General features: G+C 35.0%; 6 protein-coding genes across 6 annotated transcripts; 4 read left to right on the top strand and 2 right to left on the bottom strand.

Moving 5' to 3' along the window:
• Positions 1 to 4,504: 4,504 nt before the first annotated feature.
• On the top strand, positions 4,505 to 10,342 carry LOC114804366 (uncharacterized). Its single transcript, XM_054231751.1, has 3 exons — positions 4,505 to 4,986; positions 9,792 to 10,089; positions 10,231 to 10,342. Exons 1-3 carry the CDS (start codon positions 4,761 to 4,763, stop codon positions 10,340 to 10,342), a joined length of 636 nt encoding a protein of 211 aa, XP_054087726.1. The 5' UTR covers positions 4,505 to 4,760.
• Positions 10,343 to 11,303: 961 nt separating this feature from the next.
• Positions 11,304 to 12,906, top strand: LOC114804367 (uncharacterized). Its single transcript, XM_054231542.1, has 5 exons — positions 11,304 to 11,602; positions 11,674 to 11,861; positions 11,941 to 12,092; positions 12,151 to 12,479; positions 12,535 to 12,906. Exons 2-5 carry the CDS (start codon positions 11,677 to 11,679, stop codon positions 12,643 to 12,645), a joined length of 777 nt encoding a protein of 258 aa, XP_054087517.1. The 5' UTR covers positions 11,304 to 11,602; positions 11,674 to 11,676; the 3' UTR covers positions 12,646 to 12,906.
• Positions 12,907 to 20,141: 7,235 nt separating this feature from the next.
• LOC105215386 (nose resistant to fluoxetine protein 6) lies at positions 20,142 to 45,306 on the top strand. The gene is made up of 7 exons (XM_011189274.3): positions 20,142 to 21,678; positions 39,960 to 40,219; positions 42,400 to 42,578; positions 43,055 to 43,774; positions 43,829 to 43,994; positions 44,071 to 44,694; positions 44,762 to 45,306. The coding sequence occupies exons 1-7, from the start codon at positions 21,273 to 21,275 to the stop codon at positions 44,888 to 44,890; spliced, it is 2,484 nt and encodes an 827-aa protein (XP_011187576.2). The 5' UTR covers positions 20,142 to 21,272; the 3' UTR covers positions 44,891 to 45,306.
• Positions 45,307 to 46,102: 796 nt separating this feature from the next.
• LOC105215387 (lipid scramblase CLPTM1L) lies at positions 46,103 to 48,345 on the bottom strand. Its single transcript, XM_011189275.3, has 4 exons — positions 47,861 to 48,345; positions 47,666 to 47,800; positions 47,122 to 47,589; positions 46,103 to 47,064 (listed from the first exon to the last, which is right to left on the bottom strand). Exons 1-4 carry the CDS (start codon positions 48,167 to 48,169, stop codon positions 46,306 to 46,308), a joined length of 1,671 nt encoding a protein of 556 aa, XP_011187577.1. The 5' UTR covers positions 48,170 to 48,345; the 3' UTR covers positions 46,103 to 46,305.
• A 1,726-nt stretch (positions 48,346 to 50,071) lies between these two features.
• LOC105215388 (brahma-associated protein of 60 kDa) lies at positions 50,072 to 51,898 on the bottom strand. Its single transcript, XM_011189276.3, has 3 exons — positions 51,674 to 51,898; positions 50,377 to 51,603; positions 50,072 to 50,315 (listed from the first exon to the last, which is right to left on the bottom strand). Exons 1-3 carry the CDS (start codon positions 51,794 to 51,796, stop codon positions 50,160 to 50,162), a joined length of 1,506 nt encoding a protein of 501 aa, XP_011187578.1. The 5' UTR covers positions 51,797 to 51,898; the 3' UTR covers positions 50,072 to 50,159.
• A 1,224-nt stretch (positions 51,899 to 53,122) lies between these two features.
• Positions 53,123 to 55,087, top strand: Psmd5_1 (26S proteasome non-ATPase regulatory subunit 5). Its single transcript, XM_011189278.3, has 3 exons — positions 53,123 to 54,371; positions 54,448 to 54,628; positions 54,685 to 55,087. Exons 1-3 carry the CDS (start codon positions 53,417 to 53,419, stop codon positions 55,043 to 55,045), a joined length of 1,497 nt encoding a protein of 498 aa, XP_011187580.1. The 5' UTR covers positions 53,123 to 53,416; the 3' UTR covers positions 55,046 to 55,087.
• The last annotated feature ends 13,543 nt before the right edge of the window (positions 55,088 to 68,630 follow it).

The following is a 68,630-nucleotide window of genomic DNA, read 5'->3' as shown; positions in this document are numbered from 1 at the left end:
TGGCAGTGGCTATGGCAGAAAATGAATCGCAACTTCACTATCAGTTGAGAAGTTGAAAGCTCAGAGTGAGTACCCAAAGTTAATTTCAAAACTTGTTGATCGTTAAAGTTGACAATATCGAGACTATTTGAAAGAGTTCAAAATGAAGTGGTCCGTGTCAGTCAGAATTTGCTTTATTTTGCTAATGTTTGAATGGGGTCATGTGAGCGCTACAGTGGTCACCAGTGTCAATTACATATTTGAAGGTTTCAGCCCATATTCAACATTGCGGTTCTTTGAATTCAACGATAAAGGCTGGAACATAAGTGAGAACTGCATACGGGACATGTACAACTTTTTGGAGGGCCTACGGCGTGGCTCGCTTTGGGCTGTGAAGTGTGAGTGGGCAGCAAGCCAATGATTTTTGTCAGCTGATTTTAACAATTGTTTTTATACTCTCGCAACAAAAGTTGCTAAGAGCGTATTATAGTTTTGTTCACATAACGGTTGTTTGTAAGTCATAAAACTAAACGAGTTAGATATAGGGTTATATATATCAAAATGATCAGGGTGACGAGACGAGTCAAAATCCGAATGTCTGTCTGTCTGAGTAAAATTGAGATATCTTGATGAAACTTGGAACACACGTTCCTTGGGGCCGTGAGAGGGTTGCTTTCGAAAATGGGCAAAATCGGACCACTGCCACGCCCACAAAATATATAAACCAAACTTTCTACAGTTAGTTCTCTTACGTACCCCACCACACACCATGAAATTAGTTGAAATCGGATAATAACCACGCCCACCTCCCATACAAAGGTTAGGTTGAAAATTACTAAAAGTGAGTTAACGCAGTAACGAAAAACGCCAGAAACACTAAATTTCATATAAGAAATGGCAGATGGAAGCTGCACTCAGATTTTTTTACAAAATGGAAAATGAGCGTGGCGTCGCCCACTTATGGGTCAAAAACCATATCTCAGGAACTACTTGACCGATTTCAATGAAACTTGGTTTGTAATAGTTTCCTTACATCCCAATTATATGTTGTGAAAATAGGCCAAATCGCTTCAAAATCACGCCTACTTCCTATATACCAGAACTTTGAAGACGATCTAAATCGTTAACTTTACAATATACATATAAAGTAAGCACTAGTGAAGATATCGATGCAGAACTTTGCATAAATACTACCTTTATAGTGTGGCAGCCCCATTCTAAAAATCGCCGAAATCGGACCATACGTTTTCAAGGCTCCATTAATCGAACATGAGGACCTCGGTGCCTCTAACCTAATATTATGGTTTCAAACTTTCAATTGACTTTATACAGTATATATCACGAATATGTGGGTCAAATTTTGTGTTATACTAATAAAGTTAAATAAATAAATTGCGAGAGTATAAAATGTTCGGTTACACCCGAACTTAGCCCTTCCTTACTTGTTTTTTTTTTTTGCATACGATTAATGAAGTATATGATGCTACGGCTTACTACGCCGGTGGCGCTTTGGGCGGTGCAGCAAATGTGCGTATCCACAATCCGAGCATCTGTCGCTCTTTGCTGTATCAGTACAAGGATCAGGTACAACACGCTTCGTGGAGTTTTCTCGCCAATGAGACTATTGTACCATTCGCCGTACAAGTTATTGTGGGTCATTACATGCTGGAGATGGTCTACGAAGATGGTTTCAAGGTAAAATTGTGCAATTCCCAATTGAAATTGTTTTCATCAAAAATCTATTTTACATTATTCTTATCTATTTATAAAACAGTTTGAGAAAATAGAACAGCTAATTTGTTTTCCATCGTCCTGTGTTGCCGAGGACTTGCAACAGATCCTAGATGTGTATCTCTTCCAAAGCAATCATGTTGTACGCAATAGTACTTATTTGTGGCATCGAGTCCTTAGCGATGTCTACAGTATTCGAAACGACACGGATTCTTACATTTTGATGTAAGTGTAAATACATACATACATATATAATTGAGTTAATCTTTTATACTATGTAAGTACATCACTATGCATATATAAACGTGATCCATTTCGAGGTTTCCTACTTTTTTAAAGAAAAAACAAGTAAGGAAGGGCTAAGTTCGGGTGCAACCGAACATTTTATACTCTCGAAATTTATTGCTATATTTTTATTAAGATAACACACAATTTGAGCTATATATTCAGCATAAAGCCCAATAGGAAAATGAAAATCATCATATATAGTATATATGCTGCGGTAATTCCTGGACCGATTTCACTCATTTCACCACCAACATACATTATGTCCAAGATTATATGCTCATTTAATTTGGCTAAGATATTTCACATATTAACCGATTTTTAAGCTATTAAGCCCATCGTATTTTTGAAAATCCTAGGTATGAATGTAGTAGGTATCAGAGAGCAGCTTCGGGTATGTTCGAGTGTGTTCAATCACACTAGCTTAAATTCGGTACGAGTGTGTCGTAACACTCTTCAAACACGTGTTCGATCGAGTTTGGAACCCGAAGCGAAAATAACGCAAACAAACAATCACGACGGTCCTATCTTCGAGTGCAAGCAGAAAACTCGGATTTTATGTATATTATATTTTCGGGCGTGTCGTGCACGTGTTGATTGTGATCGACACACTCGAGTGGCACTCGAAGACCAAAAAATAATAGATAAACATACGTACACACATATGTATGTATGTTGGCGTCGGGATGACGCGTTCTGTCTCAGCTTTTTTGGTTGAATAATTTGAATATTAGACGTACATAGTACATATTATAAAAGAATAATTCAATTTAAGAATAGAATTCACTCAAAACTTATTTTATTTATTAATTCATAAATCATAAATAAAAACATTTCATTGCACTTAAATATTTTAATTTTTTTTAAATCACAAATTTCAGGTGTAGACCAGATAAGGTGTTTGTGCCATTGGAAATGTCTCACAACCCGAATTTTCTATCGTTGTCATTATGAATTATAAAAAGTAAACAAAACAAACAAAACCAATAATCGTTGACAATCACTACGCAATAATAGCATGACTGCCAATTACATACATACATATTCTGAAATTTTGTGCACACTCGTGTGTGACTCGATCACATTCAATACGATCGGGTTAGAGTGCCAGCTCGTTCACAAACGAGTGTCAACTCAGCACTCTGTTAAAACAAGCATATATGCTTGTGTTTCGAGTGTCGCGAAAGGCTCGTTCGTTTTGAACATGTCTCCAAGCGATCAATACGTGTATTCATACCGAAAAGTTTGATCAAACAAAATCAGAGTGGACATTCGAGTGTGCACGAAAATGATATACCCATTGCAGCTCTCTGGTAGGTATATGAGGGCTAGGGGAAGTTATGACCCGATTTTAACCAATTCTGGTACAGAGACACATTATTAGAAGAATGAGATTTCCTCTGAATTAAATTAAGATATCTGAGACATTTACCGATATTTTCGGTGAAAAATTACCCTAAGGCAATAAGTTCTTCATATTCAATATCAGGGGCATTAAAAAGTTATAGTCCGATTTCGACAATTTTTTCACAAGTGATGCCACAGATCATATACAGTATTTGTGTAAAATTTTATTCCGCTATCCTTATTGGTTTTTGACCCATAAGTGGGTGATGCTCCTATTTCCTATTTTGTAAACAAATCTGAGTTCAGCTTCTTTCTGCTATTTCTTCTATAAAATTTAGTGTTTCTGACTTTTTTCGTTAGTGAGTTAACGCTTTAGCAACTTTTGTTGCGAGAGTATAAAAACGCAGAAAATTCAAATTTAAATGGTCTGAATCGTAGCAGGATTGTCCGCATTGACTTTGGACTTGACATATCCCCACAGAAAAAAAGTCACACGATCTTGGTGGCCAATCGACCGGCCCAAAACGTGAAATTAACTACCCACCGAAGTGTTCTCTCAATAAATCCATTGATGGATGTGGCGTAGTTGTCGGTTATCATGGCGAGGTTAACGGTCGTTATTGACGGTTACATTTTTACCGTCATCATTTTTGAAGAAATATGGACCGATGGAATGTGCATTTATTTGGAATCACCGGCCAACAAACCACACCAAATCGTTGTTTTTTCTGCATGAAATAAGAGCTTTTTAATCTCGTCAGGTTGCTCTACGTCCCAAATGCGAAAATTTTGCTTGTTTTCTTACCCATTGAGCCAGAAATGGGCATCATCGCGGAACAGAATTTGACGCGAAAACGTCGGATCTTCTTGAAACTTTTGAAGCTGTATTTTGTACACTTTCAATTTAAGATCTCTATGTAAAATGCGCCAAGTCATTCCTTCCATCAGTCCGAGTTGCTGCGAACGACGCCGAATCGTCCACGGTTTTCGCGTAAACTCTCACGGGCGCTATATTTTCTTTACTACGTGCTGGACGTGGTCTGTTCGGTCGAATATTCTTTACAGAACGTGAATGTTCATAATAAAGTTGAACAATTTGTAAACCTTGTTCAGGCGTAAGTCTCTCCATGAGGAAAAGCCAAACAATACTGAACAAAAATAACATGACAGATTGCCACGAATATTGAAAAAAGTACCTCTACTTGGATTTCCCGATATATAAACTATACAGTCCCTTTGTTGAAGAAACTAGAAAGATACAAAGTTAGTTAGTTGGAAAACCCCATCATGATATGATACTCGAGAGATTTAGAATAAGTTGAAAAAAGGTTTTATATTCCTGCACTCTTAATAGTTCGACTATTCGGTCTTGTCCGAATTTAATCAGCCCTTATTTACTTTTTTATTTTTGTATTCTGATGTTTAATTTCAGCACATTCATCTGCAGTTCCTTCTTCGTTTATGCCTTGTTCTTTGTTATGCGCAGTTATCACTCAATTATCAACAACTCTGAATCCAACAATGATGCGTTTGGAAATAATTTCGGATTCGTAGTTGATTACAAAAACTCTCTTTTAAGAAATATGAAACGCTTTGCGCGAAAAACTACCACGAACACTGGAACTGTGGACATTAAATTCGGAGGTGAGTTCTTTAAACATATTTATCTTTATATATTGCTCGGTTAACATATCTAACATTGCTTCTGTTTATCTTCCAATTCATTTGGACTAACTAATGATGATCATTCCAAATACTTAAGGAGTTCTCAGCTGTATCAGAACTATCAGAAGAGTTCATGTCCATCCCTTTGGCTTTTCCAATAGCATTATCCTTATTATTTATGGAGGTACAAAACAATACTGTGTTTGAACCATCTAAAACCTTTTTAATTTTTCATAAAACGGTTTCTAATTCTTGGAATCCTAATGCTGATTTTGCAACTAAATTTAACGTGTATGCAAAACACAGAATGTGGTATTTTTTTCCAAAGTCTGAGGTTACTGCTTTTATAACATTGGTAGCATTATCAGTAACAAATGCTAATATTTTAGTTTCATTAATACCCCAATCTTCGAATGTCTTCAAAATTTGTTCGCTTCTATATTCAGATGTATGCCTTTAGACTGGTTCAAATTCACCAATAGTTAAAGATTTGTGTTTCGGACTATTTTTGATTACTTGCGTTCGATGTTTCCCATGAGTTTCCATATATGTATATTGTAGAGTATCGTATCCGTCAAAAGTCACGAGTATAAATATCACTTTAGTAGGAGAATTTGTTCGTCTCAAAGCTACATTATCAGGCATGTTATGCAATTCGTGCGATTTCATTTCAATTCGAATTTCATTTCGAAACAGCTGATTTCATTGTGACAGTTTTTTTTATTGAAACGTAAATAGATATATTTTTACATTTCATATAATTGCAACTAGTGAAACAAAACAAAATTGTACTAACAAGCAATATTTTTCTAATTTTAAAAGATAAATACAATATAAGCGTTTTTTTTTCAGAAACTAAATATTACGTATAATATACATTATAACCGATTTATAATTTATAAAGCCCACCGTATTTTTGAAGAATCTATAATTTCTAATATTTTCAACTATTTTTGGTGCAGAAGCACACTATTTCAAGCAAAAGCAATCTTTTCTCTGAATTATATTACAATATCTGATAGATTTACCGAAATTTTCGTTGAAAAATTACCCTTAGGCACGCAGTTCTCCATGTTCGATATCCAAGGCATTGAAAAGTTATAGACCGATTTCGACAATTGTTATGTGAGTGATGCCACCCCATAACACACTTTTAGTAATTTTCAAAATAATCTTTGTATGGGAGTGGGCGTGTTTATTATCCGATTTCACCTATTTTCATGGTGTGTGATGAGCTACGTAAGGGAAATGACTGCAGAATGTTTGGTTTATATAGCTTTAGTGGTTTGCGATTTATATATAACACAAAAAACCTATTTTATGGCATGGTCACGACCACTAAAAAAATTACTTACAAATATGCCCCTGCTTACTGCGACCCTTTGTATCAAATTTCACTTTAATAACTTTATTTATGGCTTAGTTATAGCTCTTTATAGGTTTTCGGTAATCGCCATTGGCATTTGCTACTGCATTAGATTCGAGATCCAAATTACTGCGCATTTTAATGATGCTATGGTTAAGAGAAAAACTAATCTCTAAATTGTTTCATAGAATATGCAAAGATTGGCGCTGATATGACAGAATCTTCGCATGAGTATAAAACAGAACACTTGTTTGACAATGGAGCCATCATAAACGTTTGGTCCACCAAACCATGAAATAGAAGCTGTCAAATTTATCTATTATATAATTACAACGGAAGGTTGAAGAACAAATGTATCTTGAATCAGCTGTTACTCCTAATCCAATAGAATTGTGGGTTGGTATGAAAAGTGCGTTTCCGGCTTCTCAATATTTACATATAGTGGCCACTTCAGTCTCGAGTGAACGACTGTTTTCTAAAGTCAGAGCAACTATCACGCAGAAGAAAAACCTCTTGACAATGAAAAAAAAAAACTTTCCGAGTTGTTGTATTTAAATTATGTTATTTATTGAGAAAAAACTTTAACAGACAGGCTAAGACAGACATAAGGCTAAGTGAAATGAAATGTATCAACTTAAGACGTACTTACTACTATATTTTATTTATTTAAGCTTCTGCTTCTAAAATTGCCTTTTTTATATTAACTTCTTCTTCTTAACTGGCGTAGAAACCGCTTACGCGGTTATAGCCGAGTCCACAACAGTGCGCCACGCATCTCTCCTTTTGGCGGTTTGGCGCCAATTGGTAATACCAAGTGAAGACAGGTCCTTCTCCACCTGGTCCTTCCACCGGAGTGGAGGTCTCCCTCTTCCTCGGCTTCCACCAGCGGGTACTGCATCGAAAACTTTCAGAGCTGGGGCACTTTCATCCATTCGAACAACATGACCCAGCCAGCGTAGCCGCTGTCTTTTTATTCGCTGGACTATGTCTATGTCGTCGAACAACACATACAGCTCATCATTCCATCTTCTGCGGTATTCGCCGTTGCCAATGTTTAAGGGACCGTAAATCTTCCGCAAAACCTTTCTCTCGAAAACTCCTAGTGCCGTCTCATCGGATGTTGACACCGTCCACTCTTCTGCACCATAAAGTAGGACGGGAATGATGAGGGACTTGTAGAGTTTAGTTTTTGTTCGTCGAGAGAGGACTTTACTTTTCAATTGCCTACTCAGTCCATAGTAGCACCTGTTGGCAAGAGTGATTCTGCGTTGGATTTCAAGGCTGACATTATTATCGGTGTTAATGTTGGTTCCTAGGTATACGAAATTATCTACAACTTCAAAGTTATGACTGTCAACAGTGACGTGGGAGCCAAGACGCGAATGCGCTGACTGTTTGTTTGATGACAGGAGATATTTCGTCTTGTCCTCGTTCACCACCAGACCCATTCGCTTCGCTTCCTTATCCAGGCGGGAAAAAGCAGAACTAACGGCGCGGGTGTTGTTTCCGATGATATCAATATCATCGGCGTACGCCAGGAGCTGTACACTCTTGTAGAAGATTGTACCTTCTCTATTTAGCTCTGCAGCTCTTATAATTTTCTCCAGCATCAAGTTAAAGAAGTCGCACGATAGCGAGTCACCTTGTCTGAAACCTCGTTTGGTATCGAACGGCTCGGAGAGGTCCTTCCCGATCCTGACGGAGCTTTTGGTGTTGCTCAACGTCAACTTACACAGCCGTATTAGTTTTGCGGGGATACCAAATTCAGACATCGCGGCATAAAGGCAGCTCCTTTTCGTGCTGTCGAAAGCAGCTTTAAAGTCGACAAATAGATGGTGTGTGTCGATCCTTTTTTCACGGGTCTTCTCCAAGATTTGGCGCATGGTGAATATCTGGTCAGTTGTTGATTTTCCAGGTCTAAAGCCACACTGATAAGGTCCAATCAGTTTGTTGACGGTGGGCTTTAGTCTTTCACACAGTACGCTCGATAGAACCTTATAAGCGATGTTAAGGAGGCTTATCCCACGATAGTTGGCGCAGATTGTGGGGTCTCCCTTTTTGTGGATTGGGCAGAGTACACTGAGATTCCAATCGTCGGGCATACTTTCTTCCGACCATATTTCGCAAAGAAGCTGATGCATGCACCATATCAGCTCTTCGCCGCCGTATTTGAATAGCTCGGCCGGCAATCCATCGGCCCCCGCCGCCTTGTTGTTCTTCAAGCGGGTAATTGCTATTCTAATTTCTTCACGGTCGGGCAATGGAACATCTGTTCCATCGTCGTCGATTAACTATTATATTAAAATACGTTTAACGTGATGTGGTGATTTAATGACCGATGTTCATTCCAACCAAAAAGGTACTCACCTACACCCACGCATAACGGACCATAAATCATTCGAAGGACTTGTCTCTCAAACGCTGTGACGGTGTGCTCATCTTTGTTGGTCAGCGTTACTTAGGGTTTGCGAGAGGGGGCTTTGTTTTTTAGTTGCCTACTGAGCCCGTGATAGCACCGTAAAGTGCGTAAAGGCAGCAATCACAGCTCTATAATTATATCTCCTATCGCGCGATTCCAACTGCACCAGCAGATTTCATATTCATTATGTTTATCAGATTGTAAATAGATTTGTGGCAGTAAATATTGGTCAAATCTTATAAAAAATGTAGTGTGATTATTTGTTTTTTCTATTTTATTTTATTATTAAGAACATATGTGTATTTTATATCTCATAATTTTCTTTTTATTCTTCCCGTTTAAACCGTTATATTTCAACATTATATTCACCTATTATATACTTATACAGTAATTTTCCGAAATAACGAATATTCGTTTTAACGAAAACCGCTTATAACGAACAAGCAAATTTGTTACATTGGGTACCTTAAATAACGAACATCGGTGATTTTTAAGTACTCGGTTTAACGAACACAATGAAGAAAGAGAAAAAATCAAATAACATCGAACCAGAATTAAAAATAAAACTTGAAAAAATTCAAAAGAAATGTGCAAATTGAAAAAATGTTGCATTTTATAAAAAAGCTTAAAATTATTGATCAGCACCAAATATATGTCTGTATAAGTGTCAGAATTGGTCCATTTTGGAAGAATTTAGCTGATTTGAGTTGTTTTGTTATGGTTTTTCATTTTTTAACAAATAAGTAATAAAAGAATTTATTAAACTTCAATTTACGGATATTTAACTCGTTTTTTATTGAAAAATATACATCTAAGTGAGTACTCGAATTAACGAAAAATTCGATGTAACCAACAGGCCTGACAATTAATTTGTTCGTTATTTCGGAAAACCACTGTACATATATATGTATATATATCTGTAAAGCATAAAACGAATTTTCCATCAACACAATTTATTAATTGCTTGATTTTTCATTTCATTCTAAAAATTCTCCACAGTGGACATGCCGAAAATTTCGATCAAGCCACGCTCGTATAAAGTAGACGAAATTCTAAACGCCATTTCGCCGCATAATGTTCTTTATAACGCTTTCGTTGGTGAGATAACACCACTGACACTTATCTATATAGTCTTCAACTTACTTATAATTTATGAATATTTGGACACACAAATAAAAGCTGTTTCCAGCAATATTGAGCCCAAGAATGGAAAGGAATTGCTAACAGTGCCCGCTCTGCAGTACTCCAGCTTTTTGATTGACATCTATTTCTTTGTAAAGTTGAGTCAGCTTATAAGGTTCAATGGATGAAATGATCCTTGGGAATTACCAGAGACTAATTTCCAGTTCATTTCACATATTGACCATTATTATTGTTCACTCCTATGTGTGTAAAACGTGAGTGTAATAATACTAAACATTTCTTTTTCATTGAATAGTGGTTCAAAATTGGCTGCCGAATTTCTACAAAAATTTCCCAGCGAGAAATATCAAGTCTCGCAGCAAATGTTTTTTGTTCTGAAGCAAACTCTACAGAAGGCTCTGTCGTAAGTATTAAATAAAATAATATTACTATATTATATATATATACATACATACACATTTATAACAAAGTCGGGTTAGTTACATCACTTGTAATTTAAGTTCGACAGGACCGATTTTAATGTTCTATGATGTAAATAATACAATAATAATTATTTAAATGTTGAGGAAATTCCCTCCAAAATAAATATCTCAATACTGCTCAGAATTGAATACAATACAACGTTGACGGGTCTGAAAGCGTAGTAAAACTTAGAAGGTTTTTACAAGAAAGTATAAAATCCCTTCATGGCGGAGCTAAATTAAACATCTAGCTCTGCAGTGGAACAGTGCTGCTAAAGGATTACAAGTATCTTGGAATAGTCTTGGACAGTAAACAGTTGTGGGAGCACAATGTAGACAGATGCTCGGGACTACTTGGGGGCTCTCTCTCTCATGCACTGGTGCTACACAGCACAAGTTTGGAGTTAAGTTTTAAACTGACGAACCACTTCAGTAAAGGATCTAAGGGATGTAATCCGTGAATATCATGTGTAAAGCGGCTGATCAGAAATACCCGAAATTCCTACTGGCGCTCTTATTGATCACAGTCTAGTGTAGAATGGAGCTGACAGATCGTCAAAAATGCAAAAAATATCAAGAGCACAGGATTGGGGATGTGTAAAGCGTGGACTACGTGCCGGTACTATATCTGGTATCGCTATGGAGATACCATTTGTAATTGTTGTGTATGAAAATAAATACAATTATAGAACGTTAAACGAAAATTAAACCTGAAATTTTGATGAACTTGAATTTAGAGTAAAAATAATTATTAATATATACTTTCGCAAGAAGGTCATATTTTAAAGTTACAAATAATTTTCTGACTTCATTGATAACTTTGAAAGTTTATTTAATTTAATTTAAAGCGAGAACCTGTATTTTACGTTCTCTATTTGTATTCAACAAAAAAATGGTAAATGTTAGGTTATTATTTTGCCGCTAGATGTCGCTATACAACGTTGGCTTTGGTTGATGACTTTGATAAACTGAAAATAAGAACGTACATAACCAGAGACGTTAAAACAGGGTATTTAATAGTCACATATATTTACTAATTTCAGCGTAACTCCTTCATTTGCATTTTGCACCTTCGCTGAGCATCTGCTGGATAAGCATTTTTACAACAACATCGCACTAGAAATACCATCGTTAGACTACAAAACATGCAACAAGAAATTGAGCAACGTGCTCTATGTGGACACCTTCTATCCATTGGAGCAACGGGTAGGAAAAAAATTCCTTCGATTTTTATTTTAAATTTCCCTAAATACGTGTTCAATTCTATCACTCCCCAGTGCATGCCTTGGACCTGGTTTCTTTCGCTGGAAATGCAGTTCTTTATAGTGGCCTCCTTGGTGCTACTCCTCGCCGAGATCCACTCCGCTTATGCCACGATAATTGGTGTGGCCACCTTTGTGATCTCGATATTAGCTTCTGTGGTTTGGGAGTCAGATCCAGTCACACACACGGAATTCTCGATTGGGTAGGATGCACAACAACAATAACAAAACAATTTACTGAAATTTTTAACACCTCAAGCAATGCCTCCGCTTTTCTCGTAGGACATATATGCAAAATGAACTAGCCGATTTCAATTTGGTCTTCGACAATATTTGTCTACGTATTTCACCGTATATAATGGGCATCTGTGTTGGGTACATTCTGCAACGGACGCAATCTAACTTGAAAATGAATTTGGTGGTGCTAATATGTGGTAAGCATGCATGAAATTTCGGCACTCACTCACGATCTCACAAAATAATATACAACAGGTTGGCTTGCCTATCTGCTAATGGCGGGCCTATTTATATTTGGTTACAAATACGGCTACGACAAACTGCTGCCTAATGTAACATATGGCCGCTGGTGTCAGGCAACACTCTTCACTATTTCGCATGTCATGTGGTCATTGATGCTGCTCTGGACAACACTCACAGCCGAAAACTATCAGGCCTGGCGACCGCTTAGTTTTCTGCTTGATGGCAGATACTTGTATGTTTTGGAGCGTCTCTCTCCGGTTTGCCTGCTTGTGGGTCCGATCATAATTCGGCTGCTGGTATTCACAGCAGACACACCCATCTATAATTCTGCGGGACAAACAGTGAGTAGGGAAATTTCAATATTCAATTATTTGATTTCATTTTACAAAATTTCAGTTTTCAATATTTGTGGGATGCTTGCTGGTGACTTATTTGAGCGCGCTCTTGCTTCACGTTCTATTCGATGGACCGCTTTGTGCGCTTCTTCAGGAAGCAATTCTAAAATAACAGATACATGTGAACAAATCTTAATTAGTTATTACTGATATTGACTATTAGAAATTGTGAAAGAAGAAAATTTAAAAGAATATTGCATACAATGAGAACCTATAATTAACTAGCTGACCCGGCAGTCGTTGCACTGAGTGAAATTATTTGTTTTGAAAACAAAGTTGAATTTGTATAGTGTTGGAAAACATTTATTTGCGATTTTTCTAAATTTTTTTTTTTCAATGTAACGCAGCTTAATAAACAACATTATTTGTTTTCTGTTCCGGTGAGTAAATGTACAGAGAAGATGATTTTTCAACTCGTGAATGAAATTTATGCCACACACCTCCAGCGACTGTCTTTGAGACCTGTTGATTGTCATCCCAAATGCAAGTCTCATTGGAAACTGAATACGTTTGAACTGAAATGGCAAATCGTTGGAAGTCAAAGAAATTCGTGGAATCAAGCATTCTGCCCTTTGTAAGTCCCTTTAAAAAATTCTTGCAACTATTACATTATTCGATAGCTGCTTGAAGATTGCTAAAGCATTATAATGACAAAGAATTTAGAAATTTCACTGGATAATTCACAGCTTCGTCTTCATTTTCAACATGATCGATCGATGTGTATGAACACAAATATCCCGGAAGTTGACTTTAAGTCGTATAGATTAAGTCATCGACATCGGTATTTTTGACAGTTAAAAATCTGCGTGCACTCAACCAATCGCAGTTACGATAAATTTGGCTAATGTTCGGATTGATATCAAACCATTAGAAGTATTAACCGGAATTTGCCCAGTTCTTTGCAGATCTTCTGCGGTGCTATCCTGTTGCAGGAACACACGCATATTCATGGTCAATCATATGGTTTTCGCGTGCCGCCACAAGTACCATGACTTGAGACATGCGTTCAATTCCTCCGCCGCTGTTGATTTCGAAATAACAAAATGTATTTGTCAATAACAGTATCATTACGCCACCAAAGCGATGATTATTATTCCACAGATCTTTCATTGTTCTGTCAAGTGCTTCTAGAAAATTGCGCTCATCTCATATGTTTCATAGATTTGCATGTTTAACTGAAGCTACAGTGTCGTATGTGCCGTTCTTCCAACTTCAAGTAGCGTTGCTGCAATTCCAGTAGATGCGAGAGCCAACGTAATGCCATTTTGAGATCGAATTATTGCCAAAATCCCGTTTTTTACACATTTACCACTGTTTCTTCGCTCCTATTGGTCGATTGATGCTGTATAGCCTATAGCCTTCCTCGATAAATGGACTATTCAACACAAAAATAATTATTCAATTCGAGCCAGTAGTTTCGGAGATTAGCGCGTTCAAACAAACAAACAAACAAACTCTTCAGCTTTATAATATTAGTATAGATTATTCTAAAGTAGTTATCGAAAAAGGTAAGGAATCAACCGATATATGCGCTATAAAGACCACCAGTAATGTAAAAAGCCCTAATATTGGGTATATTGGAGCTAGGCGTGGTGGTATGGGATGTAGGTGTGGTCATTATCCGGATTCGTCTGTGATGGAGTACTAAAAGGAAAAGTGACTAGTAAGGTTGCTTTAACTTTGTATGAGAGATAGGTTTGCTTTCAATTCGATTTCATTCGTTTTTTTAATATTTTTATTTTGTTTCGCATTTCCTAAATATTACTAGATTTTTTTAAATATGCATTCAACTGGCAAACGGATTTTGCCCAACTTGTTGATTTTCATGTGATTCGTAATTTCACCGACAGAGGTAATTTTTTAGGCAGAAGGGTACAAACATATCAAAGATAGTCCAAAACATGCACTACGAATCGTTTACGGTGAGCGCCAGCTCGGCTATCTTAGTGAATGTTATTAACGTATTTACTTTGGCCTTCAAGTTGCTAAATGAACTTGCAGGAAAATGGGGAAACACAGCGTTGCACGGCAATATTTGACACTTTCACTACTGATCGTAATCGCACTTCTCAACACACAGTTTTAAGCACATTTATGTGTCGTTACATGCGTGTTTATGTGCTAATATACATACGAATACATTTGAAAATATGTACATACATATGTATGTTGCTATTTATATAATAAAAATAACAATTTGCACTTACAACAATGCCAGTTATTTGACCGAGGAGCTCCACCTATTCATGTGGTTTGTTGTTATCTGACTTCTGGTGGTGCCTAAATCTATTGCAGAGTCCCATGAATTTCTATATGAAGAGTGTTCGTGTTAAAAGAGTAACAAATGCATTGCATTCATTTTTTTTTACTTTTATACTATCGTACACTTCCATGTAACCCTGATGCCCCTCTGTCTGCAATTCCTCTGCTCTTCATTGCTAAATTGCATGTGTCTTTTTGACTTTGTAATGTCGAAAGACACGTTAGTGGTACAAAAATCGGTGCCGAATCTTAAATTGGGCTACGGAATTTCAATATATTAGCCAGGCTAATTAATTAAAGAAATATTTCGTTGAAAGTACCGTTAAGTTCTTTTATAACCATTTTGAATAATCTAGATACCTAAAAATAAATATTTACAATCCCGTTGGCTGCTAAATATCACGTATTTCTAACAAATGCGAATATCGCAATTTACATGCCTACACACATTCTTAGATCGGTATGCATAATTAATTTATTATTAAACAATTAAATATTTATATCAATAAAAAATTGTGTTTTCTGTATGTATATAAATAAACTGACTTTTAAGTTAAATCTAAGCTAGCCCTTTCTACTTTTAATTTTATTTCGACAGCTAATTTGCATACCAACTCACACACACACACACATAGACAGATAAATATGTGCAAACTTTTTAAGTAAGCATTCCATTTTTAGCCTCTAGCTGGTGCGTATTTTATTGTGGTTTTTGTTGATGATAAAATGTTGCAAATACAAACACACGCACTGGCGCTCACAAAACCCAATAGCAACAATAACAAGTTGTATGCGCGTATTTATGTTGCTCTGCACAATGCGGCCTTCTCCCAGATAACACTTTGAAAGGGAGTGATTTGGCTTATTGCACTGCTAGATGGACGCACAGAGCTTAGTTTATTTCATTTATTTTTTTCTATTTCGTTCATCTCCAACTGTTGCATAACTTCACCGAAATGAGCAAACTTCCAAATAAATAAGCATATACAAGCACACGCACGCAGACGTAAGATGAACTTCCAAAATGTTTAAAGAAAACACAATCCCAATCGCGTGTACACTGGCAAACGCGCTAACATCCATTAGGTAAAGGTGAGATGACGATGACGAATGCGCATGCGCAGAGGTAAGCGAAACTGAAAGTGAACAAATCAACAAAAGCTGCACAGCCCAGCCAACGGAGACCTACTATGGATCTATTGCCAGCATTACAACAGCATCAACAAAAGCGGCCATCACATTTAAGCCAAAAGACGCAGTTACAAACCATACACAGCCATTCACACCTACATACATACACAGGCGCTTACATGCATACACACACACATGAACAGTTAAACCTATTTGCTGGCGCGGCACACAAAGCTGCACAAGTTGTCGACAGCGTTTATTTTACAATGAAATCCATTCGACAAATTCGGTTATGCAACAACTGCTGGTGACCTTTATGTATGTGTGTCCTCTTCGCAGTCTCATCTTTCTTTCTATTCCAAGCCTACGCAAGCTTAGCTAATCATACGCAGTAATCAAGTAAGCAAACCTAGTTCTTCCCTTTTCTCTTCTGTTTTTCCGTTTGGCTACCCCTCTCTTGCCTTTTACTGGCCTTCGTGCGGTTGAGTGCCGATATTTTCATTTATTATGACTTTTGCATCTCATACATGAGTTTTTTTTATTTTAAATATAGTTGTTCGTTCAATATCAAAATGTCGATGCCAGTGACGATTGCCTTACTTCGAAAGGCACTGATGCGATTTGCAAAGTAAATGGCGAAAGAGTACGAAAAACTCTCGAAATACAGGCTCTACCAAGCATGTAAATAAAGGTGTGTGTGAATGTGCAAACGTATGCATGTATATACGAGTACTTATTTGTTTGACAGAGGCAGGTGAAAATCTACTATTAAAACCGTTAATAAGTTCGGCAAACCTTGCATAGATATTAACTTTTTCGAGTGCCATATAGATATATATATACATATGTACATATACGTACATAAATTGTTGAGCATAAATTAATATGTAAATGTATAAGATGTTTAAGAAAAAGAGAGAGAACAATGTGTTTTATTAAGTACGATATTCGATTTTCAGCCAATATGTTGCATTTTGATTTGAAAATGAGCAAAATCGGACCACAAAATGGCGAAAACCGAAAACACATCAAGTGCCATAACTAAGCCATAAATAAAGCTATGGAAATAAAATTTGGTATGAAGGATCGTACCATGAAGGGGCATATTTGGATGTAATTTTTTTGGGGAAGTGGGCGTGGCCCCGCCCCCTACTAAGTTTTTTGTACATATCTCGCAAACCAATAGAGCTATATAAACCAAACTTTCTGCAGTCCTTTTTTTTAGCCGCTTTCTAATACAGTCCAAAATTGAAAGAAATCGGATCATAACCACGCCCACCTTCCATATAAAAGTTAGGTTGAAAATTACTAAAAGTGGGTGAACTCACTAACGAAAAACGTCAGAAACGCTAAATTTCACATACGAAATGGCAGATGAAAGCTGCACTCAGATTTTTTTACAAAATGGAAAATGGGCGTGGCGTCGCCCACTTATGGGTCAAAAACCATATCTCAGGAACTACTCGACAGATTTCAATGAAACTTGGTTTGTAATAGTTTCCTTATATCCCAATGATATGTTGTGAAAATAGGCCAAATCGCTTCACAACCACTCCTACTTCCTATATACCAGAACTTTGAAGACAATCTGAATCGTTTACTTTACAATATATAAAGTAAGTACTAGTGAAGATATCGGTGCAGAACTTTGCACAAATACTATGTTAATAGTGTGGCAGCCCCATTCTAAAAATCGCCGAAATCAGACCATAGGTTTTTAAGGCCCCATATATCGAACACGAGGACCTCGGTGCTTCTAACCTAATATTATGGTTTCCAACTTTCAAAGGACTTTATACAATATATATGACGAATATATGGGTCAAATTGTGTATTATATAATATAAATAAAGTTAAATAAATAAATTGCGAGAGTATAAAATGTTCGGTTACACCCGAACTTAGCCCTTCCTTACTTGTTTTGTATACTTTTTCAACACATCATCAACTTTTATTTTGTTATTTTCTATTTTCTTATCGCAACCAGTAGATTCAGTCTCATATCAAAGTTTTTTTATTTATGCATCCTTTTCTTTTAAATAGGGCAGTAGTCTGCTTTAGAAGCCGAAAAAACGTGTTTTAGCATTTTTTTTGAAAGGGAAGGAAATGATTGCGATAAACGGAATTTTAAGACGATAGTGTACTATATTAAAGTTGTAAGTATTTTTCTGGAGCGCCTGGAGTCTGCACTTGTAAATCTGTGCCGGTGATAGAAGTCGTGCGATGCATCTGAAACAGTCGAGCCAATTTTTTTTTTGTAATTTTTATAAGTTTCTTTTCTTTATGTACTAAAAAAGAAGTTATAAAATTCCAAATTTTTTCGAAGTTTGAAAAAAAAAATTACTTTAAGTTGCAAAACAAGTAGTTTAAATAATACTTTTGTCCAACTTTTTTAGTTCAAATAGAAGATAATTTAATACTGAAGCTAGATCACTTTGGTTTTTTTTCGACTTTGGCTATTGCCGGCACCGTTTTCTAACGCTTGTGAAAATGAAAACGCGCTTTAAAGTCTGCCTGAACATTCGCAACTGCTCGACGCTCGGCCACTAAAACTGCTCTAGCTTCGAAAATATGTCGAATTGGCCTCTGGAATTTTAAAGACATATTCTTGGATAGTTTTGGAAGACATTTAAAACAAAACAATCAATTTTTGAAGCTTGTAAAGCAGACTACTGCCTTAAGAGAACTGCTTTTAATTGTATCAAATTATGTACTCTTTTCCTATAATATTTTGATTAATTATACTATTCATAAATGCCTACTAGACATGGCTGGTATCTCATTCACTTTAAGGGACTAAAATTGCATTAAAATAATAGATAATATAGATAATGATAATAATAAATAATGAAAGATCCAAAAGTTACTTTCCTTTTCTAAAGGATCATGAAATAATAAATTATCGCTGCATATGCAAGTGTTTTCGGTTGGATAAAAATATTTCTTGATTTTTGGGGTTATGCTAAATACAGCTGTTGTTTCAAAGGAAAACTTTTTTTTGGAATTTTTGAATTGTTGACCTCAAATATTTGAATAATTGGAAATCTATGCGAAGTTTACAGCATTTTTTTTAAACATATTTACATAAGGATATATGTAAAGACAGTAGCATAAATTTTATTTTAATTTAATTATTTTTTATTTGTAATACTCATATTTTAAAGCTTTAAAACATATATTGTATAAACTAGAATTTTTATAATAAATAGTTGGCAACTCTGTATTTTGTAAATTTTAATCAGAATCAGCCATATTTTGGCGGAATTTTTTGTCAGATGGATGGCGTTGAACTTGACCAAGGTACAATAACTCAATCGGCATACTTGCCAATCACCCAGCCAAAAAGAATGCATACCAGCTTACTCGCATACTTACATATATCTACAATTACTTGTTCTTCGCAATAATTTATACAATTAAAAAAAATTTAAGAGTGAAGAGTGAGTACATCCTGCAGACGAGTGAGATTAATTACAAAATAAGTCATCACAAAAATTACAAAGCTCATGATTACATAAAATTTTACAATCATACTATAAGTAAATATACATATATGTTTTATGTATGTATGTATGTATGTATAAGAGACGAAATTGCAGCAAGTTTACAGACCAATGAGCAATAGTAAACGCATAAAAAATGAAATTAAAAAAGAAATAAATACTGCAATACTTTAGGCTCTAGATAATTATGTACCGCCAATGCTTAAATATATAGACTAAGTCATTTCTAAATACACACATGTATGTATGTAAGTGGCTGTATTCACATGCTCAGCGGCAGCTGTTAACAAGAAGAGACTATGGTTACTCTCAGCATCAAGCCAAGCGCTGCATCGATGCCCACGTTTACAAAATAAGCAAATAAAAGCGAATTACGTGTTTTTGACCAACATAAACTTTTTATTTCCCCCATTGAATGGCCGCAAGCCATAATATACACGCATATGTATGTGCTTACGTGCGTATGAATATGTACGTGAGTGTGTATGTTAACAGCAGCTTAGCGCAACAACAAAAGCAAAGTCGTGCATGCATTTTGTATCATCATCTTCATTGATTGCATTACGGCGCGTAACTAAAATCGGGAAGTGATTTCTGCAGCGACGAGCGTTGCGAGCAGCAGCATTGCCGGGCAGAGCAGCTCGAGCGGACAAGTAGCCAAGTGCCCAAGTATTGTGAAGCGACAAGATTGAGGCCAACGCTTGCCATGAACAATTGTCCGGAGTCTTTAGCTTGTCTGCTTGTCTCCAAAGAGGAAAACACTATTCAGTTCACTTTCGTTGGTCAATCAGTCAAGACGCGTTCAACTCGTGACGTCCTTACTGAAACTAAAGTGTCGTTATAGCAAATCTAGTGGTCTCGCAGAGAGCGCGTACGGGCTTGAAGAAGGTTCTCAAAATCAAAATTTTAAACGCTCACCGAAATTGACAACACCGATACCGAAAAGTATCAAAAGTATCGCGAGAGCGTCGCGCAAGCTTACTATGTTAACAGAGACTTAAACGAACCTTCATTTCGGCCACCTTCGTCCGACGCTGTTAATGTATTTTTACAACGAGCCGCGCCGCGCAGCCGCAATTCGAATTTGTGCTATCGCACAAATCGGTCGACACCGCTTGCGTTCGTTACACACTCGCCCGCTCACTGGGTAAGAAAACAAGTCGCGCGGCATACCAAAAACGAATTTCAGCTCGCTGATGGTTGAATAACACACATAACGCACAGAAACACCGCAATAGTGCACGGTGCCCGTAAATAAGGAAAGTAAAAGTGTTCCTCCTCTGGTGTTTTGTTCGTTTATGGGGAGGCCTGAAGTTACGAAACACTTGTAGAAATATTCACAACGCCACTATAACGGCCAAAATTGGAAAGCAAAAGAGAATACGGAAATAACAGATAACAATAAAGTGAATGAATTATTAACTTGTACAGTTTTATTCGAATACGTTAGTAACGGTTAATTCCGTTCGTTACGTCCCGCTCATTCCTGCAATGAATTTATATAATTTTAGTTTATATAGTTCACTTTTAATTATGTAAATATACAAAAAGTAAAATAGAAAAAACCAAATAGAGTAACGCGTTTCAGTGAAATCCGCGGAGTTAATAAAATGTCAACTAGCCAGTGGGTGCTAAGAGGAATTTGTCCCAAATTTTATGAAAGTGCACTAAGTCAACACTAACACAACGACTCACGAATAAATAAAATCTACGAATAAATAAGATCACAAAAACAAAACGAAAGTGTCTATCAAAAGCTGAAGAAAATTTGAAAAAGCTTAAACACATTTATATTTACTTTTCCACAAGTGTGTGTACGTCTTATACAATATTTTAACCAACAATGTACCATCCGCTGGTGCGAATATCGCTGAAGTCCAACTTTGGCTTCTATCTCGCCATTTTAGTGGCTTTCTTGCATATAGCGGAATATGGCGCTGCGATCAGCAATGGCGACTTGCCGAAAACCTCCAACGCCTCACTGGCCGCTATGATGTCCAGTCATAGCAGCATCAATCTCCAGCTGCCCGAGTCGCAAGCTGATGAAATGGCAACGAACAAAATGACGACGGCCGCGCATTGGAATACGCGAAACGCAGTGCGTCTCAGGGATGTGCTGAACCTTTTCGATATGTCAAGCGTGGCAGAGCATTGGAGCAGCATCCAGCAGATGATTGGCGGCAATTGCTCGCAGGATTTGGAGCTCTATATGCGCGGCTTAAATGCAGCAAATATCTGGGCGGTGAAAAGTAAGTGAATTAAAGTGAATTTATATGTGAGTTGGGTCCTTCAACAAGCACTCCGACTGCAAGTGTAGCGTAATGGCTACATATATATGTATGTATGTATGTCTGTGAAAAAGTTGCAACTGTTATTTCGAAAACTTACGAAAAACAGGTATTCATCAGTATACTTAAATATATATGCGCATATGTATATGCAACGTTACTTTAGGATGTGTCATACTGAACGGCAATCAGACGGTGTGTGGTAATACAAGGAAAACACAGAGAGTGCGCAATCTTTGGTTTGCCCCATTAAAAAAGTTGCTTCAACCAACAGCTCAGCTCAGCAATCCATGCTTGGCATTTTGCCATTATCTTTTTGGTGTAACAACAACAAAAATACAGTCGAAATAAAACATCGAAACAAGGCGATCGAATTTTTTATTTTAAATTTGAGATAAAATACACCCAAAGGATTTACTAATACCGATCAGTGATACAAATATTTATTAAATAGTTATTATATTGTGTTAGAAGATATTTAGTGACCAGAGTGGTTAAGGGAAATAGAGAAATCTGTATTGAGATTTCAAAAAAATAGTGAATTGTGAAAAACGTAATTTTTGTAAATTTGTATTTTTCAAAATTTGTGTTTTTCAAATTTGAGCTGGGTTAGAGAATATGTTACTCTTCTACTCGAAATACAGTGGAACTTCCATAACTCGAACTTCTATAACTCGAACACTTGAATTGGCAATAGCGTTTAGAAGCCAAATTTCATACAAATTTCCTTCCCTAACTCGAAGTTCTCCATAACTCGAACATTTGAAGTGTCAATAGAAGGGAACTTTCATACAAATTTCCTTCCATAAATCGAACTTTTTGGTCAAGGCATAATACAAAATTTAATATTTTTCTATCGAGGTAGAATTTTAGAAGAGTCCCTCTATATCTTATGGAGGCGAACAAAAAGTATGATATTAGACTTATGAATTGCATAAATCATGTAACAAAGGCATGGAATAAAAACGTTAAGAGCCAAATAATTGCAAACTGCAACAAACAAAATTCAGAATACATGTTTTAAGGTATGAACATAAGACTTTTTGCGAATTAAATAAATAAAACTGGGTATAAATCTATATTTTACTAATTTTTATAAATTATATTTTTTAATGAATATTCTATAACTAAAAGTCTCTCTAACTCGAAGATTTTTTGTGGATTATGGTGAGTCAAGTTAGAGAAGTTCCACTGTATTGACTTCGAAATTCGAATTTTTTTAAGAATTATTATGATTTCAGGATATAGTTATTAAAAACATGCATCTAATCTACATTTTCCTCTTAATATAATGGTGTATAAAAGTTTTCGATCAAGCTTATATGACAAAAAAAATTCAATTTTGCGGTACAATGTTATCAATATTAGATCGTACAAAGTTCACTAGCATTTTCTAGAAACTCTAATGAGTATTATGATTGCAATGTGGGTTCTTGAATGATAAAATTGAAATCCTTTGATGAAGCAAACTAAAACAGAATAATCTCAACTTGCTTAAATTAATTTTGGCGTTTCAGCAACTCAATTTACGAGAGTGAGATACTATTTCACCCTAATATTTACTTGGTCAGGCCTGTCAAGAAATATTGTTAAGAGCTGGCTAAAATGTTTAAACTGATTTAATTATTTATGCATTTTTTATCAACAGTTTTCTATATTTACGCCAGTGGAAACGAATCCGCTTAATTTCCCCTAAAAAGCAGTGTATTAAATCCATTCAAGTGACGTACAATGATTTGTAAATATAACACATATTTCAAATATGTTTAGCCCTACATTACGTTTAGTCAAATTAGTTCAAGGTCATATGACCATATTCAGCTGTTAAACTTACAGCTTACTTCAGCTGCAAACTTACATATAAAGCACATTTATGCCTTCGACTAACCCGTTGCAGCATCTAAAATTGCATAAATGCTTTAGTTTCCACACCAAAGACGTACATATAAGATACATACAAATACACATAAACGCATATATATTCATTTAATACTGCCGATTACCTAAAAGTAGTAAACTCTGTTTTATTATGCAATCAATTAGGGCTCGTCCGTCCATTTGACGCAATGGACAAATATCTGTTATGTATTTAATAATATACTCTCGCTGCTAATGTGGTTTGCACAACATATGTAACATTTATGCAAACACACACACAGATTAGAGACTTTTGCACCATAGCACAGTTTTCAAGCTTTGCTTTTACATTTTGCCATTTTTTTGCTGGTCGCCCCGCTGCCCCTCTGTCGCCGTCCTCCATCTAACGCAAATCGAAAGCAAGTTTCCAGTTTGGGTATTTGGTTTATTGCACTCTTAATTGTTGGTCGCCGCCGCCGTCGCCGCGGCCGAAGTGTGTCAAAAGATACAAGTTTTGAATTGTTTTCTTCGCTTCACGATTTACTTTGGTTTGTTATTTTGTTATGATTATCTGTTGGAAATACGCTGATTACGGTGTTGGGCTGTAAATGGAGTCGCATGCTTCTAGCCAAAAGTAGCAGCATTCTGGGTGCAAATGCTGCATTTCCGACCATCCAATGACAAGATCAATAGTTAACTACAGTTACACCCGCCAAACCGCCAACCCACCAACCGGTATAAACATATGTAAACATCAATCGTATGCGAAGCGCAGAATCGGATGAAGAAAAATTAAAAAATAAAATATTTTAATGAAAATAAAAGTGGTGCAATATCAAGTTTTTAATGCTAGCCCCGAGCTGGTCAAGATATAGACTTCAGACTAGTGTACACAAGCTTATATGTACATACATATGTATGTATATTTACATAAGTGCATGCCAAGGAACTATATTCCGTTTCATGAACAGATTATCGGAGTGTAGACTTAATTTAATGAAAAACTCTTGTCTGTTCGTATGTTGAAGGTCGTTGAATTATTTCATGCAGCGGGCATATTGCTAAGCTTCTGATTGAAAAATTAAAAAATATGGCTGCATAATAAATAAATACAGCAAAGTTACAAGAGTCTTACTGCACACATACCGCCAAACATTTATTTTCGTACACACAAGAGCATATGTACATACGAGCACGAGTACAACATGCTCAAAGCGTATCAATTTTGAAGGTAACGCTAGATAAAAAGGTTAAATGCAGCCATTGAATTGTCGGCATTTGCAGCGCTCAGGCGTGAATATCTGCTCGATAGAGAGTTCGTTTATGCATTAAAGACGACAAATTTTACGAGCAAAAATAATAAACTACATATACTACACATATATATATTAAATATAAATCGTAATTTTGAACAATATTTAGGGCCAAGGCTACATAGGCTGAAAGCAACTGGAAGCTTGCGAAATTGAAATCAAATAAGTGTTTCGGATTTGTCTAATACTAAGTTCCCTAATTCGTTTCTAAGTAAGGTCATTACAAATACTATATAACAGCAATTAAGTTTAGGCAAACTTATTTATTTTTTTATTTCACACACATTGAATGTGATTATCTATGTATACATACATATATCATTGACTTATTCGACACCTCAAATAACTTCACAACTTTTAAAATGTCGGAATCATTCTCTTAAACAAATTGATCTAGATTCCAGATCATTCGGTTAGTCTGTGATTTGTATGACAAGATTAAAAAGTATATTACATAGCACTACAATTAATCAAATAGTGATGCAAGCCGCTATTGTTTGATGCCCTCTTTTGTGGGCTAAAATTTGAATGAATGAATGAAAAATGTGAAAACGCTACGAAAAAAGGAGATCCAAAGCACTTTAAGAATAGGGAAAGAACGAATGTTAATTTACAGATTTAGAAACTGGCGTGACATAAAAGTAAAAGATTGACCATATACTAAATGCGCCAAAATTATGAATTCGCTGAAACATCCTAACCAAAATTCTACTTACATAAACATAAGTTTTTATCAATTTTATTGTATACCTATGGATGCCTATTTATTGTTTACCACTTTTATAACTCAGTTAATGGCCCATTATACTCTTACATGTGAAATACAGCTAATTAGAAATGATGAAAATAAGCGTTCGATCTGAGTGCCTATATAAACCTTGGTCCATTCAAAGCGTTAATGGAAATATTAAGTAGTAATCAGCCTTCAAGGAGATGAGTTTCATAAATTAATTTACGACAAGTGATATTTGTTGGCTGGCACCCGCATAAATTCAAGAGTTATGTCATTTGCCACGATGAGTTAGCACTAAATTTAACTTCTTCACATACAATTACTCATATGTAACTAAACAAATACTCAAGCAAATATTTATTTTATGATTATTTGAAATTTGAAATTGCTGATGAAATTTGACATAATTGACATACAAAAACAAATATGTTTTTGCAATTTTCGAAGGATATTGAGGCGGAAATCATCACTCTTTACCAAAAAATTGCGCATTTCGGCAGCGAATCAATGTTGCTTACATGTTTACGCTTATGAATATATGTACATGAGATATTTTGAAAACAAAATTTTGGTAAATAAATAGATTTAAACAGCTTTTAGAATCTGTTTGCCGCCGAAAAATATGTTAGCAGATTAGTAATCGAAATATTCAAATGCTAAAATTAAACGTATTCATGCATATATACATACATACATACATAGTTAATATTATTACATTATATATGTAGTTCTTAGAATGTCATATATTAGACATTTTTAATGTTTTTAAACTAATCCTCGAACTGAATAAAAAAATAAATGTTTTGAAATGTCTACTAAATAAATATTACGTAATTAGTTAGACAAAAAAAAAACGCATTATAAAAGCATGATGATACGCTCAAAACTCCACACAGTGTCATTAGGAGAATACATTCAGAGACCTTTTGCGGATCTCCTCCAACGTTAGCCAAGGTACGAAGCCCAGAGATCTAACTTAATTAGCTAAAATAGTGATTAGCTGAGATCATTTGGCGCAGCGTTTGTCTTTTAATCGCTGTCATTATTGCGATCACATTACACACTCATTCATATAATAGACAATGGAAAAGGGTACCCGCATGTTATCCCGCTAATTTTAATACCACTTTTCACATTAAGCTAAGCAAATGATTTACAAAAAGTTGCTTACATGTTTAAAGCATTAAGCAGATGAATGGGCAAATCAGACTTAATGAGGGAGCTTCGAAATTTTTGCTACTGAAATCGAAACAGCCATTTACACATTAGAAACACATAGATATATACGTGTATAGTTAATATCTTATAAATATCTTTAGATATATATAGAAAAAACTGAGCAGGACTGAGCCAGAAGGTTCCATGAACCAATGATTACCAGATCACGCAATAAAAATGCCAATTACTTGTAATCGCCTTTAGAAAAAAAGTATGATGACGCCAATATTTAATTTAAGCATTCGCTTTGCAGCATTTGTTTACATTTTACGAGGCACTTCTTTGTTTTGGGAACAATATTCTCAATATATTTTAATTTCTATAATTAAACAATATTAATCAAAATAATTATTTTTAAATAATAATATATTTTGTAATTTGTACAGTTTTTTTCTGGAGTGACAGCAGCAAAATATGACCTTTTTCGTTAGCTCCTTCTTACGTGATCTTATGTCTTTGGTTCATGGAAAGTTTGCATAATTAATGCTTCTAATGTATTAACCGTTGTAGGAGATACCAAGAAAATGCTGGAAGAAAGTAATACCATTCGAATTTTATAAGGATGAATTTACTCAAAGTATTTCCGAAAGACAACGCACCTACCTCCCATGAAACAGTGTCTTTCAAAACTAAATTGTTCGAGTTATAAGTTGTTGGTATTGCAGCCCGGCACTGGTGGCCACAAGCCAAATATAAGCTCGGCTAAACAGCAAATTTAACGAAAACTCAACAAAAGTAGCGAAATGTGGTATAAGTAACGGAATTGCGAGTTGAGACATGCAAGCAATTTCTTTCGTGCAACACTAGTAGCTATCGTGCTATAAAACTGAAAATGTACAAATATTTATATATACATATACATACATACATTTATTATGTACATAAATGCTGCATTTCATAAAACGGCTTGTATTGTTTGTTGCTTACACCATTGTTGTAGATGGTTCATACCAACATTGCTCCGTTTCCAATTCACATAATTATCTTGATTATGCAATTGGCAACTCTTTCATTGTATAATTCCAGTCATGACGCATTAAATTGCAAGCGAAATAACAAAAATAATGGCTAGCGATTTCATAGAAATATTTCAATATGTCAATTAACCTTAACCCAAATATATTTGCACTAGATATATGGCCAAATGGGCTAAGCATTAGTGTATAAGTCCTGAAATAAATATGCAAGCGCACTTACACTTATGGACAGAAAAACAACTCACTGTGATAGTACATATGTATAATAAATATGTATATATAAATAAATGTTAAATAAATTCCATGTTCGAATTAAAAACAGAATACAGTGGAACTTCTATAAGTCGAAGATCTCCATAACTCGAACTTTTGAATTGGCAAAAGCGTTTAGAAATCAAATTTCATACAAATCTGCTTCCATAACACAAACTTCTCCATAACTCGATAATAATGAATAAAATGTAATTTCTTGTAGTTTTCTATTAAATTTTTAAAATTAAAAAATAAAATTTTAAAATGATCTTTTATATCCTGTCATTATGACAGTTTCAAAAATATGTCTGTGACTGTCAAAACCTTTTTCACCAATAACAATGAACACTACTTCATGACACTTCCTTTGATTCTTATCTTCAAACTCCTACAAAGTTTTCCTTTCCTTACAAATAAACTACAAATTACACAAATACATATGTCCTAAAATGTAACTTATGTGAAACATGTACAATTAAGGCAAACTTAATGTGTATAAAATAAATTAATACTACTAACCGTTTTATAATTTTTTTTTAATTACTGCGTTCACTTCTGTTTTAAGTTTCTTTTTTTGAGAAATATGAAATGTTTTCTTCCAAAAATCGCCATGTTTTATGTGCAAATGTTCCGCAATGAAAATGAAGCCACTAATGCACTACTTTTACTGCATTACCCACTTGCTTCTACATACATACATATGTATATACAAGTAATAAGTATGTAAGTAAGTAATGGCTATGTGCACAAACAACTTCATTTCATTTCTGGTAAAAGCAATGCAAAATTATGTAATTCACTTAACATTGCTAATGACTGAAGTATGTACATATGTATATGTAAGCAAGCCACACATTTGTATGATCGTACCGATAATTTCTTCGAAACTCGGTGCCTACAAATAATCGAGGAGAGCTTTATTACTCATTTATTTATATTTTAGAGTTTTTTAGGATTTAGGATTAGGATTTTATTAACATATATTTCGCCAGAACATGAGTTGTAGCGTTCTGAGATCCTCGCCTCGCACTTCCTCAGCGATTCCGACTGATTAGTTTATCAGAAACAAATAAAATTATATTAAAAACAATAAAAACCTGGAAGCTTAAATGCACTACGATCAAATGAATATACCAAAACTTGGACTTTTGGTAATTATTTGAAAAGCGTTCAATTTTTCCAGCTGCCAACTCAGTGCTTCGAACAGCTCCTTCTTTAATCTGCTGTATCTTTAAAGTGACTTCGAATTTTTAATAATCTCTTTACTAACGTACTCTAAACATGTTAAGAAAGCAACTTATAATAAAAAATCGACATCCAACTTCACAGCATTAGTTAAGGAAAATTTTGGAATTTTTTTTTTGCCTTTCTAAATAGTACAATCTGATTAATATATTATCCAACAAGTAACGAAAGGCTAAGTTCGAGTGCAACCGAACATTTTATACTCTCGCGATTTATTGATGTAATTTTTTTAAGAGAACACACAATTTGACCCATATATTCGGAAAGTCCAAAGCTGAGGTAATTCCTGAACCGAGTTCACTCATTTTCATCACCAACATATATTATATTTAAGATTATATGTCCACTTAAGCAATTAAGCCCATCGTATTTTAAAAAATCCTATAATTAGCTATATGAGAGCTAAGGGAAGTTATGACCCAATTTTAACCATTTCTGGTACAGAGACACATTATTAGAAGAAAAAGATTTGCTCTGAATTAAATTGAGATATCTGAGAGATTTACCGTAAATTGCCATAAGGCTTCATATTCGATATCCGGGGCATTGAAAAGTTATAGTCCGATTTCGAAAATTTTTCACAAGAGATACAGTGATCGTATATAGTATTTGTGTAAAGTTTTATTCCGCTATCTTCATTGGTTTCTTATCTATATATTATGAATGGAAGGAATGAGATCGAGTTCAAAATTGAGTTATATGAGAAGATGTCATGGTTATAAACCGATTTCATCCATTTTCCACATATGTCATCAGGGTGTCAAGAAAATATTATATACCGAATTTGAGTGCAGCTTCTTTCTGCTATTTCTTCTGTAAAATTTAGTGTTACTGACGTTTTTTGTTAGTGAGTTAACACACTTTTAGTCATTTTCAACCTAACCTTTGTTTGGGAGGTAGGCGTGGTAATTATCCGATTTCAACTATTTTCATGGTGTATGGTGGGGACCGCCTGCAGAAAGTTTGGTTTATTTGATATGCTGAGTTGTTTAAATGAAAATATGATTGTACATATGTATTTAAAAAAATACTGATCCCCGCCTAAGTCCACCTAACCCCTTAAAAGACACCAAGAATATAAAAATGTCTTCTTCTTCTCGGTCGAGCTCTGTCCTTCTGGTCGTAAAACCTACATATATAGGAAAACCAAAAGTTAATTAGTTGAATTCAATACCACATCGAATGTGCATACTTCACTTCATTCTAGTCTAGTTCATTTATACCAGTTGTTAGTTCGATTCATTTAAGTGTAAATGTTATAAATACCAAGGTACAGAAGCCATGTCCTCATGGTGATGTACAACCAACCAATAGGATGAATACGATGAAGTAAAAATTCAAACAATCATAGCCTTGTCTAAACCGTTTTCGGGCGATCGAGCGCAAATACATATCGCACTAAATGCAATTTAAACAAATGGTAATGCTAACAACTTATGTCACTTGCGCAGTTCCTCATTCAAAGCACTTCTTTCATTGTTCTGTTTCAACTACTTGGTTGAAGTTTGAGCGGAGCTATTTTGGATGCAAATGTATTTGTGCCTACTTTCCCTTAATTTATTATTTCTTTTGTATTTTTTAAATTCGATTTCATTTTTCTTTTCACTTGATTTCGCATAAATGTATTTAGCTCCAAGTCGGATGATTACGTCAAACCCTATACGCCTCTCTTGATGTTGTATGTACATATATACATATGTATTTAACACCTATTTATGTTTACATGTACATACATACATACATATTGACATATTCGCTTATGTAGATATGTATCTATGTATCGATGCGCATATCTCCGAATATCTTTGCCCCTATAGCTCTAAAGGCATCATCGATAATTTCCAATTATGCTAAACCGATTACTCACGCAGTGCGTTGTGCCTGACTTTTATCTTTAACAACTTGAACGAGAATTTACATTTTATTCTCGCCGTGATTAGAAACATATTAACTCTTTTGAATATTACCTACGCACTGTACATGTATTTGCTGCGCTGAAGCGGAGCGCATCATTGATAACCTCAAATGCAGCGAAAAGTAGTTGTCGTTGGTGCATATGCGACTGCAAGTGTGTGTGAACATTGAAAACTCTGCCTTGTCTGGTGTAAACAACATTGTGACAATAACAACATCACAGGCCAACAGTCGTTTGAACGCGTGTAATGAGCGTGCGACTAATACCATTTCAAATTGGTTTTGTCCAGTCGGCCTTGTGCCGAATCTTGCTCAGAGGCAGCAGCATACGAACACATTAAGCTTACATACATATTTGTGATTGTTGTTGTTGTGCGCAGGTAATATCGCGTCGCAGCAAAAGCATTTAGCAGTCATTGCGCCAACTTTCGATGATTGCCGCTGAAAGCCTCCAATTAAGTTTGGATTTCGAGGCGATAATTATTTGTCTTTGCCTTTATTTTGTCATTAATTTATTTTACTTATTTTTTACATAAATATGGAATTTCTCTTGAACTGTCATTACGTCCAATGAGTGGGCAGATGCTTAGGCAACAAACAGATTTATACATATGTATGTAGTCATGTTAAAGGCCAAGTTCAGATAAACATGACCTACGGCACTGAAACGCATTTGAAGTCAAGTTAAGTTTTGTCGTAGTGTTATGATGATTTAATGCGTGGGCTCACTTATCTCAGATATTTTGTAAAAACAACAAATTTCGTTAATTGCAATTGCAAAATGAAAAAAAATTTCTCTGGTCTCACAAAACTTTGTATATTTTATATGTGTTTGTGCTAAAATATGAAATTCTTATAAACAATATTTATTAATTAATTTAGTCCAGTACAGTAAGAATTTGAAATTGTACAGTAAAAAATATAAAAAAAACTAAACTAAAAATGGCGTCATCTCAGCAAATTTTCTTATAAATTTTATTGCTTCCTCGTTATGCGTATTATTGCAAAATTTTATTTTCTGATTTGTTTGTTTGCTGTTTATACTCGTATATTGTACATACATATGTATATAGTACATACATACATTAATTTCAAGTGACTCAATATTTGATACTAAGTTCAAGTACTTACTGAGGCTACCTCTCAGAGAAGCAGTTTCTCGAAAAAAACTTGATGTTATCACCAAAATTAAGGTTCGCACGAGATTTAAGCCGCCTTCAAATAATTACGGAGTTTTAAGAAACAATCTCAGTTCCAAAATGCACTTAAAGATTTGACATTGTCTGTCTTTTCTTATTTTTCTCCAAATTCGAAATTCAGAAATTCGAACGCTATGCAATGCTTCAAAAAACAACATTTTTGCAGAGTAGATTGTAAGCCAAATGCATTAGATCACACCTATGGATGTATTTGCATGCATATTTATATATGTATGTACATACATTTAATTCGACATCTTCAAGAGTTGTGCTAATTTGTTGTTGCCATTATGCGCATCAAATTTGTACGTGTCACCAGACTGACGGTGGTTGTTGTTGGATTTCGTGTTGCTGCTGCGCTTCCATAACGAAATATCAGCTGCAACAACAATAATAACAACAATGCTACTAATAATTGAATCAAGGCGAAATTTCATCACATTTACCGTAAAGATTTGTTTTTTCTACTATTTCTGGTAATAATCGTATTTTTACACCATTCGACCTCCATTACTACATCATAAATATGTTTTATATATAAATACATATATATATATACTTTTGCACACGTACATATGTATGTAGTGATATGCTTGAAACTTATTTAATACAGATGAATGTAAATATGTATGAAGAAAAGTTTTTACTTACATATATTTTATTGAAGAAACTTAGCAATTATAACATACATATGTAGATTAAAACAACAGTTATGGAATTTAGTTCAACAGGAAATATTGTAACAATTTTCTTTGCCTCCACAAAAGAATTCGAAAGGAAATGTGTTAATTACTTGAGATTTAACATATGTACATATATTTTCGGGAGCTAATAGATAATTTTGAAATTGATGGGGCCGGGCTCCGAACCTACATATCTCACTCCTGGCCCTCAGAGATCGTAATCGGCTTATATAATGGCTAGGAGATCGCTATCAAAAATGCGGTTAAGACAGATTGATCTTAACAAAAATGAGAAAATTATCGACAACAACAACATTACTACTATTCTACATCCATCTAAGTTCGTTTGAAAATTAATAAATAAATGTATACGTACATAAGTAGCTTCAATAACAAATACACCAGTACATATACAGTGGAACTTCTCTAACTCGAATCACCATAATCCACAAAAAAACTTCGAGTTAAAGAGAGATCGAGTTATAGAAATTTTCATTAAAACATAAATTTTTCAAAAAGCTATAAAATATGCATAGATTTATACACAGTTGCAGTTGTTTACTTCGCATAAAATTTTATTTAAATACGTTAAAACATGTGTTCTGTAATTTGTTTGTTGCACCTTGCACACGTTTTTGTGGCTAAGGTATACATTAAATTAAGTTGGTCCAATCTTGGCTTCGGCGACGATATTGATTACTCGAAGTCGATTTATGTTACGCAGCATGATGACAACTCACACTACTTTTCATAGCAAAGTGAGTGGTGATAGTACAGGCAATTTAGGAGTAATTTCAAGGTCGAACGTGCTGTTTGTTTGCCTACTAACAGGTGCCAAGTTGTCCCTATTCCCGTTAAACTTGGTGGTCAAAATGAGAGAAATTGGTTCTGGATTTACATAAGCCCTTATGTACTACATATGATGATTTTCTATTGGACTTTATGCCGAATATATAGGTCAAATGGTGTGTTATCTTAATAAAATTACATCAATAAATTGCGAGAGTATAAAAAATTCGGTTAGACCCGAACATAAGGCTAGGTCCTTATTTGTTACAAATTGTTTTGGGCTATCGACACAACCTTATACAATTGAACAATAACAAAAATATTTTAACCAAAGTGTATTCAACAGAGTGAACTAAGTATATGACATTTCATTTTCTTTTTACCCGAATTTGACATGTTTGTTGCCATTGATTTAACCCTTACATTTATTCAAAAATTCAAATTTTGAAATTCAAAAGTAAACAAATTTCAAACCAAAAAAAATTATTTTTTAAATGAATAAAAGAAAATGCCGAATACTTTCTGTTTATGCAAAACAACTCATGGTAGCAATTTACTAATGTATTGTGCTCCAACTGACAAATTGCAAAAAATTTTATCAATATATTTTATATTGTTCAAGATAAAAAAGACGGGTTAATGTAAACAAATACATGAATTGTTTACTATTTTATTGTCAAAAATGGGTATGTCAAATACTTAGTTCACTTTGTTGAATACACTTTGATTTTAACAAAGCAACAATGACAACCTTCAAAATATTATTTTTTTTGTTTTTATATTTTTCTTTTTATATTTTTCTTGTCAACTCAAATAAAATTCTCTTATTATTATCTTCCTCGCAATTTTTCCATATTTACTCACTCTCTAATTTTTTCCTGGCCTTCCACGAATATTTCAAGACTAAAATTAGCCAGATCTGTTTGGCCGTTCTCGACTTTTTGCGAGACTAACGAACAGCAATTCGTTTTTATAATATATTTATTTAACTGTAAATTAGAAGTAAAGCAAAATGTTAATTATTAATTGTGGAGTCGATTAATTTGAATAATAACTATCCTATCATCTAAGTTGGACCAAATTACATGTATATGCCAACTTTCATGAATATCAGTTGACTCGTTTTTGAGTTCATTCGGAACATACACACGGACACTGCATTTTTATACATATATTAAGATGTAATAATAAATAATTATCATCCTCATCGAATTTCACGTGCTTGCTTGTTGCCATTTCGGAAATGACCTTGTCAGAATAGCAAATGCCCACATAGAAATATTGCCAACAACATTGACAATAAAGTTGTCAGTTGGTGTCTGCGGAGATGCACCGTTACATTAAACTCACCTTTTAAGCACAAGTAGAAAAAAACTGGAACTAGACTTCGATACTTTGAGGAAAATTATTATTTTTTATTTCCATTTTAACTTTTTGTATTTTCAAGTCTTCCATAAAGAACTTTTAGTATATTATAACTACAATCAACAATGGCAATTTTCAAATAAATGCTTTTTTGTTGTATTCTAAATTGTGAAACTACGTTCGCTGCTCTAACAGAACAAAAGTTCACGGTTATGTTGCAGATAATTAAGCACATTCAAAGCTGATATTATACTAACGCTAATGCTCATCTTAGACTTATTAGTAATGAACCCAAGCATGGAAAAATGTGGGTTGACGCATGAAAGTCCGTGCTAATGTGTTTACTCATTCACATATAAGTCACTATTTAAGCGCATTGCTATTTATTATATGCTTGGACGTGTGTATGTATGCAGGAAATGAACTCGTGCCATTTTCGTCTACAGCTGAATTTGAAAATAAATATAATTTAGGGTGGGCAGCAATCACTAGTCAGCAAAAATGGCTTCGGAGATTGTGTGTGCAGAGATTTTAAACAGCTGCTTGTGACTGATCCTCTCCAAGCTCTCTTTGAGTGTCTCTATTCTGCTCATTGGATGTCATGTATGGTATAAGCATATCTCTAATTTTTAGAAAATTGATCTACCGCGATTTATTGCCGGGTATTTATGAATGTACATATATGTATATAGATGTAATCACAAATATCGCTGAATGCCAAAAACTTAGAAAATCGTCAGCTCTTAACAGTCACTTTTGAAATTAATTTCATCGTTACGCCGTTAGCATTGACGTTTCAAACTCATAAATCGCATACGAATGAGTTTTGATTGTGCATTAAGAATTGACAGCTATGGCTTTATCATAACTAGAACTTATAATCGATATGCCATAAATATTTTTTTATACAATAGGCCTAATGAAACCTTGCGAATACGGCTTACGAATATAAACAGCAGATTTCAACAATTTTATGTGTTAAAAGTCTCTTTGAAATAACGGCATAAATACGAGTACCTGCACAACTAATGTACTTCCTTTCATCTTATGAAATTGTCTGACGAACGACAAAGTTAATCATGATATAAAGTACGATATATGTACAGTTATGTAAACCCTATAAATGTAAACCCAAAATTATTGTATCTTTTAAACAGTGAAGTTTATCGCTTTGATTGTTTTTCTATTTTGCTTAAGGGTATTTATGTATTATACATTTGAACTATTTGTTGCAAAACACGCGATCATCTGAAAAAGGCAGATATTTATATTCCATGTATTCCAAGGTTTGCTTATACATAAATAGAGCTTTAATATTTTGTGTTGGCATCTTTAGCATTTATTACAGCCAAAAGATTTTGAGACATGCTGTCTACCAAGTTCAGAAAAAGTGATTCTGGTATGTTTTGCCAGGAGTCCTTTACTCTATTGAAAATGTCTCATTTATTATGATGACAAGAATATCTGTCGAGCTTATCATTTAAATATTGCTACAAATGCTTAAATAGAGAAGGTACAATCTTCTATAAGAGAGTACAGCTGCTGGCGTACGCCGATTATATTGATATCATCGGAAGCAATAACCGCGCCGTTTGTTTTGCTTTTTCCAGACTTAGTAGGAAGCGAAGCATATGGGTATGGTGGTGAATGAGAACCAGACGAAATATCTTCTGTCATCAAACAAACAGTCAGCGCACTCGGGTCTTAGCTCCCACGTCACTGTGGACAGTCACAACTTTGAAGTTGTAGATAGTTTCGTCTACTTGGGAACCAGCATTAACAACACCAACAATGTCAGCCTCGAAACCCAACGCAGAATCACTCTTGCCAACAGGTGCTACTTTGGACTGGTAGGCAAATGAAAAGTAAAGCCCTCTCTCGGCGAACCAAAATCAAACTCTACAAGTCCCTTATCATTCCCGTCCTGATGTATGGCGCTGAAGTGTGGACGATGACAACATCCGATGAGACGACTCTTGGAGTTTTCAAAAGAAAGGTTCCGCGCAAGATTTATGGTCCTCTTAACATTGGCAACGGCAAACACCGCAGACAATGGAACGATGAGCTGAACGATTTATACGACGAAATTGGCATAGTTCAGCGAATAAAAAGACAGTGGCTACGCTGGCTAAGTCATGTTGTACGAATGGATGAAAACACTCCAACTCTGAAAGTGTTCGATGCAGTACCCGTTGGAGGAAGGAATGAGTGGCGCGCTATAATCGTTTAAAGCGGTTTCTACGCCAAATATATATATGTATATAAATGCTTAATAAGATTTAAGTCAGAGGCTTGGGCAGACTATGGTAGGATATCTGACGATTTTTGATCAAAACATTCTTCCTAGCACAACTTGTATGTTTGGGCTCATTATCCTGCTGGTATATAAAGTATCTTCCAAGTCCATTTTTTGTGCCGAGGGCTCTAAATTTGTACTCAGCATCACTCCGTAGGACTCTCACATCATTTACCTTCAATTAATACCAGATTTGATAGACCATAAACTATTTTCCTATATAAATGGCAAATATTGCTACGGTATACATACTTTTGTTGTGTGTAAATCTTCAAAAAGTCTTCATTCATCATTCATTCTTCATTCACTTAATTACATTGACAGCTATTCAACATTTCTAGGACTACCCAACATTGTATTTACTAGATTGAAAATTAAAAACCATTTTGTATCTATACAGAGTTTCTTTGCTTTTTGGTTATACCATCGAAAGTGAGTTCTTTAGTTAAAATTCTGTCAAAAATTCAAATCTCAGTATTCTTTCTTTTTCTTCGTTCATTAACTAGATTTTCTCATACATATACTATCGAAATATTTTTGGTTTATTGATATTAGATGAACAAATAATTCGTTATTATTTGGACACGTCATGGGAGATGAAGTCCTAACGGCTGAGTTTTCGGAATTTGTAAATAACAATTTCACAAAATACAGGTTAAATATGTATCTTTGAAATACTGAATTGTTTAATTGAAAAATTTTATTACTTACTTAAAAAAATTAAAAATACCCTGGTTTTTACCTCTGAAACCTGCCTAAATTTTTTAAATTGGTCGATAACCACTAACATCTCGGAAAATATGTAAGTTGTTCGTTCCAAAACGTCAATAGCGATACGAATACATGTTTATTCCCTTTTACTTCCGTTATCTAAACGATGAGATTATCAACGGGTCAACAGCAAGTCCATGATCCCGTTCCATTTTCTACTTAGAAAACCCAATCATTACTACAATGAAAGCTTGTTACTAACTCGAGAACATCACTATGGTATGGAGTCTCGCTATTACAGTCGGACGTCTCAAGTTTCTCTTAAATTGTTTGCACACCGTTATGCAGTTAGATGAACAGGTGAATATGATAAACACCAAACAAGTTGTTGACATGTTGTTCATTCTGCTGGTTTTAAGACAAACCAATGGGTGCAACATGTTCCGCTTCAGTGACAGAAATAATTGTTATTTGCATGCAACTGCATGGAGCTCCGTAATGTCTTACATAAGCATGCAAAGCTGCCACAGTCGCCACACCGTTTGTCAGTTCATGGTCATGATATTTGATCGGCTATGAAAAATTGGAAGTAGCATGTAACTGCGGTCCGCAACTTCCAAGTCCAATTCCAATTAATAAAGCATTTATGTGTGCATACGAAAGATTCAACTAATTTGCTTCAAAATTTACCGACCTCAACGGTTGTTGACGCAATTTCTTGGCCAAGGTTTTTGCTAGGAAGCCAACGAAGACCTCCGAAATAAAAAGATTGCCACTGAATTATCGTGATCCGGCCCGGAAGACTTGCAAACCGTGACGTCGGACAGCGACTGGCAGTCAATTTGTGGAAAAACAAAATCGGACAGCTGCTGGCAGCAACATACATACATATACATATGTATTTATACACATAGGTGTAGTATGAAACTGGTCGTTTGGAACTCGCTTCATGTAACAGAAAAGTAAAAAGTTGCAACAGCAAACATTTGGACCAGTATTGGCGCGAAGCTGACCTCAAAAATTGCAGCGAATGAAAAACGAAAGTGAAAGAGGAAAATATATAAAACCACTTTGGAAGCAGAATACGAAAAGAAAATGAAAAATCAGTTGGAAATAAAGTCTTGTTTATGTTATGCAATCGCTTAACGTTCACAAATACTTGTACATACATACTAAGTAACTTCAAAGTAAATCTGTGTTATCGGTTGCAGCTGACTGTAGCTCCAACGACAAAACTCGAGTGAATGTTGCGAAAAATAAATATGTTTATTGTTGTAAAGTACCTAAATGCTAACAGCTTAAGTTAACATTTCTTATTATTGATATCGTGACTCCGAACCGACATCCGAAATTGGCAACAAAAATATTAACAATCTTTTGCAACTTATGAAAGCCTGAAAATGTGTATTTCCTTGCGAAATTCCGACATTGTCAGTGTAAAGATCAGAGTTCACTTAATTATCTACATAAACATAATTTTGATAAGATGAATAAAAGTAGGAATGGTGTGTAAAAATCGGTTCGTATAGTGATTTCTAAAAAATAAAAAATATTACACGACAACTCTTAATATTCTACTGTTTTAACTAACTGAGAGCACAAAACTGATATCAATCATGACATGTTAGTGTTTCTCTAGAAAGTACACATTTTTTAAAATAAGATTAACATAAAGCTTCTTTTTTTCCAGTGGATGATGCTTCCGGCCATTATACATCGGGCTTCTTTTACGGCAACAACTATTGGCTGGGATCTATGTCGCAATGTGAATCTATTTACCACGAAGATGAAAATGACAACTCAAACGCCAAAGTTGCGAAAAACTCTGGTTTGCCGTTCGCCAAAGCCCATACGCAAGTTTACACAACGGTGTACAATGAAAATCCTCCCTTTATGCCCGGGTTCTTTGTTATAAAGCTGTTCTTGAACGAAACGTTTCCGACACTTATGGTAATTATATTTATACTTATACTTACATCATACATACTTATTAGATTTTGATTATTTTAAGTAGAAGAACACTCAATATATAAAAAGTCCCTAATAACAATTTGTTTGAAAGACTAATATATTTTAAGGGTTATATACAGTTAAACGGCCAAAAAAATGTGAATTTTCCAAAATTTTTTCTGAGAAAACTTTTGAATTTATTGATACAAAAATTTATACACATATTATGGTATCTTTTAACTGTATTTTAAGACTTAGTACTAGTAAAAATATTTATTTGAAAAAGAGCTACAGCTGATCTCCAGGAGCTCCTCTCAAAAAAGACGTTTTGCGGTGACCACTATATCTCGGAACTGGATCATCCGAAATTAAAAAACCAAACAGATTTCGTTAAAATAATGTTGAATCTAGTAATTAATCGAAGGAATAAGCAAAATAAAAATTTTTGACAAAATGGCGATTTCTCAAAAACAAAAATCGATTTTTCACCGAAATTTCGGCCTTAAATTGTTTATAAAAAAAAATATTTATCGGAGAGAAAAAATCTTCGATTAATTACTAAAAAATATATTTAAGAAGGTCGTGTTAAAAATTAAGACTAATCGGTCTAGCCGTTTTCGAGTAATGTTGGTCACCGACTTTGAAAACACCATTTTGAGAAAAACGCGTTTAAAGTTTGGACCTTGTACTTCCAAGCACTCTGAAACGCCTTTTCAACTTTTTCATTTGCTTGTAACTTTGAAAATATTCACCGGAACGATATGAAATTTTCTGTGTGTATTCTTAAATATATGTACATTAAGAAAATGAAATAAAAAAAATCGATTTTTTGAAAATTCTAACTGTATATAACCCCTTAAACTGAGCAGTAGATAATTTTTGAAAATTGTAAAAATAAAAGAAAAATTAATTAATATACACACATATCATATATACAGTTGAACTTCCACTTTGGTCTTTGGACTTTGGTTTCACAATCCACAAATTTTGTTTTCAAGATGTTTTCAATGTCGGTCCGATCGTAGTATTATGATGATTTGAAAATTTCTGTAATATGTGTACTGTGATCCCCGCTTAAGTGCCTTTGCCACTTATGTGCCAATATTATACGCCATCGTTGTTTTTTCTCTAAATTTACATGTATAATTCCCCTCTTAAGCCTGTAACATTGTAACATTTCATTATTCCTCTTTTAAGTACCTTTTAATATTTTGCTGGTAGTACCTCGAGGCACTTAAACGGAATTAATTTAAGTGCCCTTCTTTAACAGTGATACTTAAGCGGGGATTACTGTATATAAGAATTAATTACTACGCCAAATAAAGAGTATTTGTTTAGACGTTTTTTCAAGAAGAAATAAAACACATACAATTTAATCTTATGGGCAAAAAATTTGCTTTATGTTTTAAAAATTATTTCGAGCAAGTGAACACCACGGCTGGCTCGAATAAATTCTAGCCGAAGGGTGCAATTTTCGACCACTTTTGCAACCAATATGAAAAAATAATATATAACAGTAAGTCTATTCCAGTTTTCCTTATATTCGAAAGCTTAGAATTTCAAAGTACTGATCCAAGGCTAATTGCTTTTGATTGGTTTATTTTGCTCCACTTTACTTTGGAAGCTACAATGTACGGTGTCAAACCCGCAATTAGAATGTGTAGAAAAGGATTGTATGTATTGGTTTAAATTGTACACTCATCCAACATATTGCACAGAGTATTGTTCACCTAACGGTTATTTGTAACAGCTTTAGTAATCGAAATAAATATAGAATTATATATATTAAAAATATCGATCTCCCTATCCAAGCGATAACTGGAATAAAGCTTGAGAAATCGAAACAAAACACACGTTTCTTGACACTCTGAGAAGATTGATATTGCAATAAACAATCATACAAAATGAAATTCGATAGATAAAATATACGATGAGTATACATATAAATCTCTGTGTCTTAGTTAATGTTAATAAGTAGATTGGCCTCAAGAGATCGGTAAGAATTACCTGTCTCCAAAAAGCATTATTCACATGGCAAAAACGGTAACCAAAGGTGCTAATCGCAGTTAAATTATTTGCAATAATACAGATATAGCTTTACCCACATTAAAACAAAGTAAACAGTAATTTATTTTTGAATTTTTGTGTGAAAAGTGTAAATTGTTTCGTTTTGATTTCAGACTCGAACCATCTACGTTGGCGTTTGTTTACCTTCCAGCTGTTCAACCACAGAAGTCAATTCCTTAACTGAGTTCTCACAAACACCCTCAGCAACGCGGACAGTTAACATATTGGATGTGCGCATGCCCACCAACCGGCAGTTTAACTTATACGATGATCGTACATTTTGGATTTTAATGTGAGTATTTCAATGTGAATATACCATAACTACAGAATTTCATATTTGCATATGTAAATAAAAAATAAAGTATTGTAGTGAATCTTGGACTAGGACCAAAAGAGAGTTGTTATAACAAACACCCACATTCTTAAATATTTTACTGGATACGATCAAATTTTTTCCTCTTAATAGTATTTTATCTTAATCAAAACTCCAAACTCGCTCACTAGATGAATTGAGAAATGTTGGAACAAGAAAGAATTACCCGTTGAAGTAGCGAAGAGAGTTTACTGATATGCTAAACGAAGAGGTTGTAAAACATTTTAGCAATTCGGAGAATGAAACCAAGATCAGGAAAAGTACCCAAACATTTAATCAAAATATTCTTCTCAACAGATATTGTAAAACAAACAAACATCTATTGATAGATTTATAGCACCCAATACAAACGTATAGGATTTAAATATTTACTTATCTTCTCTTTATTTTTTTAGTTGTGTCACATCTTTCGTCTTCACTCTTATAACGGCCGGTACATTATACGAAATATACTTGACGCGTCGCTTAAAGGCAGCACTCCGTCGTCAGGATAAAGAGATGATGAATAACAGTGAAACCTCGTCTGGTATTGGCTGCCCTTCTTCTGATTACAGTGATTCCTTGGCGCATGAATCACTCAAGAAAGAATCCATTAAGGAATCTCTTAACGAACTGAATATAGTGCTGAATATGCCACACGAAATAAGCGGTGGTCCGACTAGCAGCAACAGCACTTCGGATGAACATCTGGAAGGACATCTGCACGAACCGGAGAAACTGGGCGTTTACTCCGAATTATTACTCTCATTCTCTGCGATTACCAATTTTAATGCCATCTGCGATCGAAATGTCGGTGCGGATACCATACCGTCTATACATGGATTGCGTGCCTTTTCAATGGCATGGGTCATACTCGGTCACACTTGCATAGTGGTCTTCAAATACTCCGACAATATGGAGATGCGCAAGGAAGTTGAGAAAAACTTCTTCTTCCAAGCCATCACCAACGGACCATTCAGCGTGGATACATTCTTTTTTATCAGTGGTTTCTTGGTTTCATACCTGTACTTCCGCACGAATGCCAAAGGAAAACTAAATAAACTCACGAAAGGTACGAGCGAACTGGCAGCTGGCACAGCACACTTCTTCGGATTGGTCGCCTACCGTTTTATGAGGTTTGTAACACATTATAAGGCTGTATATAAATATCCAAAGTTTCAAATTTGTAGGTTAACTGCGCCGTATATGTTTGTGCTCGGTGTGGTACAAGTATCCATGAAATATTTGGCAGCCTACTCGATATTCGACCCACCGACTATGGATCACGAAACTTGTCCACAATATTGGTGGCGTAACTTGTTGTATATCAACACACTCTTTCCGGTGGATCAAATGGTAAGCAACAACGCTTTAATAAACAACGATTTTATTAAAAGTGTTTAATTTATTTGATATTTGTGTTTTCATACAGTGTATGCTATGGAGCTGGTATTTGGCCAACGACACACAGTTTTATATAATCGGCGCCATCATACTGATTATTGGCGTACGGCATTTTAAGTTAGCTGCATGCACCACACTATTTTTCTTGGTATCGTCGTGGATCACCACGGCAGTCATAGCGTTTACGAACAACCATCGTCCCGATACTGACGATCCCCTTGCACTCTTCGATAAAATTTACGACAAACCCTGGACTCGTCTGGGTCCCTACCTTATTGGCATGGCTGTTGGATGGATACTGTTTCGCACCAACTGTAAAATCCGTTTGCCACGTCTAACGGTAGCCACGCTCTGGATATTGACCATGCTCAATTTGTTTGTGATCGTCTTCGGGTTGTATCGTGCCGAATTGTCACAGTTTATGGCAGCCGCTTACAGCTCACTTAGTCACTCAGCCTGGGCGCTATCACTGGCATGGATCACGATTGCTTGTTCCACAGGATATGGTGGTTACATAAATACATTGCTTTCAGCTCCCTGCCTCTACCCGTTCTCACGCGTCACTTATTGTGCATATCTGGTACACCCGATTGTCATACGTTCCATGGCACTAAACACCGATGCACCGATGCATCTGGGCGGTGACACAATGGTAAGTTGGGAGTGTTTTTTGGAAATATCTTGCATCTATTAATTGAAATTATGATTTTCTCATTTAGGTTATATTTTTCTTCGGACTCGTGGTGGCCTCGTATCTGTTATCGTTTGTAGTGTCGATGTCATTCGAAGCACCTGTTGTCACCATGTTGAAAATCCTGTCTCCTAGTCGAAAAAAGCGTATCGCTTAGTTTAAGTATTGTAATATAATATTTGTATATGTATAACATATACATGTACATATGTATGTATTTAATAACTTTTTCATTTACATTTCACACTTGTTCCTTAAGTTTTCAATCAATCAACATGCATAACTTCATTTACACAATTTACCGTTATACATATGTACTGAAAATGTATTCCATAGGGAAATGTACTAGTGTAAAACAGGTGAGATTCAGTTCAGCAACGTTACTCTTTTCCCTAAGAGCAACTGATGACATCATTAGAACTGTGAGCGGAATCCTTTATCTAAAATACCGAACACTCACGAAGTAGTCCCAAATTCAAGGAAAGTTTTCTCGCTCTCGTTCACATTTCCCTTTTGTGTATTCCTGTACATATGAATAAGAGGTGCAAATTAAAATTTAAACTATTTATCCACGCATGTATATACATATCACAAACCATTTTCCACTAACATTTGTAAAATCGGGACTCAGTCCAAAATCGTAAGCAATAACTTCTTATTTGTAATGCATGCAAAGCATTGAAAATGTCATAAACAAACAAATGTACATACATACATATTTATTCCAAAGCTAACGAACGCGCTCATGCTGTGAATTGCCGAAGCGCTCTGGGTATACATTTGAAAACTCAGATGTAACGATTAGAAATAAAACCTATGCAACATCCGCTCATTCTCATTTAGATTAGTAGCATAAAAGTTATATAGCGTCTATGTATATCTCTATTATATGTACATATATGGTACACAGTAGATGCATACATACCATACATACATACATACATACATAAAATGTTTATGCAATGTATTTTTATGTCCATATGTCTGTATGTATGTTGATCTACAAATGTTTATATACAAAACACGTTTTCGATTAAATAATTAAATGTCATGATTTGTAAGTCAAATTGCACAAAATATTAAAATACATAATTATAAGCTTCAAATAAAGTCAGTGTTTCATTCTTATCTTCTCGGTAAGTACCGAAAATATCCACATTCTTCCTAGTTGTTTTTATTGTAGTAGTAGAGCTTTGTAATAGATCAGATGATCCAATGCCCACTATTAATTTTGAAATTAGAAAACGGGACAGTTCTGCAACCAAATGTCATACCTTTAATTCTTTCGAATTGCAAGATTATCTAATTCATTAAATGATGCGACTTATAACTTGCTTTCGCCGAAGCATTTAATCGTAAATGCAGTACGCACATGTAACTTGTTCTTTATTCAAAAACACTCAATTTTTACTAATACGGACATACAATCATACATAATAACAAATCAATTGCTTTGGTGAAATACAAAACATTTAGTGCATTTATTTCAGTGCTACAACTTTCGCTGTATTAACTCAGATTAAAGGAATGTTATAGGTTTCATTGCATCCTTTGTGTCAGACAGCTTGCGTATTAGTTGTCCTTTTTATTAGAATTACTTGTAGAAGTCATAATTTCCTCAGTCTCAGTATTTTCTTCAATTGCGAGGCCAGTATCAAGCCTGTTCTTGTCCACTGGATAGAGCCAGCGCTGATATAAGTATATAAGGAACACAACATCATCTCGCAGACATGCTACTCTATGCGCAGTAGGCATGGTGATAATGAAAGCAAAGAAATCATCTATGAAAGTGTTAAATGCCTTGTACATAAAAGCTCTCCACGGTAGCGCTGCAACGGATTTCAGCTTATAATTTACAAACAATTGTGGCAACATGAATAGAAAACCAAAGGCATAAACGCCATTAACAAGCGAGTTAAGAGTCCAAGAGTACCAACTTTTATGTGGCTGATATAAGAGTGAATAAATAGCGCCAGCCAAGCATAACGGATATAATAAATAACTCAAATATTTCATGCCTTGCTTATCGAATTCTTCGGTTTTCTTTTCCGCATTTCTGCTTGATTGTTCTTCTTTAAGTTGTTTTCGTTTAATGCCACGCATGCCTATTTCTAATTTTAATATCTTCTTGCACTTCCACAATTCTATAAACATTCCTAGACCAGCCGGAACCAGTACCAGCATTGATGTGTTCTCATCTAGTAAATACATAAAAATAACAATTTGTGAGAATGCTCGCCAAAGTGTTGTGCGCGTTGATAGACCCTCGTATGACTTTTTTCTGCGCCAGAAAATCACATCATTTTTAAAGGAGAGGAAATCAAATAGTATCTAAAAATAAAATTAATATTTAGCACATAATATGAGTTTTAATATTACTAAGCTTACATGCACACTTGCGACGAATATAGTACCGCATAGCAGATATACGTTTGTGTCAGAGAACATACCCTTTACTTCATCAATATCCTTCTTTGAGAAGCCTATAGTTTGCATCATTTGCATGGCATGTTCGACCATAAGCATTAAACGTAGTTTTCCAATGCCAATTGGTTTATAATAAAATGTTATGTTAAATTCGGTGGTATTTCTGGTCACTTGTACCAAATTTTTTAAACGCGTGTTAAAGAAATCTGTTTTAAGGATTGGCATTATTTGACGATTGCGATTTATTTGTATTAGCTTCGCCATTTCAGGCGGAACATCAGCATTTGATAATGATATAGCGTCTGTTAGTAAATTTATGTGAACATGAGACATAATATGTGTAACTGGCTTTCTTTCCTTGGTATTATCATTTGCTTTGCCTGATTTCATATTATCTTTTTTCTCAGCTTGATGTGTATTCGCTTCTCTCTATAAATATTGTATGATTAACGTTTAAATAAACTGTAAAAATGAAATTGTTTGTTTTCACAATTGTGTAACTTACGCTGTCACCAAGCAGATTAAATGCTTCTATTCGCGGCGTAATAAATTCTGTCAACCTGGTTACGTGGATAATCGTAGGGCCATCTCTTCTTAAGGTTCTCCACTCCAGTGGTTCGCCTTCCAAAGCTAAGACAACCTTAAATCAAATTAAAATTGTATGATAATTATGAAATCTTAACAATTTAATTAATTTTACCTGCAAATATAGGCTTCCGTTACGGCGAGTTTTTAATGGTACATCAATTTCGAACTCTTCTAAATAAGAATTTCTATAATCGAATCTTTTAGTACTAAATATTTTAGAAACTTCGTTGGTTATCGGATTTGGGGTGGTGGACGTAAATAATGCTAATTGCATTCGTGGGTTATCACTCAGAAATGATGAATAGCACGGTTGGCCTGAACAATGTAACGTAGTGAACAACTGAGCCATCACCCACATAGAATGGGCTATGTAAGCCATAAAGGCAACGCCCAATATCGTTGTAATTGATGGATAATACATTTTGGTTATATTATTGCATTACTATATATAAACCGGTAAAAAACGTGAAGAGCGTTAAAAAATAATGTTAGCTACACTTTATTTACTTTTTTTGTTATTACTATACAACCAGCCAACTGGGCCGGCGAAAGAAAGTAGCGACGTATTTACCATTCACTCAAAATGCTTCTTCTTAACTAAGCCATTCACAATAATTAACAATGATGCCACAGTGTACCTTTACTTCCTGCTAAAAACGAAAAACTTTAATTTTTGCTAAGTAAATTATCGGTGAAACGGTGATGAACGTGAATTCAATAGTTAATTTTTAGTAGTAACTTATTGAATAAAAATTCACTGGGAACATAGAGTTTTTATTGTGTATATGGTTATGAGAAGACATAAAGAGGCATCCGTTGCGGTGTTGTGACAAATCTTGATCTTTTTCTGACGCTCGACCCCATTAACGCTGCGTAATTGACGAATGACCAACCAATTGCCAACAACGTTTATATTGCAATTTCTTTACCGGATAAAAATCTGGGTCCGTTCCGGTTATTTAGATCTGACTGTCGTGGGAACGGTCGCACTTCGGTGTCGTTCAACGTTTCGATTGTTAGGTGTGGAACTCATTAATATCCTAATTTTCTAGACTATAACATCACATGCCCAACATAAGTTTGGCACCCCTTTAGTTCGACCCGTTAGTACTTTTCCTTGACCTACCGTGAGATGATTTCGACGGCAATTGTCTTACCTCTCATCCAAACATTTTTTATACATATAACAGATACAAAACAACTACTTTTACTTATAATATATGTATTAAATTATAGTAGAGTAGCGTGAGTTGAGCTCTCCACTGACGAATTCGAAGTCCTCCGTTACTTCTTCGTTTCTCCGAACGATTAATGGATTTCAAATATTTGGACTGCTATTAATTTTTTTATGTAATGACCACCACTAATAGACCAATGTGTAATAATAATAATAAATTATCACTTCTCTAACTCGAATCACCAAGCTATAAATATCTTTCAAAAAGCTATAAAATATTAATATATCCACAGTTTCAGTTATTTATTTCGCAAACAGATTCATTTAAATACATTAAAACATGTATTATTTAATTATGTTTGTCGCATTTTCCTATTGTTTGGCTCTTGACGTCTGTATCTCATGCCTTTATTACATGATTTATAATATCATATTTTCTGTTCGCCTCCATACGAATATCGGAACTCCTTTAAAATTATTCCTTGATAGTAAAATTTTACATTTTGTATTATGCCCTGGTCGAAAAGTACGATTTATGGAAGGAAATTTGTATGAAAATTGACTTCTATTGCCAATTTGAGAGTTCGAGTTATGGAGATCTAATCTAATCTGGCCTTGGTCTCGTCGCGGACCTGTCGCTTCTGTGACATTGAGGACGAAACTCCCCTGCACTTACTGCTGGAATGTGCAGCGCTTCATAGAAGCAGGAGCAAAGTTTTAGGATATACCATCCCAACAGAGGGGCGCATCGTTTCGCTAAGTCCTAATACTATCCTGGAATTTTTCAGGGTACTGGGTCTTATGGAGTCGCTGTAGACAATAGACCACTGGTCGTGGTGCTCACCTCAAATTCATTATCTATCTATCTATCTATGGAGATCTTCGACTTATAGAAGTTTTAGTTATGAAAGTTCCACTGTATTACGAAAGCCATTCTAATTCACTTCAACAACCTGTTAACAATCTGGTGCCAATTATAATTTACAAATCCAAAATTTGTTATTGTTATTGTTTTGTGAGAAAAATATTTAATTAATTATGTGGCGTTTCCTTAAATATGATTCACACTTTGTGAAAGATGGAGTATTTAGAACTGTAGCTTCAGATGAATATGTTTGCTTGTGCAATAATTACATAATGCAAATGTATGTAAAAATAATATGTGTGTAGAATTTATTATACCAATATTAAAAAAAAGTGATATATAAGTAATTAATGAGCAAATTTAGATAGGTTAACCATTACGTATGCCTAAGGCTTGCTCCAATTCCGCACGTTTTTGATTCACTTTCGTAAAGAAATAACGAGATACAGCTTCATGGGTCCACGGTTGATAATAAAATTCAGCACGACGTTCTTCTTCTGGATTACCAACGATATCCGTCATCGCCTACATTATACAACAAAAGTACAATTTAGTTAAGTTTATGCATCAAATATTGTACACATACCTTCAAATCCCTTGTTTGGCTAACTATCCAACGGTGTATGAATTTTTGAGGATCTTTTGCAAAACTCAAAAAGAACTCCCGATTGGTTTTCATTTGGTTGATGGTGTCCACCGTCTCGTGAATTTTGGTATCCAACCCCTGGATTTCCTGTTGACTAGCTGTGCTCATTAAAAAGTTATTCATCTGATTTTTAAGTGTGTCATCAACTTCAACGTCTATATCATAACATGCCGTTTGCTTGTTTTCTGCACCGCTCTCTATAAAGTGGTTAATAACAATTGGATCTGGAGGATGCAGTAGGGGATTGAGACGTTGTGGTATCTCAGCAAATTTCATGCGCTGGCATCCAAATATTTGTTCCAAATATTTGTCACAATTTATGTATTCACGCTCATGAGCATCTTGTAATTTATGAGTTTTTATATATTGCCATAGCGCTGAAATGATTACAGGACGAGTCTGTGTATGCACTCCGAGTAGACGTGCTAGTCTTGGGTCCAATTTGAATTGTAGTGGCTGATAATCTAGTAACAGCAAAATTGTACAACGTACGTTCCTGTCACCAGGACGTTTCACTTGGAAACCATCAGTTTCTTGAGTTGTGTGAGTGCGATGCCACTCCACCAAATGATTATCAGGGCCATACAATTCCTTATCCAACTCAATAACCAAAGATTTGAAGAAAGATGAAAACTTCCTTTTTATTTTTGTAGTGGGGTCTCCTTTACCATCTTCTAATAAACGACCTTCCACTCGCAATTCCCATGAAGCTACGGATCCTTCATCACCTTCATTGCTTGGTTCCTTACATGGATAGAATGTATTAGAAATAAATATACGAAGTTTACGCTTTTGTTTCATAGGCCGTTTCAATGCTTCTTGAATATCTAAACGCTTCCTCATAATGGTGGCATCCAGTTTTCGCTCAAACGTAAGTAAATCCATATATGCTTGCGATTCCGGTACTAAATCTCTTACCTTTTGAGGTAAAATTTTATCTGCAAGTTTTTTCTTTTTCTTTGCTGCTACAAAATCTCCTTTACTTTGATTACTATTCATGTTACGAGATTCCGCTGATCGTTTATTTCCACCACCGGAGCCACTTCCTCTCAAACCACTTTGAAAACCCGGTTGCGAGGCCCTAGCATGTAATGGCGGTCCACCTGGTGAATTCGCATTGCTTTGTCCTGGTTGAGCCGGATTTGGATGCAATGGGAATCCACGTTGCTATTAAAATTTATGGAAAATAGACCATAAATATGCAACGAAATATAAATCAATAGAATTGAATACTTACAGGAAAACTGCCACCAGTTGTATATGGCCGCATACCGGAAGTTTGTGGAGGTGGTGCTTGGTATCGGGGTTGTCCGGGAACCGGAGCAGGTCCTGGCTGCCCAGGAGCAAATCTTTGAGACATTTTAAATATAATTAGAGCACACGAAAAACATACACTTTTTACTAGCGTCACGAAAAGTTTTCCAATAAAAATGGCGTAAAACAAAACACCACTGTCACAAGTAACTCACCTCATCCGTGTTGCCAGCTCTTCAAATTCCACATTTAAAGGTCGTGCTTACACCGATAAATTCCTTATGAATAATGATCAGTGTAAGTTGAGGCATTATATTCGTACTGAGATAAAAACAACAAAAAAGCCTACTTATTATTTGATTGGGACAATTCTGATTTCTTTGGCGCCACGATCTGAAGGTATCGTTGGAAAGAGCAAGTCCTCCTGATTAAAAAATATATAGGGTTCTAGGTACCGCAGATTTTCAAGATTTTTGGCTTTAAAAATCAAAATTTCAACAAGCAATTTCACACACTTTAACACATTTTACGCACTTCTTCCACTTCCACTTCAAATTAAAATTTTACATTTATTTAGGGTTTTTAAGCAAAAATTTCTTATTTTAAATATCACTTTTCACTCTAATATTTTCCAAGATTTATGCTGATTTATGCTGGATTTTATTATCCATATTTCTACAAAGCATTCAAAGTTAGTTTGAACTTGATTTAAACTCTTAATAATATTGTAATGGATTTCCAAAATCTTTCGTTTACGCTGAAACCCTACCCTGGGTTCTATCACTGGATTGTCAAATAAAAGTCACATTTTAATGGCTATACACTAATCTTTATTTCTAATTCTTTATAACTTAAGACTTATTACTCTACTCTACAACTCTAACTTATAGCTTGTTTACCACAGTACATACTTGTACATAAAATAAAACTAACTTATCAATAAATAACACTTAATACCACATAAAATTTAATAAATATCCGAAATAATTTAAAATAATTCCAATAATAATGAAAAAATTTATTTTATTTAATAATTATTTAAGTACTGATCATCGGACTTTAAAAGTTTTGTGAAGATTAAATGCTAGCACAACACCCTAATTACCACAATTGTAGCAAAAAAAGCGTAGCACACAACCCAAGTACGCCTCGGTGGTGTGTTAAAAGGTGAAAATTAATGTAAACAAAAAAAGGTTTTCTACTGTATATACTGAGTTGTTTACATTTCACTCGACAACTCTCTCTTTAGAATTGTCCTTACTCGACAATTCTCTTATCAGAACTGTGTCTTGCTGCCAGTCCGGCAGCCCTCATATAGTCGATTGTAAGCGATACATCACCACTCGAACATTCTGGCAACTACGAATATCGATGTCTAGATACATCTAGCAAGTTTTTGATTTTTAAAGCCGAAAATCTCGATAACCCTATATATTTTTTAATCAGGAGGACCTGCTCTTTCCAACTATACCTTCAGATCGTGGCGTCAAAGAAATCGGAATTGTTGATTCTAGTTTATTCTGGTATCTATTTTCGTCACAATATACAATTCGGTGACTCACCTGTTGATAATTGACGTCAATGTGGCAACCCAAGAAGCAAATGTCAAATGGAGTGAATTGTAATTTATTGATAACTATACAACAAAAAGTGGAAACGATATAGAATAGTTTTGAATTCGTTATAAGATTTATGAAATATTTGTTAACCCACATAATCGGTCACAATGGACGAAAGTTGGTTTTGTGAACAAATAAACAATTTAATTATCCAGGAGAATCGCCTGTCCGCATTGTCTGAAATTCGCATGCGTTTGTATGAAATTAGTGATACTTCAGATGTTCAGTTGGAAACGCTAATTACTGACCGTTTACTCAGCGCTCCAGAGTTTATGGAATGTTTGAATTGTAAAAATGAGGCCAAGGAGCAATGTGAACTTGCAGCTGATATATTATCAATATGTATGTCACACATGAGCTTTGAACAAAACACTTTACCGACCATTTTGGAGTGGACGCTAACGCATCCACGATCTGAAATAAAATCGATTGTTTTCAACACAATTTTAAAGCAGTTGGAGAGACAGCGAAACAACAAGAAACCTGTTCAAATATCTACCGAACTTCTCATACACATTTTAAATGGATTGAAAGAAGAGGACTGTAAAGTTGGAGTTCCAGCAATTGGAATATTAACTATAGTTCTGGAACAACATATTAATGAAGAAGGCATTAAAAATAAATTATTAAATATGTTGACAAGTGATGAAATTATTAAATGTCGTGTATATGAACTTGGTGTAAATCTTGCAAAGCAATCGGCAACTATGCTACAGCAAGTTGAATTTCTGCTCGATCGTGCTTTGTCAGAGCTTGATAATGATGATGTACTATTTCAAGTAAATATTCTGGAAATACTTGTTGCACTTGCAGAACAAAATCATGGATTACTATATCTAGAAAATAGACAAGTTTTCGAATTAATAAGCAGACGAGTGGAAAATGTTGACCAAAACCCAATAGATCAATTACTTATTCCAGGCATAATGAAATTTTTTGGCAAAACCGCTTCAGTGCAACCTCAGAAAGTAATTGTTGATTATCCTCATATGATACAATGTCTATTTGAGAGCATTCTTTCTGGGAACATATCAATATTACCAGCGGCGTTTGATACATTTGGTAAATACTTTTAATTAATATAAAATTAAAGAATTACCTTTTCTATTTTTTGCAAATTCATTAATCTTAATTTTAGCAAATCTCACACAAACAAAACAAGGAAAACAGCTTTTAGATCAAAATTATCCAGTGCTGACTAAGGTAACGTTTGAAGCTTTGGGTTCATATTTGAGAAATCTCTCAACTGATTTGAAAAATCGTGCATTTAACACATTGGAAATGGTTTTCACCACTGACAGTTCTACTGCTGAAATAGAGTAACTGTGGAACGATCTCAATATAAATATTTAAATTATCTTCGTTCATTTTTCAGAGCCCTGCTACAAAAATGGTTCAAGAACTTAGCGGGAGAAGAAAGTATGCAATTTCTGATGGACTACTGCCGAAACCCGTTTCCTGATATCAAAGTTGCTTGTCTAAGCTTCATTAAATCCGTTTGCCTTCATAAATGGGGATTACTGGCGTTAAAAAATACGGCTGGTTTTGTGGAATTTTTGCTTGATCGAAAAATTGAGTTTGACAAAGAAGCGAAATACAAAAAATTTGAGTTAATCAGTCTTTTAGCAGACAGCGATGTTTTTGATATGCAAATCAATTTGCAATTGCGAACTTATGTTAATGAAGGCCCTTACTTCGTGCAAAGTATATTTGATATAGCTACGGAAGGTAATTAATGTATGGGTAAATAAAAACAATATAAAAATATAATTGAAAAATATTTGTTATCTGTCAATCAAAAATGGGAGAAATGGGAAACTTAACACTGAAGTTTGTACTGAATTGCTTGGGAGTGTTGTTAAAGTTAGTTTTGATCAATGCTTTACCAGAAGATCCTTTATATTCTAAATTATTACAATGATCTTGATAATTGATTGATAATTACTTCTCCTAGTCCTTATATACCTAATATAAGGTTAAAATGTTTGACTATAAATGTGTTAACGGTCGATATGTGAAATATAATTTCTTTTGAAAAGTGGACACATAGGTTTGTTTTGCATATTTCTCGCAAACCAAAAGCTATATAAACCAAACTTTCCGCAGTCGTTTCTATTATGTACCCCATTATACACCGTAAAAATATAGGAAATCGGATAATAACCACGCCCACCTCCCTTACAAAGGCTTTGTTGAACTAAAAGTACGTTAACTCATAACGAAAAATGTCAGAATCATTAAATTTTACAGAAGAAATGGCAGAAAGAAGATGCACTCAGATAAAAAAAAAACGGGCGTCGCCCACTTTTGAATTTATATCTCAGAAACTACTCGACCGATTTCAGTGAAATTCGGCATATAATATGTCCTTACCACCCTGATGACACGGAAAATATGGGTTCAAAATCACCCCTTCTTTCCATATAACTCAATGTTGAATTCCATACATTAATACATACAATAGGAACAAATAAGATATTGGAATAAAACTTTGTATAATACTGAATTTGAGGCGTAGCATCACTTGTGAAAAAGTGTCAAAATCGGACCATGACTTTTCAATGCCCGGATATCGAACATGAAGAACTGAATGCCTAAGGGTAATTTTTTTTACCGAAAATGTCAGTAAATCTCTCAGATATTTTAATGTTAGTGTGTCTCTCTACCAAAAATGATTACAATCGGGTCATAACTTCCCCTATCTCCTAATTATAGGTTTTTCAAAAACACATATGTACATATACCGGTTAATATGGGAGATATTTTAACAAAATAGAGATACATATCTTAATACAATGGATATAGTGTACCTTGGTGGTGAAAATGAGTGAATGAATTATTTTTCTTAATTGTTATTATTTTATGAATTATTTCAGCCCTAATATATTATTTATAATGATTTTCGTTGTTCTAGTGTTACATATCTTAAAAAAAATTGCATTAATCGCCTCTATTTCCGTTGTCGTTATCGTTGTAAAACGACTTAAGAACGCCTATTTGGCATTCCTGTTGGCGTTAACGACATTTATCGAAAATAAATTGAGATTCCCCAATTTGATATGACTATAGAAACGACATAGAAACAGTCGTTGCTATAATTGTGAGCGACATAGAAACGACGCGGTTGTTTGAAGGAATATTTGAAGTGAAGATCCAAATTCCAAATCGGAAACAGTTTGAAATTTTAATTTCTGAAATGGAAAAATATCCTGCATTTGCCAAGGACTTTAGAAAAGGGATAAATCCTTTAAATTTCGATTTTTTAGGGAGGGATATTTTTTTCTAAAAAAAAAACTAAATCCATTCCACCGCCATCTCGCGTCGGATATTGTTGGCATTAATAAAATTGCATTTTTATATCTAAGAGTATATTTAAGATATGAAAGGGCTTAAAATTCAAAACGAAGAATAAAAATAGTACTCCAACAAGACGAGAAGTTAATAAACAGATACCATGTCTCCTTTGGCAGAACCACTAGGTAGAGTAGTCGGATTAGCCAGAAGCAAGGAGCATGAGACGCTGGAAGTATAACATATTTTAGAAGAAAGTTTGGAGGACGCAGATGTCATCACTACTTCTTTTAAAAAATCAAATAAAGATGGAAGACTAACATTGTTGTACGTAAGTACAATAATTACAGTGATAACGTTGTTTAGAGTCAATAGAGAATAGCATAAAATCCATTAAGGACTGCTTTAAAAATGTGTCTCGTTATATTAACAAGAGATTTTTATATGGGAAAAGAGCGCCTTAAAGTATACTATGTAAAATATATAGACAAATTTCGATAACTTTTCTTAGGCGTTACGATATACTTCAAGAATACCAATTTAGGAACGAAACGACGATAAGAACGACGACGACTTAGAAACGACTATTAAAACGACAACGGGAATAGGGCCGAATATTTAACATTTTTCTCAAGAATCGAGTTTTTCATTTTATTTTCGGAAATCAGTATGAAACCTTTATAATAAATCGGCAGACACGTGGAAACATATTCATCTGGTAGAAGTGGGTCCAAATATTTCGCTTCATTTGAAGTATTGCCTACCCCTTGTATTGGTAAATATCTTCTACTATATACATTTTTTGAACAATTACCAATTTTACGCGGAATGGGTGTCAAAAAAGTGAGAAAGCTGTTTACTTACCAATCGTTGTATAATTGAATCATGGGTCTAGCTCAATAATCTCAATAGAATGATTCCAGCGCCTCCGGTTAACTTTTCTCATACACCCAATTTGAATTTCGTTTCTGTTGATGTTTGTATCGAATCAGCATTATATCATCTGGCAAAATTAGTGATATCAGTATGTACTATATATTTCCATAGGAGTAATTTAATGAATGAAATTGTACATACAGTGTATCACAAAAATAAGTATGCAGAGCGTTTATCTCTTTTTGTTTGAGAAAAAAATGTCTTAAACCTAATAATAATACCAATTTTTTTATGTTTTTCAATTAATTCACATATTAATTAAAAACAATAGCAAAAAACCTAAACTTAAATCAATAATTTTTCAAATTAGAAATAAAAAATATTAAAATTGCTTAAAATTACGTCACTAAAGTATGTTTACATTAAGAACAAAAAAGTTCAAACAGTTTTTTTTTTAGTTTTCATGAACCGTTAATATTTTGTTGGAAAGCCTTTGGGTGCAATTACTCAACCTGCCTGGCATGGACTTTACCAGTTTTTGGGTCACTGAATGTGGTATCTTGCCCCATTCTTCGATTAATGCTGCTTTCAAAGATTCTGCTGATTATTTGGTGTTTTCTGATTTTTCTCTCTAAATAATCCCACAAATGCTCGATAGGGTTCATATCAGGAGATTGGGGTGATGTTTTTAATTGTTTGGGCGTCCTGTAGAGTGGCCATTCCTTAACAATGTGAGCCGTGTGTTTTGGATCATTGTCGTGTTGGAATTCTAAAGTCCGATGAACAGTACTTAAATAATTATAAAATTAAATAATTATTTTTATTATTACTGGAATTATTTATTTTAAATTATTTCGCATATTTATTAAATTTTATGGTGGTATTAAATGTTATTTATTGATAAGTTAGTTATATTTTATGTACAGGTGTATAAGACGATTCAACTAATTTTGAAATATATAATTAAAATAAATACATCCCTGGGTTGGTAACACTGCATTTGGCGCTTTTAAAATTAAAAGATTTAATATTACTATGAAACAATTTGAATAATTTTCACTAAATAACCTTGAAAGAGTATGTATGTCTGGTTCAAGATAGTTCTTGGCAAACTTCAATCTATTAGACTTTCTATGTAAATTGACATAATTGAAAACGATTTCCTTCAGAGAAATTCACACAAAGTGATCTAAGTATTTGACATATCCGCTTTTGACAATAAAATAGTAAACAATACATGTTTTTGTTTACATTAACCCGTCTTTTTTAACTTTAACAATATAATATATATTGATAAAATAAAATGCAATTTGTCAGTTGGAGCACAAAACCTTAGTAAATTGCTTCCATGAGTTGTTTTGCCTAAGCAGAAAGTATTCGGCATTTTCTTTTATTCATTTAAAAAATATTTTTTTTTGGTTTGAAATTTGTTTACTTTTGAATTTCAAAATTTGAATTTTTGAATAAATGTATGGGTTAAATCAATGGCAACAAACATGTCACATTCGGGTAAAAAGTTGTGATATGTCATATACCTGGTTCACTTTGTTGAATACACTTTGATATGTATAATGAATATTTTAAAATGCGCAATTGTTTGCTGTCTTACTTTGAAAACGCCTATATGTTTACAAAAGTATAGTAAAAGCTCTTGAGCCTTTTACAAATTTCATAAAAAAACTAGTATTAAATGACGATTTTGATTCTTGTTACCTTGGACCCGATGGTTTGAAATACCTATTCAATAGCATCATGACATATTTTGTTTTAAAAATGTTTAATAAGGAGGCGACCACGTATCGTTTCAACCTCATAAAGCTTTTGTGTACTTCAAAGCTTTTTAAGTATAAATATTTGTAAATAATTTAAGTAAAAACTAGCAGAAATGGATTTTTTTTTTAATTTTGTGCCAGTAAAGTTTAAATAAATGTGGCCAAAAATAACGTACCACAGAGAAGTACTTGTATGAGAACGGTATTTTATTCTCACCACTTATAAAATATCTCATCTACATTAAATAAATTTTTTGCATATAATATGGCACACATTGATGCTAAAATCTTCTATGAGTGAAATATAGCATAAATAAATAATTTCACTTTATATAAGACAGCAATATATATAATATTTGTTATTTTATGACTAAAGTTTTACTAAAATGAAGTACATACTCAATATATACAGCACTGTGTTTTTCCAAAGATGGCGGTTATCTTACCACCGAGAATTCCCCACGAATAAGGTTTTCTACTGTATGTACTGTGTTTAAAAGTTCGTGTGAATGCGTCCGATAGTCCTTGAGTATCGTCATTTCTCAGTTTGAAAAATGCAATTTCAAGAAAAACGGTTGAATTTTTACGCGCTGAGTTGACTGGCTGTGAATCAAATCTACAGCGGATTGGACAGGGACATTTTTTCACCATTCTATTTACACACAGAAGGTACAATCTTCTACAAGAGTGTACAGCTCCTGGCGTACGCCGATGATATTGATATCATCGGAAGCAACAACCGCGCCGTTTGTTCTGCTTTTTCTCGCATGGATAAGGAGGCGAAGCGAATGGGTCTGGAGGTGAATGAGGACAAGACGAAATATCTCCTGTCATCAAGCAAACAGTCGGCGCATTCGCGTCTTGGCGCCCACGTCACTTTTGACAGTCATAACTTCGAAGTCGTAAATAATTTCGTATACCTGGGAACCAGTATCAACAAGGAAGGCCTCCACTCCGTTGGAGGGACCACGTGGAGAGCGACCTGGTTGCACTTGGGACATCGCGGCGTAAAGGCAGCTCCTTTTCGTGCTTTCGAAAGCAGCTTTGAAATCGACAAAAAGGTGGTGTGTGTCGATCCTCTTTTCACGGGTCTTCTCCAAGATTTGGCACATGGTGAATATCTGGTCAGTTGTCGATTTTCCAGGTCTAAAGCCACACTGATAAGGTCCAATCAGTTTGTTAGCGGTGGGCTTTAGTCTTTCACACATATTATGCAAAGAAGCTGATGCATACACCTTATCAGTTCTTCGCCGCCGTATTTGAATAGCTCGGTCGGTAATCTATCAGGCCCCGCCGCTTTGTTGTTCTTAAGGCGGGTAATTGCTATTCGAATTTCTTCATGGTCGGGTAATGGAACATCAGTTCCATCATCATCGATTCCATCATTGGGCGAACCCGATCGCCATCTCCTGATATTGTACTTTCACTGCCATTCAGCAGGTCGGAGAAGTGTTCCCTCCGTAATCCCAGTATGCCCTGGACATCGGTTACCAGATTACCACCTTGGTCTCTACATGAGGATGCTCCGGTCTTGAAACCTTCATTAAGTCGCTTCATTTTTTCATAAAATTTTCGAGCATTACCTCTGTCTGCCAGCTTCTCAAGCTCTTCGTACTCACGCATTTCGGTCTCTTTCTTTTTTGGTCTGCAGATGCGTCTCGCTTCCCTCTTCAGCTCTCGGTATCTATTCCATCCCGCACGTTTTGTGGTCGTTTGCAACGTTGCGAGGTAGGCATTCTGTTTTCTCTCCTCTGAGAGACGGCATTCCTCATCGTACCAGCTTGTTTTTTGTCGTTGCCGAAATCCAATTGTTTCGGCTGCAGCGGTACGCAGTGAGCTTGGGATGTCGTTCCACAGTTCCCTTATACCGAGATGCTGATGAGTGCGCTCAGAGATCAGGAGGGCGAGTGGAGTATTTCGTGGCTGTCTGTTGCGATTGCAGCTTTTCAAAGTCGAACCTTCCTTGTGTTTGTTGACGGGCGTTCTTTGCGGCACAGAGGCGGGTGCGTATCTTCGCTGCAACCAGATAATGGTCCGAGTCTATATTTGGTCCTCGGAGCGTACGCACATCTAAAACACAGGAGACATGTCTTCCGTCTATCACAACATGATCGATTTGGTTACGCGTGTTTCGATCAGTAGACAGCTAAGTAGCTTGATGTATTTTCTTATGCTGGAATCTGGTATTACAGACGACCATATTTCGGGCCCCAGCGAAGTCGATCAGCCTCAGGCCGTTTGGCGATGTTTCGTCATGGAGGCTGAATTTTCCGACTGTTGGGCCAAACCCATCTTCTTTACCCACCCTAGCGTTGAAATCGCCAAGCACGATTTTGACATCGTGGCGGGGGCAGCGCTCATACGTGCATTCTAGACGTTTATAGAAAGTATCTTTGGTTACATCGTCCTTCTCTTCCGTTGGGGCATGGGCGCAAATAAGCGATATGTTGAAGAACCTCGCTTTTATGCGGACGAAGTCTCTCTCCCACAACAAATCCAACACCAAATTTGCGCACCTTTATATGGCCGCTGTAGTAGATGTCACAAGGACCCACCTTCTTCCGTCCTTGTCCCGTCCATCGCACTTCTTGGATGGCGGTGATATTAGCCTTTAGTCGTATGAGGACATCAACCAGCTGGGCAGAGGCACCTTCCCAATTAGGGGCCGGACATTCCAGGTGCATGCCCTAAAATCATTATCCTTAAAACGTTTGCAGGGGTCGTCATCAAAACGGGGGTGTCTCATCCGAGACTTCCTTCTTCGATTTTTCATTGGTACTTCGTTTTTATGTGGTGGGACCCAAACCCTACGCACAACCGCAGAAGCGGGTTCGTCTTCTCACTTTAGCTCGCCTCCAAACAGCTGTTTGTTGGCTACCCAGAGGATACTTGGTCTAAAACCGGAAGTCGTGAGCTGCTTGAATCATGTGTAGAGATGTGGGTTGATATAATAAGTGTGTTTCCGGAGTTGTATAACGAGGCTTCTTATTACACATCCTGGCCACTTCAGTCCCGAGTGAACGACTGTTTTCTAAAGCCAGAGCACCTTTCACGCAGAAGAAAAAAAAAAATCTGTTATTTAGTGAGAAAAAGTCTTAATAGTCACTTAAGTGTAAATAAAATGTATCAACGTAAGACGTAGTAACTACTATATTTCATATATGTATACTTCTGCTTCTGTACCCCTTAGCTTTTAAGACATTAAAATACGGCAAAAAAGTTCAAGAATACATCTATGTTTTAATGGCCGATGTTTTTGAATTCGATGCTTTTGGAGGAAACATCGATACATCGATCATCCGATGTTTCAATCCACGTTGTTTGAATCCCTAGCTGTATAGCATGTACTATGTCTGAAACCAAGTGAATCCTACCTCTCTGCGGCGAATGACTTTGCTTGTGAAAAATACGAATCAAGAAAAACCGATTTTTAAAATCGACTGTTCCAGTTTTTTCCCAATATCAACTAATATGAGAAATTATCTTTATCTTCAAAATCTCAACAAGTTATTTGATAGAAAATGCTGAAAATGAATAAAATTGGGTAAATATTGTTCTAACGCACTCGTATTCAAAATGTATGATCTGAAAAACTGTGACCAACGAAGTACATGTAACTTAACTTTAAAAGTCCATCAAATTCATTAAATCAGTATGACTATACACACACATATTCTGTTATTATTCTGTTACTATTTATAAACATATTTACAAGCAATCAAGGAAAATCCCACACGTAGTTTTCGATAATAAAAGCTATTAACAAACAAATAAGGAAAGGCTAAGTTCGCGTGCAACCGAACATTTTACATCAATTCGACCCAAAGTCCAATAGAATAACGAAAATCATCAGGGCTGAGGTAATTCCTGAACAGATTTCACTTGTTTTCACCACAATGATACAATATATCGAAGACTATATGCTCACTTAATTTTATATTACCTAAAATTAGGTATATGGGATCTAGAGAAAGTTATGACTGTTATGAGAAAAAATCCCTCTGAATTACATTAAAATATCTGAGAGATTTACCTATATTTTCGGTGAAAAATTATCCTTAGGCACTGAGTTCTTCATGTTCGATATCAGTTGCCTTGAAAAGTCATGGTTCGATTTTGACAATTTTTCCACAAGTGATGTCACAGCTCAAATACAGTATTTGTGTAAAGTTTTATTCCGCTATCTTCATTGAGATATATTGGAAGTTGGCGTGCTTGTGAACCGATTTCGCCCATTTTTCATCCGTGTTGTCAGGGTGTCAAGAAAATATTATATTATTATGGTTTTTGACCCATAAGTGGTCAATGCCACGCCCATTTTTCATTGTGTAGAAAAATTGAGTGCAGCTTCCTCTTGCTATTTATTCTGTATAATTTAGGGTGCCAAGGAATATGTGTTACTTGTTTCATTAAGATATCTCAATTTTTACTCAAGTTATCGCTTGCACGGACAGACATCCGGATTTCAACTTGACTCGTCATCCTGATCCTTTATATATATATATAACACCATATTATATATATATAACACCATATGTAACTCTTTTATTTGTAGATGATACATACAACCGTTATGTGAACAAAACTATAATACTCTGTGCAACATGTTTCGAGTGTATAAAAATGTGAAGCGACCCTAAGAAAACAAGTTCTTTAGTGTATGCATAAATGTTTGTATATTACGTAATGGCGTCAATTTTCGGCGACTACCCCTGCTAAAGTGTGGGGTTTTTATGTATTATTTTTCGTGAGATTACACAGGTATTCAAACATCATAAATCAATGTAAATTACGATATTATTTTGCTGAAGAGTCTAATGTTTGTCCATTAAAATATTAACAAGGAAAACGCTTCGGCGTTCACGTGCTCACCATGGTACATTCGCAACGAAAATATAATATCCATAAAGATCTTGGTATCTCTATGGTAAAGAAAGCAGTAGAGGACAGCAGATTGAAATATATATCTAAACTCGGTGATCACCCAAACCCATTGGCTAATGCTTTAGTACATTCCTGTGAGCAAACACGCCTAAAAAGAAGGGATATGTCTGCGTACTAAAAGAGCAACGTTTCACCAATACAGCTCAATCACTTGTGTGAGCTTGTCTAGTTTTTTAAATAGATTTAAGATTTTATAACTTATTGTTAGGCTTAAAAAAAGCAGATTCAATAAATAAAGAAATATGGAAAAAAAAGGAAAACGCTTAAGTCGAGTGTTGAACTATTAGAAACAAATTTTGATTTTTAGATATAATTTTAACATAAATTCTGTAAATAAGACCAAGTGTTAAGTGAAGTAATAACGACAACAATTACAATGTTGTAGCAATTCAATATTGAGAAAATTCTCCGCTTTTCACTTCTGACAAGTAGTTCTTGCGTTATCGCCAAATAACGGGTTTGAATCTATAAATTAAGCCATAACACATTTTTAACTCAACATTTCTAATGTTATCCAATACATCAAGAATGCCAGCAGCACACTCCAAAAAAGGACTCACAGTATCCTCCAGAAATAAAAATAACAAGTAAGGAAAGGCTAAGTTCGGGTGCAACCGAACATTTTATACTCTCGCAATTTATTGGTGTAGTTTTATTAAGAGAGCACACCATCGTATTTTTGAAAAACCTATAATATAGGTTTTTGGAAGCTAGGGGAAATTATGACGCCATTTTAACCACTTTTTACAGAGACACACTATTAGAAGAAAAATATTCCCTCTGAATAAAATTAAGATATCTGAGAGATTTACCAATATTTTCGGTGAAAAACTACCCTAAGGCACTGAGTTCTTCATATTCGATATACGGGGCATTGAAAAGTTATAGTCCAATTGCAAAAATTTTTTCACAAGTGATGCCACAGATCATATACAGTGTAAAGTGGTATTCCACTATCTTCATTATGGGAGGTGGGCGTAGTTATTATTCGATTTCAACTATTTTTATGGTGTGTGATGGGGTGCGTAAGTGAAGCATTTTATTGGTTTGCGAGATATATACAAAAAACCTATTTGGGGAAGGGCCACGCACACTTCGACAATAAAATTTTTTTGGCTTAGTTATGACATATTATGTGTTTTCGGTTTTCGCCATTTTGTGGACGTGCTAGTGGTCCGAATGAACATGTGTACGATGTTTCGTCAATATATTTTAATTTTTACTCAAGTTATCCGTTGCATGGACGGACGTACGGACAGACAGACATCCGGATTTCAACTCATCTCGTCATCCTGATCATTTTGATATACATAACCCTATATCTTACTCGTTTAGTTTTATGACTTACAAACAACCGTTATTTGAACAAAACTATAATACTCTCTTTAGCAACTTTTGTTGCGAGAGTATATAAATTACCAGCAAACAGTAAAGCATCTCAACATTTCTTCCTCCCGGAAGTCATGTAAACAACGCTCTGATAGTCGGGTCTGTGTAATTGGAACGGACCCAGATTTTTATCCGGCAAATACCTATCAACACGACTTTATTCCTTAAAATTGTTTTGGAAAACCAAATCCGTTAAAATTGTACATTAATTTCTGGGGTATCTTAAATAACTTAGTGTTGACTTTACGTAAACTTACGGTGGACCGTATATATCGGTATTGGTATAATGAAAAATTGTATGCTTCTAAAAAAAGAATATTTATATAATATACGTATATAACTTTGTAATATTTGTAAAATCTAAATGTGCAAAGCAAATCAATTATTCTTGAAAATAACGAGAACTTAAATTGTTTCTAAATTCTCCGAAAGGAAACCTGATTTGTGCATATTTGAAAGCTTTTCAGTTTTTTGTGTTGTAGAGGAGCCCCATTTGCTCTAATTACATAAGCAATTATGCACACGAAGAGATTTCGTTGTTAATTATAACTGCACTCGTGCAGCGTAGAGAACGATTGAAGATCGAATCGGTATTTCGAGCGATTTTCCCATCATTAAGCAGATGCATGCAAATTAAACTGTAAACCCCAGCAACGGTCTCAACTGCCAACTGCACCGATCGACCAACCAAGAGACCTGTAAATTAATCAAACAAAAGCGACGTTTTTATGGAAGATTTGCGTTTTTTAAAGCTTCTTGTGTTACAGTTTTTGCAATCCGTTTTAAAATTTGCACAGCAAATAGTTTTGAAATCATTTGTCTTATTTACCCCCGTTCTTCGGTATTGACTATGCATTCTGCTTTACATTAAATTTAAAGCGCCGCTGGGTTTCACGCCTACTGTGCTCAGAAAGTCCCCTCGTCATCAATATGCCGTCGACATGAACGGGTTAAACCATGCCACGAACATTGGTCAGTGAATTTTATGGCAAAATGCATTTGCATTGCACTGAGGACGAACGCATTAAGACTGGATTGCTACAGGCTAATGAAGAATAACGAAAAAGTGTTAATTACCCAACTATTGAAATACTCGTGTACGGTAGCTAGTGTGCAAGAAGTACAAATCGAATAAGTTAATTAAGGCCGGAAATCTGTGAAAGGTGATGGCTACTGTTTACCAATCTCTCATACTTGTATAAATATTTCAATATATGTATGTACATACATACATATAATATATAAACATTCGAGTACTAAGGCGCTTGTGAGACAATAAAAACAATAATGTGTTTATATCATGGAACGAATTTTCTTAATATTTACTGGTAATCAAAGAGCTCGAGTAGAGGATCAGCCTTTACGAAACCCTCTATAGTATTGAAAGAATTTTTTAACTGTTCAACAAGTCGATTGTTTCAAATAACTTTTTGTCGATTTCAGAAACTTAATACTTGAAATGAAGCATAAATTTTTGTAGAAAAGGTAAGTCCTTGGTCACTACTTGCATTCAAGGGCTTACTGAAATATCAATTTTTCTATGAAATAGAGAAATGCGCATGCCTCAGAGGTCATGTTAGCACCACTACTACTATCTAAATACAATATATTGAAGAACTGAAAGAAGCACTGAAATCTGTTGATAATTTCTAAAGCCTAGCATAGCCAAGTGCGACTTATAACCCAATTTAGAATATTTTCTTTAACAAGTTTATATCCTCCTTAGTCCTGAGAGCAACCTGAGAGCCAAAAGTTTTTAATAATATTATTTTCATGCTTTCCATACGATAATTTGAAGAAAAATATTGTTCAAGGGCATAAAGTATTACAGGATTCTAAGGTAATGCTGGTGCAGCCGGGTAAATAACTTAAATAACACACATTTTTATACAAGAACATAAATTATATATTTTTACTTCAAATTACATTTTTTAACTCCATTAAGAAACCAAACATGTTTAATTTAAATATTTGAAAATACATCTTCATTGTACATACTTTTCATTTTATAAAGGAACGATAATCTATGAATTACATACATATATGTTAAATCACAGAAAAATACAAAAAACATACATTTTGTCATTGTCGCTAACAAATTCTTCGTAGCTTTCTCTTCCTTTTTAGTAATGTTTTGTCGCTTCAGAAAATTGATTGATTATGGGTCAAAAAACATATCTCAGGAACTACTCGACCGATTTCAATGAAATTAACACCCTGATAATACGCGTGGAAAATGATCGAAATCGGTTCACAACCACGACTGTTTCTCATATTCAATTTTGAATTCCATCTGATTCGTTCAATTTATAAGATTGAGGAAATTTCCTTAGGCACTCTATTCAGTTGAATCGTACCCCTTTATCTAACAAATGCTCCACGAGGATTTATGGAGATAAAACTGCGTCCTTTCATTGGCCTCACTATCTTCACTGTGATCTGTAGCTAGTTTCTGTACAACAGTATCTCCAATTCGTAATTGCTTATTTAGCTGTGTTTGCTCCTTGGTATATAGGAATGTCCAGTATTAAAACCTCAGGGGTGGTAAAACAAAGGTATTCAATAGTAATGGATTCGGTTTGCTTTTACGTACTATTTCAGGACCGTTATTCCAGTATTCCTTTGGCTTAGGAATCAGTTTTCTTTTTTTCAACAAATCGTTTAGTACCTGGTCACTCCACACACTCCAAAGCGTATATTTTTTTCCTCGTCGCTAATACATTCGTATTCTGGGAAGTGCCCATGCACCCAGCGACAATATGAGCGCCAACAAACATTTTGTATTCAGAAGGATCCAAAGAAACTATCGTCAAAGTACTCACAAAAATAATTAAATGGTGAGAACTCAGAACCCATTTTAACCATCTGGCCTGTACTTGTGGAACTTCGGGTATGACAGATTCCTCTTATTCTAAAGTCTATGTTATTCTCCTTCCAAAACTTCTTTATCATATCCTCAAAGCGCTATTACGAGCAGGCGTTTACACTTATATCGAGCTTTTACGGTTCACTTCTTTAAATATATGTATGTACATATTCGCACCTGCAC

Source organism: Zeugodacus cucurbitae, chromosome 5, assembly GCF_028554725.1.
Source record: "Zeugodacus cucurbitae isolate PBARC_wt_2022May chromosome 5, idZeuCucr1.2, whole genome shotgun sequence".
Taxonomy (NCBI): Eukaryota; Metazoa; Arthropoda; class Insecta; order Diptera; family Tephritidae; genus Zeugodacus; species Zeugodacus cucurbitae.
The sequence above is the reverse complement of the archived record's forward strand: the minus strand, read 5'-3'. Positions and strand labels throughout refer to the sequence as shown.

Bases quoted from the DNA above. Each gene is read 5' to 3' on its own strand.
- LOC105215388 (XM_011189276.3), bottom strand. From the start codon at position 51,796: ATGTCTCAAAGATTTGCTCCTGGGCAGCCAGGACCTGCTCCGGTTCCC. The intron at 51,604-51,673 runs GTAAGTATTCAA...AAATTTTAATAG, and splicing joins CAACTGGTGGCAGTTTTCCT to CAACGTGGATTCCCATTGCA. The intron at 50,316-50,376 runs GTATGTGTACAA...TGTATAATGTAG, and splicing joins GCCAAACAAGGGATTTGAAG to GCGATGACGGATATCGTTGG.
- Psmd5_1 (XM_011189278.3), top strand. From the start codon at position 53,417: ATGGACGAAAGTTGGTTTTGTGAACAAATAAACAATTTAATTATCCAG. The intron at 54,372-54,447 runs GTAAATACTTTT...TCTTAATTTTAG, and splicing joins AGCGGCGTTTGATACATTTG to CAAATCTCACACAAACAAAA. The intron at 54,629-54,684 runs GTAACTGTGGAA...TTCATTTTTCAG, and splicing joins AGTTCTACTGCTGAAATAGA to AGCCCTGCTACAAAAATGGT.
- LOC114804367 (XM_054231542.1), top strand. From the start codon at position 11,677: ATGCCTTGGACCTGGTTTCTTTCGCTGGAAATGCAGTTCTTTATAGTG. The intron at 12,093-12,150 runs GTAAGCATGCAT...AATATACAACAG, and splicing joins TTTGGTGGTGCTAATATGTG to GTTGGCTTGCCTATCTGCTA. The intron at 12,480-12,534 runs GTGAGTAGGGAA...ACAAAATTTCAG, and splicing joins ATAATTCTGCGGGACAAACA to TTTTCAATATTTGTGGGATG.
- LOC105215386 (XM_011189274.3), top strand. From the start codon at position 21,273: ATGTACCATCCGCTGGTGCGAATATCGCTGAAGTCCAACTTTGGCTTC. The intron at 40,220-42,399 runs GTAATTATATTT...TTTTGATTTCAG, and splicing joins AAACGTTTCCGACACTTATG to ACTCGAACCATCTACGTTGG. The intron at 44,695-44,761 runs GTAAGTTGGGAG...TTTCTCATTTAG, and splicing joins ATCTGGGCGGTGACACAATG to GTTATATTTTTCTTCGGACT.
- LOC114804366 (XM_054231751.1), top strand. From the start codon at position 4,761: ATGTTTAATTTCAGCACATTCATCTGCAGTTCCTTCTTCGTTTATGCC. The intron at 4,987-9,791 runs GTGAGTTCTTTA...AATTCTCCACAG, and splicing joins TGTGGACATTAAATTCGGAG to TGGACATGCCGAAAATTTCG. The intron at 10,090-10,230 runs GTTCAATGGATG...TTCATTGAATAG, and splicing joins AAGTTGAGTCAGCTTATAAG to TGGTTCAAAATTGGCTGCCG.
- LOC105215387 (XM_011189275.3), bottom strand. From the start codon at position 48,169: ATGTATTATCCATCAATTACAACGATATTGGGCGTTGCCTTTATGGCT. The intron at 47,801-47,860 runs GTAAAATTAATT...ATTTGATTTAAG, and splicing joins ACGGAAGCCTATATTTGCAG to GTTGTCTTAGCTTTGGAAGG. The intron at 47,065-47,121 runs GTAAGCTTAGTA...TTTTATTTTTAG, and splicing joins TATTCGTCGCAAGTGTGCAT to ATACTATTTGATTTCCTCTC.